At 35.2% G+C, this 60,948-nt stretch overlaps 3 protein-coding genes across 4 annotated transcripts; 2 read left to right on the plus strand and 1 right to left on the minus strand.

The window, feature by feature from the left end:
* The first annotated feature begins 12,828 nt into the window (after positions 1-12,828).
* LOC123525945 (E3 SUMO-protein ligase ZBED1-like) lies at positions 12,829-14,427 on the plus strand. Its single transcript, XM_045305105.2, has one exon. The coding sequence runs from the start codon at positions 12,829-12,831 to the stop codon at positions 14,425-14,427; it is 1,599 nt and encodes a 532-aa protein (XP_045161040.2).
* Positions 14,428-22,636: 8,209 nt separating this feature from the next.
* On the minus strand, positions 22,637-31,830 carry LOC123523689 (armadillo repeat-containing protein 1-like). Of its 2 annotated transcripts, none has more exons than XM_045301337.2 (9): positions 31,747-31,830; positions 28,303-28,386; positions 27,663-27,737; positions 27,372-27,463; positions 26,940-27,053; positions 25,285-25,369; positions 24,531-24,647; positions 23,753-23,827; positions 22,637-23,383 (listed from the first exon to the last, which is right to left on the minus strand). In XM_045301337.2, the coding sequence occupies exons 2-9, from the start codon at positions 28,375-28,377 to the stop codon at positions 23,189-23,191; spliced, it is 828 nt and encodes a 275-aa protein (XP_045157272.1). In that variant the 5' UTR covers positions 28,378-28,386; positions 31,747-31,830; the 3' UTR covers positions 22,637-23,188. The 2 variants fall into 2 exon arrangements, with proteins under 2 accessions (XP_045157272.1, XP_045157273.1); XM_045301338.2 differs by having other exon boundaries at positions 31,727-31,796.
* A 60-nt stretch (positions 31,831-31,890) lies between these two features.
* LOC123525944 (mitochondrial fission regulator 1-like) lies at positions 31,891-60,579 on the plus strand. Its single transcript, XM_053537767.1, has 9 exons — positions 31,891-31,956; positions 35,886-35,989; positions 37,758-37,871; positions 38,365-38,501; positions 42,714-42,976; positions 45,035-45,192; positions 47,611-47,729; positions 52,238-52,427; positions 54,514-60,579. Exons 2-9 carry the CDS (start codon positions 35,915-35,917, stop codon positions 54,607-54,609), a joined length of 1,152 nt encoding a protein of 383 aa, XP_053393742.1. The 5' UTR covers positions 31,891-31,956; positions 35,886-35,914; the 3' UTR covers positions 54,610-60,579.
* Positions 60,580-60,948: the final 369 nt, after the last annotated feature.

A 60,948-nucleotide genomic window follows, 5' to 3' on the forward strand; every position in this document is an offset into this window, starting at 1 on the left:
CATAGCCAAATAATAACACATCATCGTATGGGAAAAACGGAGTTTTAGTTGCTGATATATATATAGACGGAATTATGTCATTTGTCATACTAACAAACTTCCCTGTGCAATATCGATCATAGACTTTTTCACCTCTGAAATGGTTTTCACTGACATACCACTTGCTTTGTTTATTTCTAAAAATTACACTTGGTTGATACTCACAGTAGACGTTTGTTGACGGCAAAAGCTCATCAAGTTTCCGAAAATAGACGAACATATTCACTAAAAAGTCATCGTCACTTTTCAATATCATTTTTGCATTTCGACAACGTTCAGTTAGCCATTTAAAACCCATTACGCCTTTGTGTGTCATATTGAAATAGGCATCAATAAAATCACCCTGTAAAATATCTCCATATTCTTTAAACTCTTTTTCTACACGTACTTGAACAGATGGGTTTACGTTTCTACCAAGAAGAAATAAAACTCTGACGGTGCCCATATGAGAATAATACGTATCATTTGTCCATGTTTTCCTAATAGTTTACCTTCGATCAAAGTGGTATGTCCAGTTTATAAGCCGATCCAAATTTGATTGCATTTTGACAAAAAAAAAAGTATAGGAAATTTTGTATAAACACTATCCGACAATTTACTCGGTATGTTTGTTAAATCCGTTTAAAGGAAAAAAAAAGTATAGGAAATTTTGTATAAACACTATCCGACAATTTACTCGGTATGTTTGTTAAATCCGTTTAAAGGAACGTTATTTTTAATTAATTTAACATTGTAAATAATGTAGATCTAAACTTTGTATACATTTTACCGCCTTTTTACGCGACGTTGTTTAACGACGTCACGTCCGTTGTTTTTCTTGTTATTCTTCCCTGAGGAAGGCTTAACGCCGAAACGTTGGAAGTTAATAATTATCTATGAACAAACGCTACACGTGTTGTTGTTGATTTTTCTTATTTGTTAATAACTTTCTACATACAAAAACATGGCATCTGGAGGTCCACGTGTACAACAGATAGAACAACTGGCGGAAAAGCAAATGAAGAGCGTTTTACACGCACGTTTTTTGGAAAACTGCAGGGCGGAGAGTGTCATACCTAAAGGTCTACGCCTGAAGCTGAAAGTGAATGTGGGAAACGATAGATATAGTGCCGAGCTTCAAGAAACAATTAACAGCCTCTTGGTGAAGGTAAGCGGAGAAATTTGTGACAGGGTACGTGACTGTCAACAGCAGCGAGCTCAGGAGATTGGCAGGCAGATGGAAACTCTGAGAAGTGAGTTAAAAAATAAGATGAGCGATGATAAACTTTTTAACGTTGATGAAAAAATCCACCACCGGATAGAACAGAAAAAAAGACGTTATCGTCAGTCAACATGAAAAGAAGCTGTCTCATTTGATTGACAATAGAAACAAAAATCACACGTCTAATAACGATAAAGATGAGATTCGTGTTGAACTACAATCTAATAGCACATCAAAACGGAGACGCAATGGAAAGAAGACCGAAACAAAATCAACCAAAACCAACAAAAATACTTTCGGCAGAAGAACTAGCAACTAGATTTCGAAAGCTAACGATGAATCTACTCTTCAAATGTCAAAAAACATGAAAACCCCGGGCCCACAGAAAACCTACGCAGAGGCCGTGAAAACCGGGGCAACACTGCAGGAGGACGTGAAGACCGGGACAACACTGCAGGAGACAGTGCAGAACCTAGTGAAGGCAGTTACGAGTGTGGCAGCACTGCTGGAGGGAAGGGCCGACACGGCAGAAAACGACAAAGGCGCTTCATCCGGGCCCCGGACAAAAAATCCTGGAGAAAAACGAAACGGCGGTTACAGAAAATACGGAAAGGAAAGGAGACAGTATTAAACTTATCGAGTAAAAATCTTACAGACGATGACTACATACTTCTAGGTAAGGGGTTAAAATTTTGCCCGAAATCTAACTCGCATGATAAGCTTAAATTAGCAGAAAACATTTTTAAATTCAATCGCAGGCTTCGTCTAAAGGAATATTTTGCTTCAAAAATAATAAATGACAGCGAATGCGAGAGCGATGATAACAATGCAGATACAGATAATTATCATGGTCTTCCATTCTACAATAAGTCTCAGTCATCTTTTACTCCTCCAGCTGGTCGCGATATGTACTTAGACTTTTATATAACAGCTGTTACTGAAGAAATATTACAGAATTGTAACAAGAAAAGACGATATAGTAATATTTCAAAAACTGAATTAGATTCGCTCAGAAAATTATCTCAAGATGAATCGATTGTTATCAAGAAAGCTGACAAATCTAATACAATTGTTATAATGAATACGGAGGATTACAAGAAAGAGATTCTGAGGCAACTTAGTGATGGTAAATATTATGAAAAACTTAAACAAGATCCTAAAGAGAATGTTCTTAAGAATATATCTACATGTATTGAAAGTATAGAAGAGACAAATAGTAATGTAACTAAGGAATTTGACATGTTTCCATAGTCTGTTAGAACTCCGGTATTTTACGTGCTGCCGAAAATACACAAGACTCCCGACAGCAATCTACCGCTAAATTATCCCGGGCGACCCATTGTGTCGGCATGCAGCTCGCCCACGGAGAACATTTCAAAATATCTTGATTATATACTCAAACCGCACATGATAAACTTACCGTCTTATATTAAAGACACAACTGACTTTATTGAAAAGATTAAAAGTTTCAAATTCAAGAGTAAGGCTACTTATTTAGTGACACTAGATGTTTCTTCTCTATACACAAACATACCACACAGCGACGGAATAGACGCATGTAAATATTTTTTGGACGAGCATTGCCATGGAAGATTGAAAAGTGACGATATCGCAAAACTCATTAAACTTGTTCTGCAAAATAATTATTTCAAATTTGATGAAGATTTTTATCTCCAAAAAATGGGTACTGCGATGGGCAGCTCAATGGCACCATCATACGCATCGTTATTTATGGGAAAATTTGAACAAGACTTCCTTAGAAATCGAGATCTACAACCGACACTTTGGCTGCGTTTCCTGGATGATATTTTTATGGTGTGGGATCATTCCTTGGAAGAACTAGAACTTTTCATCAGAGAGTTAAACAGTTTTCATCCTGACATAAAGTTTACGCATACTATTTCACAAGATTCGCTCTCGTTTCTAGATGTAAATATATCCAAGGGAGAGAATTTATGTGTCGAAACTAACATATATGTGAAAGAAACTAATAACCACCAGTACTTGGACTATACATCATGTCATCCCAAACAATGTAAGAACGGTATTCCGTATAGTCAAGCAAAACGCTATAGACGTATAATATCAGATGATGACAAGTTCAAACATTCATTATCACAGCTTCGTGAATTCTTCGTTGACAGAGGTTACCCACATGATGTGTTAGACCGTGCCTTCCAAAAAGTAGTCAATATATCTCAGCAAGATGCTTTACAGACTCAAGTTGGGGACAAAAATAGTGTAATTCCTTTTACTATTGTGTATGATCCAGCACTTCCACGTATTGGTAACACTATTAATAAATACTGGAGTATTTTGAACCTATCAAAAAGCTTTGCAACTAAATCCGTTTATGAGAACTGTAAACCTGTTGTTGCCTATAGACGTCCGAAAAATTTACAAGACTATTTGATAAGTTCAGAGTTCAATAAGCAAAGTGATAAACTGTATCTCTCACAGAGATGTAATGGTAGCCGATGTTCGCATTGTACCAATATCGAAACAGGTTCAGAATTTACCAGTCAAATGACTGGTCAATCATACAGTTTACATCATAACGTAAACTGTAAAAGTAACTGTGTAATTTATTTGATAACTTGCAAAAAATGTGACAAACAGTATGTGGGACAAACTAAGCAACCTGTATCAAAACGCATGAACAGTCACCGATTTGATATTAATAGTTTTACTGACCCTACTTTTTCCTCAATGGTTGCATCATATTTCAATTTACGAGATCATTGCTTAAAGGACTTTTCTTTTATGCCTATTGATGTTGTAAGAAATGACATTGATCGTCTCTGCAAAGAAACAGTGTGGATACATAAACTGAAAACGCTCTATCCAGATGGTTTAAATTCTAAGTTTTATTTGATATTAATTGACCAATTAACTAATTGTATTGATCTACATATATAGATATGTAATGCCGAGTATATCGTTGTTTTTTCCTATTTCTGTTTTTTATATACATAAGTATAGGAAATTTTGTATAAACACTATCCGACAATTTACTCGGTATGTTTGTTAAATCCGTTTAAAGGAACGTTATTTTTAATTAATTTAACATTGTAAATAATGTAGATCTAAACTTTGTATACATTTTACCGCCTTTTTACGCGACGTTGTTTAACATCTTGAAGGCTTAACGCCGAAACGTTGGAAGTTAATAATTATCTATGAACAAACGCTACACGTGTTGTTGTTGATTTTTCTTATTTGTTGCATTTTGACAGGATACTTTAGTTCTTCTCCAGCTTCTCCCTCTCCATGAAAATTTGAAATACGTTTAGTCTTAGCCGACTTATTTTGATAACTACTCATTTTGCTTTCATAAATTGATTTAATCAGCGTAAATTGTGTCTTGCTATAACTTCGCTGAGTAAGACCCGATAAAGAATAACACACAAATAGTATTACGAATACAAAAAAGAACAGAAAGCGATAAAAAGCTTCCTTTTGAATGAATTAATCCTCATCTCCATCAAACACTAATCCGTACATAAATATATTTTCAATATTTCTGCAACCTCCGGTAACTGTCCAATATTGATAACAGAATCAATAACTAAAATGCGTTTTTCAGATATTTACTCACAAAGAAGATGGGATACTTTCAAAACTTAGTTTGTTAGCTATCTCCTACACAAGCAGTGGCATAAAGAAAACAATTGTTTAAACTATAGCTTCAAGCTTCAATACACGCACGCGATGTAACACTAGAGTTTACTTCCTCCATTAAACATTATCAGTTCATGTGTAATAGAAAAACTAAAAAATCGCCATTAAATGTATATTATAAATAATAGCATATACTCTGGTATTAGAGCGATGCCTCTGAAAATAACCTATATAAACATCTGCTAATCCCTTTTCTTCTACAATACAGTTTCATTGATCATCATTAGGCTATAATTCCACAACCTATCATATCTAATTATTGAATCTGCTGATACCATGTGCTAACAAATGATATTGCAAGAAAGTGTTGTTGTCTGTTTGTTTGTTTGCTTGTTTCGTGGACGTAATGCTATTTATACTGAAAACAAATACGTTTTATCAGTAAAATTACATTGGGAAATTCAATAAGATATATTAAAAAGTCGGATTTATGCCTGAATAATTATAGATGTTATATTTTGATGACACACCCAAAAATTAAATTAAGGTCTGTTACAAACACAGTCGGTGATTAAATCAAGTATACCAACTTTCATTCTGTTGATATCAGTCGTATTTCTATGTAAATGGATAGTTTTACTGACTTCTTAACTTTCAAGAAGGAATGCAGGTAAAGCGATACATGTTATAAACCTGTTACTACGTTGATTTGAAAGACACCAAGCCTGCAGACGTCGGGTGAAGGAATGGCCTATTCCCCTAAGATCAAGACGTTCGAAATTTTAAAATGTTGTAACAGATGTATTGATAAGAAATAAAGGTTAAAGTAAGAAATATGTGAAGATGAATTAGTCTATGAATTTACGTAATTTTATTTCGAAAGTAGGTCAGAAACGTGCATTTTCGTTTCTGCCGTCAAACAAAATACTGCGCGTATTGAGAAGTCAACCTTTAGCAGTAGAACATGTACAGATGTCTAATAGCTAATATGCAAATAAAAAATTAATGATAAAAGAATAAAAGAAAGAAAAAATCGATAATAAATATGTAAAGCTTCTCTGTTCAGTGTTTGTACCGCTTTCTGGAACGAGGCTGCTGTAGGTTATAAACCACTAAATGTGCGATAGGTTAAAAAATATAAAAAGTGAACTTTGGTTTATATCCTCACCTCTACCGTACAATAGTAGTATGAGGTCTTGCAAATATAAACGACTTTATATCGTCATATAAATTACCATTTGATTGTAGTGATAATGTTCTGCGACATTTCACCAACATGTTGACCATGGGTTCGATTTATAATTCAGATTGTTTTCATATAAACCAAATGTAATGTCAATAATTTGAGTTATAACTGGTTTTAATACTTACATACATTTTATGGTAATAATATGTAAATGTAGAAGAATGTCAAGTACATTGTGAAATCGCTATCAATAAATGAACAATAATTCACGATAGATGACAATTATTACCCTGCTTCCTACATGTTAGTTACAGAGAATTAAAAAAAAATGTAATGGAAAAGGTACAAACAAGGTACACGGTTCTCGGAATATTACAGTCCGAGATTGGTAATGAAGTATTAGTCAGCACAACTTTATCTGCATGTCAAACCTGAAGCAGTAAAGAAAATGTATTATATTAATATCTGTATTCATATTTATAATTTTTCATTTATGTTTGGGCACCGATTTTTTTTACGGAAGCTATGAATATTCTGAGTGCTAGTTCATAATTTCCGACAATCCTAAATAACTCATTAGACAAAATAATTATACTTAGTTAGTAATTATCATTGGGGAAAACCAACAACCAATCAGAGTACATCTGAGTGGAGATCCCCTGAAGAAAGTCAAAACAATTAATCAGCAATCACCTTTTTTTAATTTTTAAATAGTTATGTTACCGTACAGGATAAAACCCAGGTGTATAATATGTACAAGTGAGAGTCAAAAGTATATATAATGTCTGAAATACCAACTATTCCAAAAGTCAGATTTAAAGATGCTAAAAAATCACTTTCACCTTTACGAAATTGAACTTTATGGCCTGGCCTGGCCTGGCCTGGCCCGGCTTAGTCGAAAATTGGGCTCATCGGGCCAGGCCAGGCCAGGCCAGGCCAGGCCGGGCCAGGCCAGGCCAGAGATTAGAACATGCCCATTTTAATAGTGAACGGCGTCAAAGTTTAAACCCCCAACTGGGATATAAAAGCAGGAAGATGGCACTGGGGCAGGTTTCTACATAAAATATGCATGGTAAACATCAGAGAACCCTTTTTTGAAATCCTGAAAGAACTCCTGAATGAAAAAAAAATTAAAACATGCACATGTATACTTTGATATGTATCATTTCTATTGGTGCATTTATTTTTTCTCAAAAAATGTCAAGAAAGTATACTTATAGATTTTTTTTAAATCTCAACTGTCAAAAATTTGAATTTCCCGAGAGGGGCTTAGAGGTCATAACCTCAGAGAGCAGAGAAATGTAAACAGAATAAGCACGTGGCTTTGTTTATCAAGAAAAATACTGCAGCAGAAGATTATTCACAACATTCACAGTCACCTCTGTTTACCTGCTTTTTTTATCACCTTTGTGTTTATCTCAGAAAATGATTTACACTTATTATGTGCATTAAGTGAATAAATACTTATTATATAACTAGTACATGTAGTACATAAGTGTTTATTTACTGAAGCTTGTGTTAGATAAATAAGTTGTAATTTCTGACTGTTCTGTTTCCACAGTAACTATTTTCCATTTTCCCCACTCAATGCATTATTTTCAATTGAATTTGGGAATAATCTGGTATGAAAGTCCAGTTGCAAAGTGCCACAAACTTATCCATGAATGTGTATTGTTTTGACAGTCCTCCCTAATTGCCTATTATCTTGACTTTCTTGATAATACATTGTCAGTCTGAAACAGGCCTCCAAAAATTCGCCAAATTTTCATTTCATGTCTTGACTGTGTTTCACAGTCCTAGTGTTACATTCATCTTGATTAATTTGGATTTATAATTAAGTAATTTCTCAAACGAAACAACATATCAAATGAGAATAAATTTTGCTTTGTTGACTGGAATGATAACATTGATAGGAAATCTACTTCCTATTGAACAATGTCTTATAAAAGAAATCCCACAAAACTTATCAAATACCTTTGAAGAAAAGAAAAACTAGTGATTTTAAAGAAAATATTTACAAAAATTGGATTAATAACTTTTACAACTGAAAACAGCAAGTAAGTTGCATGCTCTTCTGTATTTTGAAAGATCGTCTGCTACAAGCTACCTGTGTTTACAATGGTTATTTTTAGTAACAAAATGTAGCTCCTCCCACTATTTTCTGTCTGCCCCGGAAGAAAATGTTGGGGGCTCGTTTGTTTACTTTCAGTTTCGTTTCAGGATACTTACCGGTCATGTAAATAAATACCTATTTTCATTCAGAATCATTATTTTTTTTAGTATGGAACATTCGCCTGTGCTAAAAGAAGTGTAAACTTCGAAAACATTGGGGAAAAAATAACTAAATAATTATATAACTAAAAGAAGTCCACTTAGCTGAATTTTAGGTAAAAACATTGTGTTGGCAGTGATCAATGAGCGAAGCGGCAAGGGAGATCACTGCGTTGGAGTTTGGTGTAGTATATGTAGTAGGGAAGTTAAATTAGACTCTTTTGAAGTATATACAACGCAAAATACGCCAACCGCAAATAGAAACTGTAGTGGAAAGATATAATAGACGGGTTGCTTAAAATACCTATCAACATGTACATTTTAATTATATGAAATATTAAAAATGGGAATATGGTAAAAAGTGTGCGGGGGGGGGGGGGGGGGGGCAGGGCACCGCATTGAAACGGCCAGTAACCTCAAACGAAACTTGGGGAGGGTTAATGCGTTTGCAGCATGCCAACCTCATACTTACCCTATTTTCAACTACATGTAGTTAGACAAGACAGTGTAAATAAAATAAGTTCCCGCTTAGGTATAAGCGCTAACATTACCGACAAAATACCGGACTGGATATAGTAAATCATACAATTAGGGTCAATCCGAAGTATCAGTACACCAGTATTCTCAATAATTTGTCAGAAGTCAGAGCACCAAGAACATAAGAATATTCAATAGCTTAAAAACTGAATCAGTAATGTTATATATCCGTTTCACTTCATGATCGACTTGAAAAATTAAATATAATCATACCATTATAGAAGCTAATGATAACCTTCTCTGCACTTTCCAGTGCGCATGTCTAGTGTGCATCCAGACAACGCCTAACAACTAGACTTGTTCAGAAGCAAGGGACATAATTATACAGATATTTGTAATATTCATGTGCTAAACAAAATACAGACTACACTGGAGCTCTAAGGTATCTAAAACTAGATAAATCGAAGAAATTCTATCCTTTTTCTTTTTTTTTTTTTAAGATATTTCTGTTAACTTCCTTGTACATATAAAACAACATGTCACGCACAAAGTATACAAATTTAAGCAAACAGTGTAAAGTACATCATTAATTGATCGCGGCCGATGAGGCCGCGATCATATTGTATAGGACATGTATATACGCGCTGGGGAAAATATTTCATGATGGACCTGTGAATTCTTTACTTGTGAGTGAAACAGGTCTCATACGCGTAAATACGATTAGCTTCTACTGATTATAAAACATACCGTACGATTTGTTGTGAATTAACTGTTGTTGTACTTTTAGTAGTTCAATCGCCACCCTTGTTTAAAAGCAACATTTAAAAAACACGTTTTTTTTTTCATCCTCAAGTAATAAGTAAGTAGACTCGCCCAGTTTAATCACTCTAGACGCATAATGTAACTCAATACATAGATGATAGAGCGCTTACTTCACCCGATTTACATTCGGAACATTTTCACGTGTTTCGGGCTTTATCGTATGTTTAACATGGGATTTTTGAACCGTCCGAAGATGTTGGAAATGTTTGTCTCATTGTTTATTTTTGTTAATAAAAATGTTACTGCTTTCATTGTCTACCACTTTTTTTCCACCCTTGCCTGAAAAAACAGTAATGAGTTTGTACACTGTTCAGACAATTGTGCTCTGTTGAAATTTAACCAATGTTATATGCGGCTGCTGCTACATACGACCTCGACATAATTCATATTATTTATCTAAAAGAAACTAAGAATTTTACCTTCAAGAAAACTTGATTTTATCATTTTCCCAAATTTAACAGGTTAGTCCATAAAACTGTCCCAGAATGCAAAAAATGAAGTGCTAAATTTCAAAATTTCCAGGGTGGAGGGGGGGGGGGGGGGCAGAGGATCATCAGGGAAAATTGGCTGTGTCCTTGCATGGTCACTATACCTGTCCAGGACTGGACATTATGGTAAACGTAAATGACAATTTCGCAACTTCTGTCCGGTTTGTATAAATTTCTGGCCGCGATAAACCATTTGACTTGTAAGTTTTTGAATAGTATTTGTTTCATGCGACCAAACGCATCATGTAAAAGGGTGACGCCAGAAGATGCCGCGGCTTAGCGGAAATTCAATACGTAACAAATCTAACATATTCTTAAAGAAGTTGCAACATGTTGAGATCAAGGAAACTAATTTATATATGGCAGCGCAAATTATCTACGGAACGCCCAAAGGTCGACCGGAAACCTGCGGTGATAATTTGCAATATGCTGGAGAAAACGTCGTAAACGCCAACAGTGGACAAACTCGAGAAGTACCTGAAATTATTGTACAACAGTATAGCGATACTCATCAACGATTTATTTTACGGTAGGAATTTTATATGAAAATCTACAATTAAGTCCGAAAATTTCGGTTGTGGAGAAAAGAAACTTGATTAAAAAGTTCCCGCCATGGAATAAATCTTTGCATCGGACCAGCAGCTGTGCTTAATTGTAATATGAAAATAAATTCTCTGCGTCGCACCAGATGTAATGCTTTATCGTCAACTGAAGATCTATCTTTCAGGAATGAAGTCACTGAGCTATCATGTGGCACACGATTCCACTTTCAGTGAAGTAATTTTGTCTTATGGTAGAGTGTCTGCCTCAGTTGCAGAAGGTCGCAGATTCGATCCCCGGTTGCGTACCAAGGTTGTGAAAAATGGTACCAGTTGCTCCATTAATATGCTCGGCACAGGCTCTTCTCTCAAACTCGTACTCTCGGATGAATTAGATGTGGCGACTGATGTCTAGATTGGTTGAATTTGTTTCAGGATTCACCTTAAATTAATAAGTGTAAAAAATAGTAATGTTGTATTATATATAGGATCCCATGTTCAATGTTTATGCTGATTATACATGTAAAGGGGAGCAACCGTCTATGGCACGCCAATTGTCCAATAATTACGTGAACCCAGGTTCACGGTTAACGATCGATATTCTAACCTATATTTTCGAGCGAAAACATAAGATACGGGCGTAAACCATAGTTTACGCCCCGTAACATAGGTTTGCGTTCGATAAACTAGGTTTCTCGATTAAACTATGAATTTCGGTTGTTATCCTAAGTTCACGAGCATGACCCTATTTTACGGGCGTAAACCTGGGTTTATGTCCGCAAACATGGGTTTACGACCGTAAACATAGGTTCACGCTCGTGAACATAGAATAACGACCGAAAATCATAGTTTTGTTTGAGAAACCTAGTTTATCGAACGTAAACCTAGGTTCACGCTCGTAAACTAAAGTTCACGGTCGTAAACATAGGTTCACGCTCGTAAACATAGGTTCACGTCCGTAAACTATGGTTCACGGCAAGCCAATTATCCAATAATTACGTTCTTGGTCGAAAAACTAGGATTATCAAATACTAACCTATACTTACGACCGGAAACATAGGATAACGCTCTTGAACCCATGTTTACGCTCGATAAACTAGGTTTCTCGATTGAACTATAAATTTCGGTCGTTATCCTAAGTTAACGAGCATGAACCTATAGTTTACGAACGTGAACCTATGTTTATGACCGTAAACTTGGATTTACGAACGTGAACCTACGTTTATGAGCGTGAACTATGGTTTACGGCGTTATCCTATGTTTTCGCTCGAAAGAATAGGTTAAAATGCTTTTACGTTAAAAAAACTAGTTTATCGATCGTTAATCCTAGTTTTTCGACCTTGAACCTTGGTTCACGTAATTATTGGACAATTGCCGTACATGTCACGTCCGTAAACTATGGTTCACGATCATAAATCTAGGCTCACGGTCGTAAACATGGGTTCACGTCCGTAAACGTAGGTTTTCGCTCGTAAATATAGGTTCACAAATTCATAGTTGATTTTATAATCCTAATATGTCGACCGTAAACCATGGTTTACGTTTGATAAACTAGGTATCTCGATTGAACTACGAATTTCGGTCGTTATCCTGTGTTTTACGGTCGTTATCTTATGTTTACGCTCGTGAACGTAAACCATAGTTTACAAACGTGAACTTATGTTTACGACAGTGAACTTGGGTTTACAAGTGTGAACCTACGTTTACGAGCGTGAACTATGGTTTACGGGGTTATCCTATGTTTTCGCTCGAAAATATAGATTAGTATTCGAAAAACCTGGTTTTACGTTCGAAAAACCTGGTTTATCGATCGTTAATCCTAGTTTTTCGACCGTGAACTTACCACCGCTGGTCTCATTTAAAAAAATGACAGCAATGTTCTTTCGGTGACCCTCTAACAAACTCAAGCTGTAAAACTCAGCTGAGCGATCTAGGGTCATTATGTCCCTCTTGTTTAATATGTGATGTTTATCAGTCTTGACGTTTAACATGTCATCGCTTTAGTTGCATGCGAATCCTTCGACTATTTATTCCTTCTAAAAGTGTTACTATGTCAAGAGCTAATGACAAACCATGGTAAGAAACGTAACGGGTTAAAAACAAAACCATAGGACCTTGTATAAACAATTACAAAATAAGGTTAACAGTATGGTAAAACATATGCAGGATTAATTAATAAATAGAATGCAAAGTAAGAAGAATTCTGAAGAAAAAAAATGGGACACTATACTTCCACTAAAAGTAATGATCTGTCCGACTCGGAAAAGACTAAATAGTATTGAGCGTGTTACACAGGTTATTGCAGATATGATCGTGTCTGATTACGTACCGCTAAATATAGTTGAAGGTCAAAGGTTTCCAGCGACTGCTCCAGATTACACCGTACCATGTAGAAAGACAATTCGATCAAGGATCCAGAAACGCTACGATGTTGAGAGAGACCATTTAAAATCTGAACTTGAGTGTGTGTCATCCGCAGCTATTACAACAGACACCTGGACCTCCACCTCTACAGAAAGTTATATCACTGTAACTGAACACCATGTTAGTGAGAAATGGGAACTTAAGTCTAATGTGCTGATGACGCGTGCTATGCCGGAACGCCATACCGGAGAGAATCTCGCGAACAGACTGAAGGACTGTGTTTCAGAGTTTGACTTGGATAGTAAAGTGAAAACTTGTGTTCATGATAATGCGCGAAATATGGATTGTGCTGGGAAATTATGTGAGGACTGGGGAGATCTGGGATGCTTCGGGCATACATTACAGTTGTGCTTAAAACCAGCTATGGAATTAACAGCAGTGTCTAAAGTGATATCCAGGTGTAGGAAATTAGTCGGACATTTCAAGCACTCCACAACACTTACAGCTGAAATGCACGAACGACAGAAGGCAATGGGAGTTCCTGAGCATACGCTGGTTCAAGACGTCGTAACACGGTGGAATTCTACTTACCAGATGATGACCCGTTTAGTTGAACAGCGAAGAGTTGTGTCAGACATTCTCCTAGATCCAAAGTTAAGTAAGAAAGAGGACAGTGTTCTAAACTTGAAGGAATATGAGTGGGATCTGATAGGTGAACTTAGTGACATTCTTCGCCCATTAGCGGATACTACCGATTACATGTGTACGGAACGCTGTGTTTCAGTATCTGAGATTTATCCCATAGTGTGCGGACTGGTGAACAGGCGTCTTGTAGCTTCAAACACGGACAGTAACACTGCGTCGAGAGTGAAAGAGGTGATACGCGAAGATTTGATACGACGTTACCAGCCTTCATCAGACACGGCGGCAGAGTCAACGGCAGCACTAGGCGCTCTTCTGGACCCACGGTATAAGAAGTTGCCATTCTTCTCCTCCCAGCAACGTAAGATCACACATGGTGCTCTCGAATCTTGTCTTGAAGACCTGCCGCTCAGACTTCCCGCCAGTGACGTAAACAACTGCGAGGAAACACCATCAAAGCGCCGTAAGTTAGACTTTCTCGATTTCGGTTCACCTGAACGTACCTCAGAGGACGAGGTACAGAGTTACCTAAGTGAAAAAATGGTGTCGGGCACTGATCCTCTTCTTTGGTGGAGAGATAATGAGGAGAGATTTCCCAAAATTGTAATCGTTGCAAAAAGAGTTCTCGCAGTTCCTGCAACTTCTGTACCTTCAGAACGGATATTCAGCGCAACGGGACTACTCATTAACAAGTTGAGAAATAGACTATCTAGCGAGATAGTGGAAAACATAATCTTTTTGAACAAAAATGAAGTGAACATTACTGAAGCTGATTAATGTGTTAGAGACTGATGTTCATTTGATGCTTTGATAGATTAACGAAACTTTATACATGTGGATCATATTACGTAGTTACTAGTTACCATCGTGACTGTGATACTTTTAGTACCTGCATAAGATACAATAGAATAAAAGTTGCAACGATGATTTATGTATCAATGTTAACCATTATCAATGTTTATTTATTGATTTTGATGCTTTGATAAATTGACAAAACTGTATATATGTACATCTATACGTAGTTACCATCGTATGTTTATAATAGAGATACGTTTTCTATCTGTATAAGCTACAATTGGATAAAAGTTGATACGATGATTATGCATGTGAATAAAATTATCAATGTTTAATACATTTTATTTATTGATTTGTTTTCTCGCATCTTGATTAAAAAAGTAAAGCCCATTTCATTTAACCAACAGTCCATATTTCTTACGATAACTTACGTTTTGAAAAACGGCATGTATTGTGTATATGCATATCACTTAATAAGTATTTAAAACTTCCATTTAACAAACCGAATATCGAATATATTCGAATATGGTCCATCGAATATTCGAATATTGATTTCAGTATTCGTTCCCATCCCTACTAAATACATTATTCGTTTTAGAGATAGACGACTATGAGAATTTAAATTCAAAGCAAACGCGAGGTTGAACATTTTCGAAATTACACAGTAACAAATTATCGAAGTATTAAGTATTATATATTCAGTTAAAATTAATTATTGAAGAAGCATTAGGTCCCAATGAAATTAGCTGAAACATCTTGTAAACCACTAGTTTTCTTTCTTATCGGTCGCTGTCAGATTTCCTGGAAATTAGCATATGATATGCTATAATTCAACAAGCTGCGCAAAGTGGGTCAAAATACGCCCGAAATCCTAGATCCGAGAAGGAGGGTGTAACATCTAAAGAAAAGAAATTGGAGTCTGTGTGTCGGAGGAGGGTGTAATGTTGCAGTGGGTGTGTCAAGATACTGGTTATATGACCCAGGCAAGTGCCTACGCCTTTAGTATCTTGAACAATGGTTTGGGTCCAATCGCTAAGGTGACTATGTCTTAGACTAGCTGACAAACGATGTAGAATGTCCTTTGTTAAAACGTAAAGCTGGTGAGACCAAATATCTCAGATATAGAATTTTCCTCTGGCTACCTTGCCTAAATGATTCGTGTACCAATGATTCGTAAATGATTTTAATTATGAGCTAGTCAGTTTCAGGGATCGGGCAAATCAATAAATATTTCAAACTAACAATTTCCATTTAGCTCAAACTCCTATAGGCTGGAGACCCTATACTTGACTGGTCTTTTTGTTGAAGTTCCTGTCAGACAATGTCTTTGAATCAACAACATACGAGTCCTATCGCATAGATGCTCGGCCTCTGTCCTCTCAAACTCTATAAGATTGCCCTGACTCCTGGATGATCAGCGCCTATATGCTATCATATGTAGCATTCAACTATCATATAAGTATTATCCCCGATGCCTTGGCTGTACTTCGCCAATAACGCTGAACCGTCTATAAGCTGGAATTCTCCTACTATCTCAGTAGATTACCAAACTCTGGGTCTCTGCATCAGCTTCCCGATGCTCAGCCTATATATGCTATCGTCTATAGCATTCAATTATCTTTAAGGTAAAGCTCCTATGCGCTGGCCCTATAGCTCGAAACCTTATCGAAATTCTGCTACTGTTCTTTAGTCTAAGAACTTCCAAAGTCTTCTTTTTAACAATTTATCCGCCCTGACAGGATAACTGCAATAGTCTCCTTCTCAAGGTACTGGGATAAATTATTAGTTGAATCCTCGATGTGTCTTCTTCAACCGCTGGATACCGAATGAGCTCTCTATCATTCATCTACCTATTTATACCCCAGCAGACGTGCTATTTTTAGAACTTGTTTCTGATTGGTCCAAATTTATACATAGTGTCTTACATTGAGTACCTGCTCTATCAAATATCTGGTTCCCTTTAATTTTTGTATATGGCATAATGTGCGAAGCTGGGACCCAGCCATCCCCATAAAGAACCCAAATCAGCCACAAATGACCCAAATTCTATTATATACAGCAATTCAACAATAATTTTAGCAATGACAACATGAAAAGGGAGTCAATCACTATCTGTGCTTATGTGTTACGTTATCAATATATCAGATATACAGATTATTCTGACAGGGTGTTTATTTTTTGCGGGGGGCTGTATGGGGATGAGGGTTTTGTGTGTGGGGGTGTGGGGGGGGGGGGGGGGCAGGTAATGTAGATAGTTGAACTCCTTAAATCGTCTCATCAATACCAGCTAATACGCCAAGTTTGAAGTCAATACCTTGAATTGTTATATTAAGTAATATGACGGACTGATTTGACCTTGCTTTGACCTTTATCTTTGATCTACCGACCTCGTTCATGCCCTCTGCATATTGTCTCATCGCAACCTACCTATAAGGAAATATTGAACTTAATATCTTGAATGGCTATTGAATTATGCTCCAGACACAATATTATTATATATGAAGGACAAATTCGACCTTTGAGCTCCATTTGCATTGCGTTATCTCCACCCACCTTATTCCAAGTTTAAGTCAATACCTTGAATAGTCCAGACACGTAATATGATTGAGCTCTATCAGTGACTTTGACCTCTAGTCTACTTGGTTCATGCACACTGCACATCGTCTTATTGCCACCTACCTCAGGCTGATAAGTGACCTATACTCATTAAACTATTTTGGCAAAGGGATAATATTTTCTCACAATTTAGAAACAAAAATGCACCAGAGACCACACATATTTCAAAATTTCCCAGGGAACAACCCTGACCCCTTAATACGAGCGGCGGGCTCCTTCCCGTGCCTACCCCCTCTTGGTGCTATGTGCCGCACGTAAAATATGACGGACAGACAGGCGGGGAGACGCATGCAGCGTAACATGATACATCTGGCATATCATTAAAAATTGCGAAAAAAATAAACATGTGATTATCAATGTCGTTGATAGATTTCATTGGTAAGGTAATGGAAAGAATACTTTTTTGAACATTTAAACTTAAAATAGGGTTTATTCCTGGTCATTTGACAGACTGTCACAAAATCGAATCGTCACAAATTACAAAATCGTGTATAAAAATGTTGTGGTATTTTCAAAACCTTTGATAGAGATAGTAGCATAAGAGTTTGATTGATAGGGCTTTTCAGTGAAATTTATAAATCGTTTAAGAAACTAAAATTGAATTCTAAATGTGTTCATGTTCCTTCATTTTCAAACGCAAAATTCCAACAAAAAAGTAGTCCCTCAAGAATCAGTCCTCTGTCCCACCATTTAGAGACATATATCAATGGTGTTGCTGAATCCCTTCGAAGTAATACAAGATAATTTGCAGAGTTTCTACATTAGACATTTACTTCAATCATGGAGTTATTGAATGAAGATTTTATTCAACAAATTTCTACTTTTTTCTTTTATTCCAGCATCACTTCTGTGATTGCATTTGTTAATTCGGCAAGTCCGTCTGTCCGTCCGTCCGCAATTTCGTGTCCGGTCCATAACTCTGTAATCCATGAAGGAATTTCAATATTACTTGACACAAATGTTCCCCATGATGAGACGTGTCATGCGCAAAACCAGGACCCCTAGGTCAAGGTCACAATTGGAGGTCAAATGTCAACAGTGCTTTTTTCCTGTCCGGTCCAAAACTCTGCCATCCATGGAGGGATTTTAATATTACTTGGCACAAATGTACCTCATAATCAGACGCTTTCAGACCCCTAGCTCAAAGGTCAAGGACACACTTGGCAGTCAAACGTTAACATGGCTTGAACAGGGTCTGTTTCTTGTCCGGTCCATAACTCTGTCATTCTTCATGGGATTTTAATATCACTTGGCACAAAAGATCCCCATGATGAGACGACGTGTCATGTGCAAATCCCGGACCCCTGGCTCAAAGGTCAGGGTCACATTTGGGGGTCAAAGGTCAACAAGGCTTTTTTCCTGTCCGGTCCATAACTCTGCCATTCATGAAGGGATTTTAATATTACTAAGCACAAATGTTCCCCATGATGAGACGACGTGTCATTCACAAAACCCGGACCCCTAGCTCAAAGGTCAAGGTCACAGTTAGAGGTCAAAGGTCAATAGGGTTTTTTTCCTGTCCGGTCCAGAACTCTGTCTTGCATCAAGGTAATACAATTTTACTTGGCATAAATGTACCCCATGATGAGACGACGTGTCATGCGTAACACCCAGAACCCTAGCTTAAAGGTCAAGGTCACACTTGGAGATCAAAGGTCAAATTTAAGAATGACTTTGTCCGGAGCATTTCTTCTTCATGCATGGCTCGGCGATATATGACCATTTTGTGTCGATTCGCCGTAAAACACAACTCACTCACTCACTCTTCATGCATGGAGGGATTTTGATGTAACTTGGCACAAATGTTCACCACTATGAGGCAGCCTTGTTTTTAGAATTACCTCCCTTTGTTTTACTATGAATAGGTTATATTGTAACATTTTTATTACTGGCCGTAGGGAAAAATCGAGACCACTTTTTTGTGGTACAGCATGCATGTTACATCAAATTGTTAGATGTATTTTGACCTATTTCTACCTGGTAAAGAATTTCTTGTGGACTTATATTATATTGATTTTTTTATGATTGATTTCCCTTTGCTGTTACTATAAATAACTTATATGATAACTGAAAAGTTCCATATGAAAACAACTGTTGGTTTTTATATATTCAAATTTTAATCCAATTGTTTTGTTATATGTGTGTGTGTTCGGGTTTAACGTCTTGTTTTGTTATAACATATTGTATATATAGTACAATATTGTTTATACATCATTGACAGATATCAGTTCATTATGTTATACTGCAGTAGAGAAAATTAGGTGCCTTGTATTGCATGGCAATACTTCATTCACTTGTTCATTACAGCTATTCAGTTCTTTGACATTTAAAATTTGTGTATTAGAAACACACTGCTGAACTTTCTGCATCACATACCTTCTAAGGTTTCAATGCAGATCTCTTTCCTTTTCCATAAAAACACGGTGTAAATGTAGCGTTACAGTAAATGCACGGAATTCTGAAAATGCTACAACTTTCCCAACTATTTAGAATGATATTGCAAAGGTTAAAGCCAATCATAAATGAACACCTTAGCCGATGAGAGTGAGCGACAAGTATAACAAGGATGTCTGCTTCAACTGTTTGTACTAGACATTTCATGATATTATTTTCTCAGAATGTTCTTTGTGCACTACTAAACATGTATCAGTTGCTCAAAGGTCGCATTCCCCAATACGATCATGAACTTTCGTCAAAACAAATTTTCAGTCATTGCTTGTGGAAACGGTTGCTTTTCGTCCTTGAATAATTATGATATTTCCAAATCTCCGTTTCTGTTTCATTTAGCTTTTAGTATATTCAATCTAAAAAACATATTAACATTTTACAGCATACTTTCATCTCACTTTTTCACTTAATTTATAGACTGGTAGTAAACACGTCAAAGTGCCAAGAACTTGTCCTGTTTACAGAGGAAACAACTTTTTAGCTGTAATAATTAACATGTGTATGATATTTATGCAAGATTAATCTACAAGAAATGGGAAGCCCATTTTGTTTTGCAAAATTTTGTCACCATAATTCTGATTTATCATTAAATTCTTAAGTAATTTGACAAGTACATGTATTTCACAACTTGATTTTATGGATGTCATAAATAAACTTCTTCAGATTCCATCCAATATTTATTAAAACTATTACTTTATTACAAGGTGCTATGGCCGTACTGAATTTAAAGAATATAATGTACAATATAGAAGAGGTTGTACAATATACATGTATAAAAAGTAAGAATATGAATTACTGCTTTCGGACAAGGATCAGACATGACCGTTAATCCCAAAGGCTGACATTAACATTTGAGATATAGGTCTGGGTCTTCCATGACATCTTTCACTCTGTGTTACTGAATTAATTTATTTCAGTCTTAAGTATTTGATGTTGTTTTTTTTCGCATCATATGCGCATGATGCAAGGTTCATAACTGTCTTAAAGTATTATATTTTGTTTTGACACAGTTTCATTTTATCTCATTTATCATTAAATGGTTTAAGCCTAAATAATGGTAATTCCACATCAACATCAAAAATCATATATGACAAGGTCCATTTTTTTTCCATAAATTACTGATGCACTTGACCTCTTACATTACAGGTTATTATTGTTCAGCTGCTCCCTATCTGTAAAGGGTCTATAAATTCAAGACCAGTTTTACATATAATCTTCAGTAAAATTAAGTGTGCTCAACTTGAACTGATACATCTCTGAGCAACATAATATCCAAGACCCAATCTTTCATGAGCTTATTCCCAATTTATCTATTTTTTTCTTTGAAATCCAAACAAATTTCACAACAAAATGGAAATAAGCAACCAACAGCTCTTGTTGATTGCTTCTTAGCAGCATATAGGGAAAACACTATATTTAAACCATTTCATGCAGTCATTCACAAATTGGGTATCTTTTTCTTTTCAGAAACCATATATCTCATTTTAAGTGATTTGTCATTGAATAAAATCATTGTTTGGAATTCAGCGCAGCGTGAGTGATATAATGATACGCATCTGAACGACAAAACAATTTTATTCAAGAGCAAATCACTAAATGAGATATATTATTACGATTCTAACAAATTATTAAGGATAATTACATGAATCTACATCTTTGAAGATATTCACCAAATATTTACCAGTTCTGTGTGGTTTCTTTTCTAGTGTGCCTCTATGACGTTTGATGCTATGACATAATAATTGTGATGTACAAACTGTGTGAGTTGCATAATACCAAATAGTTTCAATCTAGGGAAATAAATCGGGACGAGTTAGAACTAGAGCTATCACTAAAGGTGATGAATGTACCCCCCACATGCACTGACACAGTACATTGCAATTTGACGCACACAAGATTGCATAATTATGTGGACTGTATGTATATAGACTGTATGTATATAGTATAGTAACAAAAAACAAAGTCCCATAACTATGCAGAATATTTATCTAAAAGAATGTAACATGCACCATGCACAACTAGGGTTGGTACTGATCACTTGTGTGAAGTTTCATTAAATTGTGTGTAAGGGTTTGGTAGATTAGGCATGCACAAGATTGCATATGCAGACTGCATGTACATAGTATGTTAACAAGAAACAAAGTCCCATAACTCTGCAATTTTTGTCGCTGAAAGAACCTAACATGCCCCATACACAACTACTGTTGTTACTGATCACTTGTGTGAAGTTTCATTAAATTGTGTCAAGGGGATGAGGAGTGATGGTGCGCACAAGATTGTGTCTATGTTTATAGTATAGTAACAAAAAAAACAAAGTCCCATAACTCTGCAAATTTTTTTTCTGAAAGAACCTAACATGCCCCATGCACAACTACTGTTGTTACTGATCACTTGTGTGAAGTTTCATTAAATTGTGTCAAGGGGATGAGGAGAGATGGTGCGCACAAGATTGTGTCTATGTATATAGTATAGTAACAAAAAAACAAAGTCCCATAACTCTGCAAATTTTTTTTCTAAAAGAACCTAACATGCCCCATGCACAACTACTGTTGGTACTGATCACTTGTGTGATGTTTCATTAAATTGTGTCAAGGGGATGAGGAGAGATGGTGCGCACAAGATTGTGTCTATGTATATAGTATAGCAACAAAAAAAACAAAGTCCCATAACTCTGCAATTTTTTTTTCTAAAAGAACCTAACATTCCCCATGCACAACTACTGTTGGTACTGATCACTTGTGTGAAGTTTCATTAAATTCTGTCAAGGGGATAAGGAAAGATGGTGCGCACAAGATTGCGTCTACGGACAGACGGACAGACAGACAGACAGACAACCTGAAACCAGTATACCCCCCCTTACAACTTTGTTGTCGGGGGGTACAATAAGCATGTCAAACTTGGTTTGCTCGACCTCAGATGATTTAAAACCACCCTTCGGTTAGAACTCATCACCAGGTCTTGGTAAAATCCCAGTATAATGTAGATTGCTCCGGATGGCTCGAACTGCTTAAACAATTTTTTCCACTCGTGTTGAGTTCCAGAGAACAAAGTTCAACTGTGTAATGACTATGATTGGCTACAGTATTTTGAACGAAAAAATATGAATATCAGTAAATCAACATAATTATTTCTATAAATACACTTTATTTGAGTTTATCAGACTGGCATAAATTACACAGACTAAGACAGAAATACACAAAACATGAACACACTGTGGTAATGTATTTACAACATAACTTACTGAAACATCAAAGAGTAGGAGCTTAGAATGAAATAGCACTAGAAGATAAACATATCAAGAAAGCATACTCCTATGAAATATGTATCAATAAGATATTTCTGTGAGTTTCTTTTTTCTTTTTGCTTAAAAAAATATTCAACAGTTCAACAAACCATTTCGGCTTAATTGATATTCTATATACAGTCTGTATTTTCACCTCCTGCAAAACTACACCACTGACTTGTTTTCACTTACTGTAGAAAATCACAAATATAGTAGTATAACTTGTTTGTATCAACAGTACTTTGTATCTTCAATCACTTTTAAAAAATCTTTTCCTGAACCATCACAGTTCACTTTATTATTAAAGAAAAAAACACATGGTGCGTAATTCCTTTTATCACATGACTAAATCACAGTTCTGTTCCGTACATATAAAGTTTCATATTCTTGCATCTTTCACCAGTAAAATGAATTAGCAAGAAAACTAGCTGCAGAGCTAAGCCAGCCTCCTGATGTAGAATCAGGCTTGTTGCGGGAGATGGCTTTGTCATCAATAGGCTGTAATTCTTCATCATCGGGAAGGTAGTCTGGCAGATCAGATTCATTCTCTTTGTTCAATTTATCATTGCGTGTACCAAAGGACAGGAACATCTGAAATTATGAAAGACAAAAATATTATACAGACTTTTTATATTATAACATATATTTCAAATTGTTTATACACAACAAAGTCCTTTTAAAAAATGTTTGTACAGAAGTGCTGTATTCCAACATGAAATGGATCTTGCTAAATTAGCTTAAACTGTCTCTCTTATATATGAATTCCAGCAAAAATACTTTTTTTAAAGTCTTACACATTTTTTTTCCTATTCTCATAACCTAGTTTAAACAAACTGTAGTGGGGCAAAACTCGCTTTATCTCATGTCGAACCACAAAAAAATGTATTTCTATTCAAATACCAAACATCAAAGGGCAAAGTATTGTGTACAAATGTTATATCAAACATGGCGGAAACTCACCTCTTCCCCAGAATCATTTTTCACAACCTGTTGTGCATGAATTGACTGTGTCTTGGCAATAGCTTGTACCAGACTCTGAAAAACAAAAGGTCAATGTACAGTATTGTTTATTTTTATTCAAAATTGCTGTCAAGTGTCTGATTGATTCAGTTTACTGTGTTAAACATTTATCATAGTATTTTATTAGAAAATTTTTTGAAGCATGAAGTTCACCAAATTCTGAAGTATATTGCCCATTATCTATGTAGCAGGTTTCATGAACAAATTTTAAGTTACCACAGGATCTATTTTTTGTGACAGACTGACTGAGGGATGGATCCTGATTGATTATTTAAAGATTTTGAATACTTCTGCGCACAGTAACTCTGCATTCAAAATATACAACAAATCTTTAAGTAGCTCTACTTTGCTATTGTATGAATTTCATGCATAATTACATTAAAATTATGAAAATACTCAATTATCAATTATTTAGTACATGCAATAATTATTTTTCTACAACCGTTTAAGTATGCTCAAATTTTGCGGTAGGAGTGTTGTGCCTGGGCTCATTCACCTCTGCTGCTTACTGCAATCAACATTTAAGTGATAGACATTGTCTTGTTTTTAAACTGATTATTATATTCAAATTAAGTATAACAGGAAGAATTTCTGCCATATCCAAACAAAACATATACACTGTTACAATATTACAGAAAACTGTACCGAGGAAGGAGAGAGCAAAAAAATTTATTACCTGATAAAAATGAAAATGTGAATAAATTTGTCTAATCAGTACCTCTGGACGGACATCAAGTTTTGCTCTCACGATGCAGCGTTTTTTATTCATGTCAAAAGTGATGCTTATAACGCCTTTCACTTGCAGCAGCAGTCGCATGCAGACATCTCTGTCACACTGAAAAATACAAAAGATTAGAACTTAATATAGCCTTTAGAATTTTAAAAATAGAGAGCTGTTATCTCTTTAGGGGCCTGTGGCTCCTTACTTAAAAAGTTCAGATTGTGCACAGGTTGGAACTCTTTATGAGAGGATGCCATCCAGCCAATTTGTAGAAGGTTAATGGTCCTATCCAGGTGCCTCCTCTAGGTGCTCTTACTGGAAATAATGTCATGAGGAGCACCTTGGATCTTCTTCAACAACTGAAAGCTGGAAAACTGCAAAATGCCCTTGGACTGTGTCTGTGTGATTGGAGACCCAACAAAAACACTGTACAGGTAACTTGTGTCAGCTTCCTTGTATATTTTCTTCATAATCATCTTCCTCTAATTTTGTAATTTGTGCAAGCATTTTCTGCTCAGAAAGTTTTTATTAAATATCTGATTACCTCCCTTTATCAGACCTGACTTAAGTCAATCGAAACAGTTCAGTTATGGCTTTTCTTCCAGTGAACAGCTTCTGTTTTTTTTTTCTTTTGGAGATGATCATCTTTCAAAAGTAGAAGTTATTCAACCCTTGTCCATGAAGCAGAAATATAACATAAATACATGTATTTTATTTCAATGAAAGGCATGTAGATGAAAGTGATTCCTACCTTATTTAGGAGTCCTTTGAGCTGCAGTACAATTATTTTGGAGTTCTTATAACCTCCGTGTAACATCTTCTGCATACTGCTTCTTCTGAAAATGAAAAAGACTTCAAAATGATGGTGCCAACAATTGAGCATTATGAACACAATTTCAAATTTGTGTAGTAAGATTACAAGCCATTACAAGGAGAATCCTTATAATGCATTAGCATTCATACACTACTGACTCAAAATGTTGTCTAAAAATTAAAATTGTGTTCAGAATTAACTCACCAAAATGAAATGAAAAACTAGAAGATGCTTTTTTAGAAAAGCGCATGTCTCCCCCAATGTATAGTCGTATAGGCAAGAAGTCAATAGGGGACAGGAGCGAAAGTCAAAGAGACACTGACGGTTGGCTGCAATAGGGATCATCTACTTGGCATGTCCAATCATCCCACTTGTGACTATGTTTCAACATTCTGGGCCTAGTAGTTCTCCAGTTATGAATTGGTTTTCCATGTTCAGGCTCCTGTGACCTTGACCTTTGATTGAGTGATCCCAAAATCAGTAGGAGTCATCTACTCTGCATGACCAATCATCCTATCAAGTTTCAACATTCTGGGTCAAGTGGTTCTCAAAGTTATTGATCGGAAATGGTTTTCCATGTTCAGGCTCCTGTGACCTTGACCTTTGATGGAGTGACCCCAAAAACAATAGGGGGCATCTACTCTGCATGACCAATCATCCTATCAAGTTTCAACATTCTGGGTCAAGTGGTTCTCAAGTTATTGATCAGAAATGGTTTTCCTTGTTCAGCCCCCTGTGACCTTGACCTTTGATGGAGTGACCCCAAAAACAATAGGGGTCATCTTCTTTGTGTGACCAATCATCCTATGAAGTTTCAACATTCTGAGTCAAGTGGTTCTCAAGTTATTGATCGGAAATGGTTTTCAATGTTCAGGCCCCTGTGACCTTACCTTTGATGGAGTGACCCCCAAAAACAATAGGGGTCGTCTACTCCATAAGCCCTGTTACCTATGAAGTTTGAAGGTTCTAGGTCAAATGGTTCTCCAGTTATTGATAGGAAATGAAGTGTGAAGGACAGACGGAAGGACAGGGCAAAAACAATGTTTCCCCCATTGGGAGTGGGGGGGGGGGGGGAGAGACATAACTATAGAGAAAGAAACTGTTTACACATCTAGAAGAACTTTTCTGATTTAAAAAGGTGAAAATATATTTGGTTGCTCTGTCTATGGTCAAACAGGCATGAAGAATCAATATTTAACTTTGGATCAAACTTCCAACCAGTGGCAAGATTAATGAAGCTTTACTTTCTGAACTAACTGAGAAGGTAAAAGTACTTAATGTAGAATCATTTAATTTTGTAGGCATGAAATTTTGAGGTTTCAGTCAAAACAGCTATTTGTGGGGATATATATTTGTGGATTTCAACTTTTGAACATAAAATCAATGAAAATTTTACTTCTTTGTTGAAATTAAATTTCATTCATCGACTTGGCCACAAAATCCAATAAAGTAAGTCAGCTAGGAATATCAATGTGATATAACACAGAATATTGTCTTCTCAAAAACAACTGTGAGCAATGAACAACTTTTTTAGGCACAGTAACTACCGGTAATAGTGCTTGAATTTTCTTGAGGAATAGTGATGAACATACCTGGACTTATTTGCTGAAGTATTAAAGTTGTCTTTGAGTGGGGTAACCTGACTATCTTGTTTCAGCTGCATGTAAACTTCTTTAGCCATACATTCAACCTCACCACAATCTTTCCTATAAAACATACAGCATAATATCTTATACTAGAATGCAACTTGAGATCAAAGCTAAAGCTATTATAAATGGCAAACTATCTGCTTATATCAATATAAGGTAAACCTGTCAATGGGCATCTTTTTACTATGATCTTCAGTGAGAATAAAGAATTATCTTCCATGTTAACATGTACCTTAAAGTCAAAACCACTAGACTAGCAATCTGAAAATCTCTCTTTGAAGACTATATTAATCTCTAGTTTTTAACAACATTTTAAAACATTCAAAAGCATAAATTTAATGGTAAAGTATTTCTATACCATGTTATGTGAACTACCTGTCAATGAGTGACTCTAGCTGCTCCATCATACCAATAAATCCTCTCAACAATGGTCTATGATCCGCAGTTTCGGCTAACAGATGTATCGTCTGAAACAATGTGAAAATGAAATGATAAAATGTCAAAACAACAGACATCAATATTTCTACTTCTACCCATTACTTACATATAAATGATAGGTGTGTTTCAGTTCTGAAAATACTATTCAAAATTCAGGCTAAGGTAGCAATATTTCAAACTTATAAAATATTTGTGAACATGAAGGAAATGGAAAGAACTGTGACTTACCTCTAAAGCAAGCTTGACAACATTCTCATCAGGATTTGACAAAACAAGCACTAGCCCACCGATACATGTACTGTCCTGTAACAACAATTAAGTATACAAATCTATAGAATTTATATCTGAACATCTTTCTACTTTGTTTATTCTTCTGGCAAAACCTTGTTCAAAAACTTAAAATGGCAATGAAAATCTTATCAGTTTCATATTACACTTAAGACTCTGGTACTGGCCAATTGAATTTCATGTTACACTCCTACTCCTGTACTGGTCAGTGTCATGTTACACTCAAACTGGTACTGGCTAGTTTCATGTTACACTCAGACTCTTGTATTCCAGTTGGCCAGTTTCATGTTACACTCAGACTCTTGTACCAGTTGGCTAGTTTTCTACTGGTACTGGCCAGTTTCACGTTACACTCTGACTGGTACTGGTTAGTTTCAATCATGGTACACTCAGACACTTGTCATTTCCTTCAGTAGCCAAAAAAAACTTGTTTATATCCATAAGAATTTTTTAAAGAACTTTAAGGAATAAAGGAATAATCACAGTTAAGTTTATGCTACAATATAAGTGTGAATCAAACCATCTAATCATCACAAAGAACACTAGGTTCTGTACATGTATTAAATGCTTCCTAATATACCTTGACAAGGATTGCTCTTTTCTTGACATCCATTGCCATTGTCTTCATAGCTTGAATAGCTTCACAGGATACCATGTTTGACTTCTGAAATGGGGACATAAATGACACTTGATTATCAATCTATAACTTATAATAAGCAGCATAATTCTTTCAAACTGTCAAAATTACTTCTGCTGATTATTCATTTGGCCTAAATAGTTCAACTCATGGGAATGGCGTCAAATCTAAGTTACTTAAAAGTAGTATCTTGACTATCCTCCTTTAAGCAGAAAACAAGTTCCATATATGAGCTGCATATCTGGTGGTAACACACTTGACAATCAATCTAGAAGTCCAAAGTTCAAATCCTGGTCCTGGCAGTGGAAATTTCTAAGATTCTCTTCAGTGTATTCGCCAAACTTAAAGGCTAGGACTTGTTTCAACCAGGAAAGAAGGCTTTGCATATATTAGTGCTTAACACCAAACATGTTCCCATGTCTTACATTGACAAGCCAGGACAATGGGGTAGTTAAAATAATTTGACGGTAAGATTGTTTTATATATATGCGACGGGCAATCTAACCGTCAAAACTTCAAAGGACCAAAATAATGGAGGATTAATCAAAGTACACTGTTATGTAAAGTTATTGGTTTATTTTGCCATGTAGACATGGTAAAACGTTAATCGTGTACAGTAGATATATAGATTTAAATCACCAGAAAATTCATACTTTTGGAAATTATTTGATTATTTTTACATTTATAAATCAATGAGGAATTGAATCCCCTTTTGTTACATTTAAGTTTTATCTTAATTAAAAATATCTCACATTCGCAACAAAATTAGCATTTAAACTCAAATCTGCAGCGATGACAATTTCATCGGAAATTTCGTTACTTCTCTGATTCCATCTTATTCTTTTTTGGTAAACTGGACCCCATTGGAAATAAGCTTTCGGACTTATGGGTTATCCATGCAACCATGGATCATATTCATATTACCTAAGTTTTTCAAACACAATACGAAAATATGCTCTTAACCTATTTATTGCTCTTAAGTAGTTATTCTCTTATTTATTACTATTGTTTTTAAGAATGCTGAACTTGCAATTTATCAAATTTAATCCGTGCAATAGAAATGCTGTTATTCTATTTAAATGTCTATCTAATCTTTCTTATTTGTTAAAAGTATTTTATTTTGTTATACTATATAATATGTGCTAATGTTTGTGATCTATGTAATTGCACAATAAAAATAACAAAATAATTGAGACTTAGACAATGGGGGATCAAACCAGATCAGAATCTGTTTCTCAAACAAATCTAAATATGTCATGTAGCTACTTTCAAAACTCAAGCATCCCTAAGTCATAAATGTTATAACTGAAAGTAATGTACAGTGACACAAAGAGCTATAAAAATGTATTTTATAGTTCTTTGAGTGACACCATGACCATGATGACAATATTTAATTTATCAAGCTGGTAACATTGCCCGATCGGGCTTTCGGCATAAAAACTAATATTTCTTGAAAAATAGTAAAGATATTTCTTTCAAACTTGGTCCATTTATTAGGCATTTCATATGACACAAATTAAAATGAAAACAACTTGGTTGCCTTCAGTTTTGGTAGAATTATTTCCCCTTTTCAGATTTTTATGACGCATAATTTTTGAAGTCCAAAAAAGACATGTTCTTATGCTAAGTTTAAAACAAACAAGAGCTGTCTGATGACAGCGCGCTCGACTATTCGAAGAATTGATTGAAGAATGGGGTCAAAATATTTCCACGGATATTCAGACAAAAGAAATAAATAGATTAGACAAACAATGTTCCTGTATTACTTTGATTTCGATAAGTCTTGCACTAAATGGCAATATATGAGTCCAAAAAGGGCTAGTTATGTACTCTTGCCTACAGATGTAAATCATAATGATAAGCAAGTGTTCAAAGTTTAAAAGCCATATGTCAAATAGTTTTGACAAAACATGGACTTGTATGAAAACAGAACCAATTTCAAAGTCCAAAAAGGGCCATAATTCAGCCAAAATAGATGACAGAGTTAATATGTTCTCTTTCCTACAGATAGAGACTATTATACTAAACAAGTGATAAAAGTTTCAAAGCCATATGTCAAACACTTTACAAAAAATATGAACTGGTACGAAAAACTTAACCAAGATTTCTAAGTCAAAAGGGGCCATAATTCAGCCAAAATCCTTGATGGACTTATGTACTCTTGCCTATAACTGGACATGGTGATGGTAAACAGGTGTTGAAAGTTTCAAAGCTTTATCTCAAAAGACTTTGTCAAAATATGAACTGGTACGAAATATAAACCCAGTTTTCTAAGTGAAAATGGGCCATAATTCAGCCAAAATCCTTGACGGAGTTATGTGCTCTTGCCTATAACTGGACATGGTGATGGTAAACAAGTGTTGAAAGTTTCAAAGCTTTACCTCAAAAGACATTGTCTAAATATGAACTGGTACGAAAAACTTAACCAAGATTTCTAAGTCGAAAGGGGCCATAATTCAGCCAAAATCCCTGATGGAGTTATGTACTCTTGCCTATAACTGGCCATGGTGATGGTAAACAAGTGTTGAAAGTTTCAAAGCTTTATCTTAAAAGACTTTGTCAAAATATGAACTGGTACGAAAAACTTAACCATGATTTCTAAGTCAAAGGGGCCATAATTCAGCCAAAATCCTTGATGGAGTTATATGCTCTTGCCTATAACAGGCCAGATGATGGTAAACAAGTGTTGAAAGTTTCAAAGCTTTATCTCAAAAGACTTTGTCAAAATGTGGACTGGTACAAAAAACTTAACCAAGGTGTGACGCCGACGCCGACACCAACGCCGTGGTGAGTAGGATAGCTCTACTTATTCTTCGAATAGTCGAGCTAAAAATGGTTCAATGGCTTTCTAATGCTCTTTATTATTGCGCTAGTACATGAATGTATACATTTTACTGTGCTTTCACTAACAAGATTATAGAAAGATGTTAGTTGTAAAAAAATTGTTCATACATCTGCACTAGAAACAAAGTATTATAGAAACCCATTGATCCCTTTTCTGTTTCAAACATTTCATTAAAACATAATTTTTTTGGACTTCAAAAATTATGCATCATAAAATTCTGAAAAAGGGAAATAATTCTAAAAAAACTGAAGGCAACAATGTTATTTTTACCATAGTATGCTTCATATGTTATGCTTAATTAATGGACCAAGTTTGAAAGAAATATCTTCATTATTTTTCAAGAAACATTAGTTTTTATGTCTAAAGCCCGATCGGGCAATGTGACCAGCCTGTTTATAGGTCGAAATTTCATGGGTACGAATTTATATTGGACAGTGCTACAGTTCAGTACATATGCATAATCGGTGAAACGCTGCTTACACTATTTTAATACTTAAATAGTTAAAATTGTTAGAGACATACAAATGTTTAAAAAGTGCCACCTTTCAATTACTTCCAACAAAAATATAAATTTCAGATTTTGAGCAGTGAGTAGATTTCCAAAATTTGTAAAAGCTCCGTTGATTGGTCAAATTTTGAAACGAATGACTTGATTGGTTTTCAGACGAAACCGGATGTTGATGTTACTTTCATTTTGAACATCACGGCGGTAGAAGACCTCACACGTTTCCAGACATTCTGAAGTTATTTTAGTTAGTCATTTAGTATAACGTGCACAACATTTAGCGGAAATAAGCAATTGACTAAGAGCCCGATTCTCCCCATTGTATATGCATTATCTTAAGTCATCAACCATACATGTTGTTTTATTTGTTCTCGATTATTTTCGTACTCGGGTGTTTTGTTTTAGCTCAAATTTTCAAAACTCAGTGAACAGGTCTAGGAAAGTGTTATATTTACATAATTAGATAATCTATAAATTTACAGATCAAGTGTTTGAAAACACTACTAGCCTCCTAGTGAAACCTTTAAAAACCTTTAATTTCAGAGCAAACCTTTAAAACGGGCCAAATAGCCTGTAATTTTCACTCAAAACCTATGTTTTTGTTCAGACTGCTTGCGGTGCCAGTTTAAAGCAAGTAATGGTTATACTTCTGTATTTCTTCCCCCCTTTTATGTGTTGTTATTAGGATACTGCTTATGTATCTTTCATCTAGAGTTTTCAGAATGCTGTTGTGTTCACCAGACCACATACATGTAGTAAATACCTATATATATTATGTGTTTTCAACAAGAATTCTGACAAAAATAGCCTTTATTTACTCTTTTATTTTTTAATATTTTACACTAAAAGGCCTTTATTTCCATAGATTGGAGCCTTTATAAAAACCTTTATTTCTGTTCAGGCCTGCTAGGAGGCCTGGAACTATGTTTAGACTCAAAATCGCAGCTTGAAATTTATTGATATACTTGGGTATGCATAAATGTAAAGGTCAATTGTAACTTTCAGTCATTTCTGTTGAGTTTGATATTTCTGAAAAATTGCGCCATAACCACTAAAATAGGGGGGAAATTGCATTGTGATAAAAGCAATATTTTCCATAAACATGTTGCTCTAAAAATGAAAATGATTTAAAAGCACATTGTCTCATGTTTATAAATGGAACAGTTTACATCATGTACATATAGAAAGGATTTTGTTGGTTGGGATATACGTAAAAAAAAAAATATTTTTTGGAGGGAAATTTTTTTCAGAAATAGGGGAAAACAACATACTTTTTGGACAGCAGAATGGGACCAAAATTTCGGTCCCAAAGACGGCCAAAAAAATCACTGCGGCAGTGACTGCCTTTAAAAATCCTAGACTAGTCCAAATAATAAGACGTTTCAGGACAGCTTGATAACTTTTGAATGTCGCTGTCCCGTTAGAGGGATGACAACTAATAAATATCAGATCATAAAATAAGTCATCCTGATAAGCTAAATGAGTAAGACTAATCCAAGACCAGATAAGAAAATATTATGAGGTTACTGAGGAATTTTCAGTGTAAATACCAAAAAAGGTTCTTTCAATATATTTTTTAAGTGTATATCAACAAAAAACAGTAAAATACTAATAAAAGGCTGAGTGTCTTAGATGAAATCTAATATCATATAACTTAAAAAAGAACTTTGTCTATTAGTAATAGATAATAAAACAAAAATGAATCATGGAGTCCCATGCACAATCTCTTAATGAAAATACATTGAAATTTCATGAAAATTATACAACTTACCTTAATATTTGAGCTGTTTCTTGAAATTCCCATTTTATTAGTCTTTGACTTGCAGACTTATTTAAGTATGTAAAATGAATAAATATTTCAATATTATGTTTCCAGAAATAAGGCATTCACAGATATGGCTAAATTTTGTTTCAGAATTGTTTTATAGTACTGCCTTCTCTCAGTTTATCACAGGTGACGTGTAGTTTTCTTTCAAATTACAATTAAGATGATTGAGTAAGTAAATTTTGAAAACAAATTAAGTTGTCAATCTCATTTAACAGTTTGGGTAATTGGGAGTAAAGGTTGTTGTCATATTTCTAAATGTTTTAAAAATGGCTTTAAATATAGAAAAGTAAGGTTTCATATCTTAAGTACTTGTTAGTTGTTAAAAAATTATCATAAATTAATAAAGCATAATTTATGCTAAACAAGTAGGAGAATAATATTTACAATATCACTAAGCATTTTCATGAAAATTTTCTATAAAATGTGCTAGAATATTTATTAAACCCTAGAACAGTTACAACATAAAATATACACATTTAGATAGTGGTTATGCACTGTATCTGAAAGTATACATTTCAGAAATCAAACTAACTATTTTGAACTGGCATCTTTAGGGCTGTCATCGATAGAAACGATATTGATGTATCAACGATATTTTTTTGTCGATTGATTATCAATTCCCATTTTCAAAAATCGATATTTTACAGAGAGATCAAAACTATCCTGATAAACACTCAGACCCTCAAAAACAATTAAGTTCACAAAGTTGGAAATTTAGATAAATGTAAAAGAGAAGTGAAGGCAAAATAAAAATGAAATATTTTATTTTTTATTTATTTCTTTTATTTCATAGATACAAATACAACACAATCAAACAGTAATATGAAAAGTAGGCAATAAAACTAAAAATAGCATTTACAGGAAGGTTGTAATACAGTATGCATATGAACAAATAGGTTGTTAATCTAACTTAATAATCGATATATCGATGTATCGTCGATATTTGTCTTCTGATATATCGGTATCGTTGATATGCCAAAAACCCAATCAATGACAGCCCTAGGCATCTTGCATTGTACTCAATGAAATAAATGGCTTTCTAGAGACTAGACTATGAACTGCTTTACCAAAGACAATGTTAATCTATAGAATAGCAATAAAACAATTTCCATGCCAGTCATTCAAGTTAATTTGTAAAGGGCAACTGGGAAACACTATAACACTTTAGTAAAAGTGCCTCATCTGAAACTAAAAATGACCCAAGTGACCCTGATTAGCCAAACCTCTGAATGTCCAAAAGTCATGGTTTGAATAATATTAACATTGTCAAATAATGAAAATAAGGTGTTAACACTTTACTGATATATATTTTCTTACTGAATTTGATTTCAAATTAAATCTTTTAATTTGAACATCAAGAAATAGAGAATAATAGGTTAGTGCCATAGATGAGAAAGTTTATCTGGCGAGGTCCGGAGCCGAGCCAGATAAACTTTCTACATCTTAGGCACTAACCTATTATTCTATTTATCTTGTCATTACTTCATTTTCCGATATTTGGCAATTTATTTTACAAAAATAAGTGTGCGACAACCGCTTTAATGACGTCATATTCGTAATGATGTCACTTATATAATGATGTGATTACCGGCAAAATCGCAATAACTTCTTTGTTTTTGAATAAAACTCATTATTTGACCACTCATTTTCTTAGTTCGGACATTTCCAACACAATGATAATGGTTTCGTTGCAAAATTTCTTATGACAACAATATCGATCATAAGGTCACATGATCAACTGACCGTATATCACTGGTCACATGGTCAACTGATGGTATATCAAGAAAGATATACGGCACCCTGATATCGGGTCGAAAATACTGCAAGTGACAGGATAAGAAGATAATATTTTGTTTGCATCAAAATAAACAAGGTGTAACAACCTTTTACTTCTTCCAGGAAAAGATCAGGAGTCTAAATAAGTTTGTTTTGTTGACCTGCTGACTTGGGTGATACTTGTAGAACTAATTTGATTTTGATAATAAAGGGGCCTTAGTGGCAGGGTGGTTAACTTAAGGTTGCTGACTTCAAGTAACTTGCCCTGTAAGGAAGTCATCCAGCTGGCTTACAGAAGCCCCATGGTTCTTACCAAGGTGCCTGTGTTTGTCTGAAGTAATGCCCGCAGTAAAACCTTGGGTCTTCCTCATCATCAAAAGCTAGAGAGGTGTTGTATGACCTAAATTTCTGTTCCTGTGACTTAATACTGAACAAAATAAAGGTTTTTTTGCATACAAATTTATCAAATGTCAAATATTTCTTGTTTAAGATTATGGTATTTCATTTCATTAAAGTCACATAAGCTCTTGGTCTATGATAAACAATAATATTAGCTGATTGTATATTTTCAGTATGATGGCAAATTACAATTGATGTTACCATGGATATCCTGGAAGATCTTGCTAATGCAATACGTTACATCTTGAATTATCTAGGTTTTGATGTCAATAACCTTGTAAGTTGGAAGTGCTAATTAGCTCGATTATTTAAAGGCATATAGCTTAAAAACTTATTTTTTCTTTCTCAAGATAATAACCAACCTCACAGGATCTAGTCCCATAACTCTGACATGTAGTTTGGGCAAATTATGCCCCCCGCTTTTGGACTTAGAAAATCCTGGTCAAAATTTTGCATGCAAGTTACTATCTCAAAAACTAATCCATATATTGAATTGAAACTGGGTGGACAGATAGCTCAGTGGTTTGCACACTGGCCTTCCAATCCTGAGGTCAGGGTTCGATCCCCGGCAGCTACTCGGGAATTTTCAGAAACGCTTTTCAGTGTTTCCCACCCAACTAGAGGTGTACTGGTCAGGAACCCAGGCAATCCTTGCGTGTATCAGTGCTATACCCTGGGCACGTTAAAGAACCAGGCTGTCTATTCGAAACGAGATAGGCTAAGTTAGCCGGATAAGCCTGTATCTGATTTCTGATCTCTCTGTCATGGGGGCTTTGTCTCACTCTGTCCCTCTGGTCAGGTCACTCTGTGTCTGTACTAGTAGAGGATGAATTATGCGCCTTGTGTGGCTGCATTTGAACTATGTAAAGCGCCTTTGGCGCTATATAAATCTGGTATAATTTAATGTACAACACCGGTGAATATACTATGTGTAAAATTAGGCGTTTAATCAAATAAAGCAGTATAAACTTCAAGCGTTTCTTCGGGGTTATAAAACTTGGTCATAGCATCAAGTCCCATAACTCTGACATGTATGTATTTTGCAAATTATGTCCCCTTTTGAACATAAAAACTTCCGGTTTCTCCAAAATTAATGCAGATACTGGATTGAAACATTTAGGATAATATTCCTGCTTCTGGGACAACAATTCGAATTGTCAAGCATTGGCTGTCCTACGTACAGTTCTTGTTAAAGTTTAGTATAAGTGTTTGACTGGCAAAAATTTATGTCGAAAGCTTTGATATTTCAGCAAAAAGAATGTGCTTGAATGTCTTATTCTTGCATGCCAGACAGGATTTTTCCATTTTTTTGCCGGTGCTAGAAAAACTTGTCTAACACCCCGGAGTGTAAGATGACTCACATGATGCATTTTATGAATGAATGCATAAATTCATACGCTACTATAATAAAATAGTGCTCAGAAGAAAAGCATTCGTTTAACTTCATTTCTTCTATCAATTAAAGAATCGACATGCAAGAAAAAGAATCTATCACTAGCTGAAGGTGCGGATGGAAACATCTCGCTCTCAGGTAACTGTTTGGCAGTTACTCAGCCGAGCCTTGTTACCACTTAAACAGTTACCCTCGAGCTGGATATTTCCACCCGGACCTTCAACCATTGAAAAACTCTTATAAAATGACATGAATTAGTGGTTTTAAAATAAACATATTTATCTAGGCTTTAGTGTAGCAGTGTAACTTGCATAATAGGCTATTAGGTAACATGAATGAAACACATATTGAATTCAAATTGCATACAACATATATGTTTATATTAAGTTTCAAAGTGACATGCTTAACTTTTCAACAACAAAAACACCAAAAAAACAACTGATTAAAGTAGTACATTTACAGTATTTGCTTTTGAAGAAATATGTTTTTGGTCTTTGTTATATTTATAGAAGTCTTAAAAACATTTTTCATGCCTCTTACCCACTTTGCCAAGAAAAGCCTTGACTTTACTTTAAGTATTCAGAAAATGACATGTACACTACGTATGTGTAAAAAATACAATAAATTACAAGATGTGATTTATACCTGACAGGGGCAGATAATACAACCATTGCCAGAGCGGGAGATTAATATACGTGATAGGAGCCTTGTACGGAGGATAGGGAGCAGACTTCCGCTCAAACCTGCCAGGAGAATACAAGTACAGGTAGAGTATAATCTCGGTGAAAGACTACCTTTAAACCAAATTTATATTTTGGATATTTCTGTTCCCAAAGTCTGAAAAAAATATTAACCTCCCGAGGGGACCAGTCAACAGACTCATTCCAGTCTTCCCAGAAATGTTTGCTGCACTGTTCTTTCTGTGTTCCCTGAGTTCTAGCTTTTCTTTTTAAAAAAAGTCAGTTAATGCACAAGTAACATACCAAAGATTCATGTTCTTAATATTGTTGTTTCCTTTCTGCTATGCAAAAAGTTTGCCCCTATGATAAAACTTTTCCCTGTACCAAATTTTGTGCACTTATCAAATATCTAAACATATACATTTAGATGTGTTCTTATGTTTGGTGTAGAAGTTGGTCAGATCATACTCTTCTTATTTGATTGTCCATCATCCATTTGCTATAATTCCTCTGTTGTCTCCATGTATAAAATGTACATAATACATTGCCAGTATTTTAAAATTTCATTTTCCTTTACAGAACTTACTTTTGAGCAACCAGACAAATGCACCTGCCCACAATGACAGCTTCTGCAGTGAACTGTCGTATGTGTCAAGTGGTGGTGATAATTTGATCTGGGTGGAGGAGGACCTAGGCAATAACTGCATCATGGTCAGGTAGGCAAAAAGCAAAAAATTATATGGATTATTAAGCTGATAAGATAGGATAATGAAATATTTGTCTTTAAGGATATACAAGTGTTTTATTCAGGATATCAGCCATTTTTAGCTCGTCTGATTTTTGAAAAAATCTACGAGGTAAACTGTATTGTTGTCACTTGATAGTTGGCGTTGGTTAAAATTTTTGTTTAGGTCCACCTTTTCTCAAAAACTGTAAGAGCTACAGTTTTGAAACTTTACATACATGTTTATCATCATTAGTTGACTGTGTAGGCCAAGAACCATAACTCTAACCTTCATTTTGTCAGAATTATGGCCCTTTTTATTAGGGATGGTAACAAATATTCGTTCATTACACGAATATTTGAATACTGTTTCACTATTCGAATATTCGGAAAAAAATATAAGATCATGAAAAATAAATAAAAGCCAAATGAAAGAACAAAAAATGTTTGTTTATCTAATTTGCCAAAACCCGCTTTCATTATAAATTCGCGCAAAAATGGCTTCTGTCTTTGTCAGACGTGTCATTTTGTATATTAGCGTACCGAGATTGTACATCGCTATGGTGATGGCAGTGTACCCTGTAGTTAATACCTCTAATTGTTTACCTTTAGAAAATTTTAATGGGCACAAATTGATGTAAATCCATTACAACTCGCCTTGTTTTTGGTAGGTGCGAACCGCGTGTAATTAAAAAATGATCAGACATCACTTGAACTAATTACTCGGATTTCAATCAAAGTTGATAAAAGATATATTTGAGTAAAGAAAAATGCTGATAAGTGTAGAAAACAAGTCAAATTGGATGCATATCATTTTTTGGCGTAAATCGGATTATCTAATTGAAATGACGAATAAATGCATTTCGCATGGTTAACTTCTAAAAAAAACAAAAACAATACTCAATTTTCAGACAAAAGACGTAAAGTTAAGTCAAATATTTCTTTTTCATTATATCACCCTTATTAGATGCCCCCACCCCGCACTGAATCTACTGTCAAAATGCAAGCAATGCCTCCTGCAGTTTTGAAGTTTTTCACGCGATCATCCGATAAGAAGTCGGTTACGTGTAATATGTGTGGAGAGACCTCACTTACGCGAAGGCTACATCCCTGTAAGAAATAAGTAAATCCTATATAACTTATATGTATATGCAGGCAAATAATGAATATTTTATACTCCAAAAGATGAACAAGCGATGAGAACGATTTATCAGTTTTATTTCGTCTATGTCTGAATTACTTCCGGTGTAATCGAAAGTAAAATTAATGCATGTCGCTGATTAGGGTATGATAAACACGTAGGATTTTAGTTGATTTGTTGATCAGTTGATATTCGAATATTCGTTCGGAAGGTTGACCAAATATTCAAATACCAAAAATGCTATTCGTTGCCATCCCTACTTTTTATACTTAGAAATTCTGAACTGTAACTCATTTTTTATATACTGTCCAGCACTTGCAGACGAGCCATGGCCCTGATATGCATTTTGTCAAAACTATGGCCTTTTTTGTACTTAGAAAATTTGAGTTTTTTGGTTAAAATTTTTGTTTAGGCCCACCTTTTGTAAGCCAAGAACCATAACTCTAACCTTCATTTTGTCAGAATTATGGCCCTTTTTTTTACTTAGAAATTCTGAACTGTAACTCATTTCTTACATACTGTCAGGCACTTGCAGACGCGCCATGGCACCCGTAGACGGTGCTCTTGTTAAAAATCTGTTTTTAAATATTTCTTTCGAACAAAATTTATGCCAAAAATTAATTCTAAATAATCAAGAAATGGCTTATAATGTACCATTTAACCAAACAGAACAGAACAGAACATGATCTTTATTACACCATATGAGGAGTTTCTACAGAGTCTACTTGTTGTAATTTTTTTCACCCTTATTTTTGGCTGGCATTTGCCTAAAATTGATGTAAGATGTACGATGGGGTAGGAGTAGGTTATTTCAAATATTCATTAAAGTAGATCAAGTTTGGTTCTGAGAGTTTTCTCACTGATATATGTAATGATAAGCTATAACTGAAATAAAAGTTTTCAACATTGCACTTTATATTATCTAGGACATATAAATTAAAACAAAAAGAACAAAAAATATTAAAGTTTTTTTCCAAATATATCTCTTAGATGCATGATGACCCAACATTTTTTCTCCCCATATTGAAGCATTTTTGTGTGTCATTAAAGCAGCAAAATATTTTTAAAATCTTAACAGCAGATTTTTTTTAGATTTCAATACATTTTTTTATATTGAAAAAAAGTGGGCAGAGTAATTATGCCAACATGTAAAAATTAGAGATTTGTCAGTGATATTTATGCTTATATAATACTGATATCACGGTTAATCACCTTGTATTAATAGTGACCTGTTGGACCTGAAATTCCTATAAAATTAAGTGGGATATTAAATATTATATGAAGTACCCCCATTTTTAGCTTGACTATTCGAAGAAAAGGGGAGCTATCCTACTCGCTCCGGCGTGAGCGTTAGGGTGAGCGTGAGCGTCACCCAAATGTTAAAGTTTGCATACCACCCCAAATATTTTCAAAGTCCATTGAGATATTGCTTTGATATTTTGCATACTTGTTAACCATCATGACCCCAGTCTTTAAAAAGGAGGAGGCAACTCTATCAAGCATTTTGACTGAATTATGGCCCCTTTTCGACTTAGAATAAATGTTAAAGTTTGCGTACCACCCCAAATATTTTCAAAGTCCATTGAGATATTGCTTTGATATTTTGCATACTTGTTAACCATCATGACCCCAGTCTGTAATAAGGAGGAGGCAACTCTGTCAAGCATTTTGACTGAATTATGGCCCCTTTTCGACTTAGAATAAATGTTAAAGTTTGCGTACCACCCGCAAATATTTTCAAAGTCCATTGAAACATTGCTTTGATATTTTGCATACTTGTTTACCATCATGAACCCAGTCTGTAAAAAGGAGGAGGCAACTCTATCAAGCATTTTGACTGAATTATGGCCCCTTTTCGACTTAGAATAAATGTTAAAGTTTGCGTACCACCCCAAATATTTTCAAAGTCCATTGAGATATTGCTTTCATATTTTGCATACTTGTTTACCATCATGACCCCAGTCTGTAAACAGGAGCAGAGAACTCTATCAAGCATTTTGACTGAATTATGGCCCCTTTTTGACTTAGAATATGTTTATTGTAATGTTATAGTTTTATTCATAGCTTATATTATACTATCAAGCACTGAGAATAGTCGAGCGCACTGTCCACTGACAGCTCTTTTTTCAATTTTACTTAATTTCAGAAATCATTAAACAGTGGGTGATGAAAATGCCCTGTAAGATAAAAACAAGTGCGATGCCCTTTGCTTTTTCTGCCGTTATTTATTTGTCTTAGAAACTAATGTTCCTGAAGCTCACAGACTATGAAAAAATTCTTAACCGTAGAAAAAATTTGATCCTACATCCCTAAGGCCTTTTATAACTCAGTTTCAAGATTAATCTGTAAGACAATGTTAGCAACAGTTAACTTGCCTAAGGTCTCATTGTTCAGATGTAATACTAGCGGCTACTGTAGTATTAGAATATAAGATGTTTTTGCGTGACCAAAATTTCTTGAAATTCAAAAACGTTGATTTTGAGGTTTAGTCTTCACTAAAGTCTTAAATTTGTCCCTTAAAAATACTTTTCTAGGATAATTTTTTATGGAAAAATAAAAACTATAAATTAGAGAATATGTCTTATTTTACAGTAAATATATAAATTACTGTGAAAAAAGCCTAATCGTTGATATTTATGATGAAAATAAGACGTATCAGTTATTGCCAAAATTTTACCAAAATTTTAAACTTTTCGATTGCCAGTTTTTCACAGAATGATTAGAACTGGTCAATTTACCACAATTTTGAGTATCAATTAGATTCGATTTATATGCAGTAAAAATAATAGAGTGGAAATTTTGCTGACCAAACAGTTACGTAACACTCAATTTAGCTTATTTTGAGGGCATTGTTAGGACATCAGAATTTATCAGAATCAATAAATAGTTGGGTTTTTTTTAATGATCATGTAGACCACTTAATCATGAATGATAAGTCAATACCTTGATTGCGGGTAATCAACACGTCACTACCTTGTATGAATTGAAAACTATTTTGTTTAAAAGACAACAATATGTCTCTTATAAAAAAAATGAGTTTACACTTTAAAACTGTTTCTGTAGACCTAGAGAGAAACACAGACAAGATTCACCAGAACCCGAACTACAAGACATTGAAGATGGTATGATATTTGATCCTATGCAAGTTCTTCGTGATGATAGAACATCTACACCGTTTGACCAGTCAGTAGGTTCTGTGTCTGCAGTCTCGTCAGTGGACCCATTCACACAGCAGAAGATCAGTGCCATGGAGGAGGAGCTAGCAGCACTAAGGTCACAGATTGCTACACTTATCAAAGTTCAGGAGCACACAAAACTTCCTCCCAGTAAGCATCTCAGTTGGTTTCCAGTGGAAGAAACATTGTTGTTTGTTTTTGCCTTTCTTACAGAGATACTTTGTAATAAGTGAGGAGTCATTTAGTTTATATTTAACCATAAACACTGCTTTTATTTTAATAACTTTGAATGGACGTCACTTCCGCACAAATCAAAAGTTTGCAAATAAAAGCTGAAATTTTGGAGATTAGATATACTTGTATTCTGAAACAGTGCTTGAATATTTATTCTAACATGATCCGCAGCAATTGCTATATAAACATATAGCGAAATCACCTATACATGAATCTACGATAAAATATGGTTGGCTGTTACATTTCACCCCCCTATGATTGTAACATAAGAGATTCTACTTCAGTTCCATTACATACGAATTATTTCAGGGCCAAACGGTTGAAAACAGCATTTCAAAAACATAAATATAGTAAAAAGTCATACTGACTTATGTGTAGGTCCATAAAACACGTTCTGATCTCTACTAGCGAATTCAATTAGCTTAATTATGATTCAGCAGTGACGTCATAAATGTATGACATAAAGTATGACGTCATAATGATGTGACGTCATATAAAAGTTAAGTTTGTCACCCGTAACACAGGGTCAACTCGCCTTATTTGATGATTCTGTTCAAAATTAGTTTGCGAGCTATTAGATTACTAATTTATGAATACTTCTCAAAATTCTGATAAAAAAGAAACAAATATCTATACGTTCCATTGGCTTTGCAACACTTTCTAACCATAGGGGGTAAATTGTAACAGCATATGACCCGAATGACGTATTACGCTGAAAGTGTAGTACTGTAAAATGCGAATTATTTGCGTTGTTAGAATCAAAATAATAAATATGTTTCAATAATTTTATCAATTAATAAAACATGGGCAGTCGTTTGGATGCGAAATATTGATAAAATATAGGAACAGATTTATTATTTCTTAAACATAACTGCTTTTAAATGTTTACTGGTATTATATTGCTGCCAATAAATGTTATTTTATTGCTATTGACCCAGTAAACACGTAACAAGCATCAGTTACCGTAAATTCACGGGTGGTAAACGCGCAATCCAATTCCCACTGGGAATACGCTAAAAATGGGTTGCGCGACTTCCGGTGCTGGTGTTGCGCATCAATATATACAAAATCGAGGTAGGTGGGTTTTTGTTTTTGTAAATAATTACACATTTACGAGTGCTTTCGAAAAAAAGCAAAATGCTATTCGACACAAAAATGAATAAGGATCATATATGTGAAATACCAACTTATTAACTTAAGAATCGGCTCTGTTATCACGAAAACTCTGATGGCTCGAGCTGTCAAAAAAGCATGGAATCATGAAAAATGCAAATTTTCTAACTCTTGTGCCTTCTTTCTGGAAATGTGACACTTCGAATGATCAAACATGTGTAAAACAATCATGGATATTACATACACTTAAAGAAAATGTTACTTTTAGGTGAAAGATTGGCAAAAAAATAATCGGGAATGGGGTTGTGCCCCGGGAATGGAGTTGCGTGTATACATTATACACATTATGATGTATATGAGCAACTCCATTCCCGGTGCGCAACCCCATTCCCGATGATTATTTTGTCAATTATGTCCCTGTAAGCAGGATTTGAAACAAATAATTTTAATATTCGTTACTTTATAGCAGTTGAGTTATCATAAAAAGCATCAGATGTCCTCAGATTAGGCATATGAGGTCAGAAACTGCCATTTTTGTTGATTTCATACTTTTTTCACGTTTTGTGTCGCCAGAGTTTTTGTGATAATTGAGCCGAATCATAAATTACAAACCAGATATTTTACACATATGATGTATTATCATATCTGTGTCGAATAGCATTTTGCTTTTTTCGAGAAAATTTATTCTTGTCTCATACTAAGCAAAATCATAACTTCACATACCTCAATTTCGTCCTTGTTTACGCGCAACACCAGCACCGAACGTTGCGCAACCCATTTTAAGCGTATTCCCGGCGGGAATTGGATTGCGCGTTTACCACCCGTGAAATTGAAACATTTCTCTGAATATCTATATTTCAGTTCCATATCCAAGTATGGGACCTGGAGTGCCTGCCCCTCCACCCCCAGCTTGTCCTCCGCCCCCACCACCACCTCCTCCACCCCCTCCCCCACCAACACCATCAGGGATATTCAAAGCACCAAAAGCTGGTAAATCATTGGCGGAAATGCTCAAGGAGGTAAGACAGATGTTGTTTTTAGCTTGACTGTTCACACTGAGAATAAGAAAAACTTTACTCACCCTGGCTTCAGAGTCGCTGTTGTATTTAGGTTAAATTTCTATGATGATCTTGATAATTTTACTATATCTTCTAAACAGCTGATTCTTAACTGCTTTTCTGTTAGTATAGGGCACTGTCCTTGGGTCTCTTTTTAGCTCACCTGTCACGAAGTGACAAGGAGAGCTATTGTGACTGCTTGATGTCCGTCGTCCGTCGTGCGTCAACAATTTCTAAAAAATCTTCTTCTTGAAAACTACTGGGCAGAATTACACCAAATTTCACAGGAATGATCCTTGGTTGGCCCCCTTTCAAAATTGTTCAAAGAATTGAATTCCATGCAGAACTCTGGTTGCCATGGCAACCGAAAGGAAAAACTTTAAAAATCTTCTTGTTCAAAACCACAGGGCCTAGGGCTTTGATATCTGGTGTGTAGCATCATCTAATGGTCCACTACCAAAATTTTTCAAGTTATCCCCCTAGGGTCAAATATGGCCCCGCCCCAGGGGTCACATGGTTTATATAGACTTATATAGGGAAAACTTTGAAAATCTTCTTGTACAAAACCACATGGCCTAGGGCTTTGATATTTGGTATGTAGCATCATCTAGTGGTCCTCTACCAAGATTGTTCAAATTATTCCCCTATGGTCAAATATGGCCCCGCCCTGGGGGTCACATGGTTTATATAGACTTATATAGGGAAAACTTTGAAAATCTTCTTGTACAAAACCACATGGCCTAGGGCTTTGATATTTGGTATGTAGCATCATCTAGTGGTCCTCTACCAAGATTATTCAAATTATCCCCCTAGGCTCAAATTTGGCCCCGTCCCGGGGGTCCCAAGTTTTACATAGACTATATAGGAAAAAAAGTTTAAAAATCTTCTTGTCTGAAACCACAACCCTTAGACCTTTGATATTTGGTTTGTAGCATTGTCTTATGGCCCTCAACCAAAATTGTTCAAACTGTACCCCTTGGGTGAAAAGAGGCCCTGCCCTGGGGGTCCCAAGTTTTATATAGATTATATAGGAAAAAGCTTTAAGAATCTTCTTGTCTGAAACCATACCACCTAGGCTTTTGATATTTGGTATGCTGCATTGTCTAGTAGTCCTCTACCAAAATTGTTCAAATTATGCCCCTGGGGTTAAAAGAGGCCCCGCCCTGGGGTCACTTAGTTATTATGTGAGTTATATAGGAAAAATACTTAAAAAATCATCTGATCCTATTTCCAAGACTGTTTAATTATAATTACCTGATGACCCCAAGTAATATGATGTCACTTGACTTTGACCATGACCTACTGACCTACTTTCTTGTTTTTTTTAAGATACAGCCTTGAAATTTTGATGACATACACAGTTTTGCACACAAATCGTAAAACTGAATTTCATTGACCATGAATGTGACCTACTGACATTCTTAATATTTTATCATCAGTTTGACATTTGAAACATGTAGCTCATATTACTCAGGTGAGCGATCCAGTGTCATCATGACCCTCTTGTTTTTCTAAGTGAGTTGTTTTACTTACTTTCAAGTAAACATATTTTGTCATCAATGAATTTAGTTTCAAGTTTAATAGGTGATTTCATTAATGTTGTTTCTGTATGTTGTTTGCATTAACTAAGAAGTAAAATTATGATGATGATATAGTTTCTTGATAGTACAGTGGACAAGTGGTTAAGGTCACTTGACTTGGAATCACTTTTACCTCACAGCGGTAGGTTCATTTAAGGTTCAAAACCTCACATTGGGTGTAGAATTCTTTCATGTGAGGAAGCCATCCAGCTAATTCATAGATGGTCAGTGGTCCTACCCAGTGCCCGCTTGTGCCTGAAATCATGCCTCAAGGGGCACCTGGGTTCTTCCACCATCAGAAGTGAAAAGGTGCCACATTTTGTCGGTGTGATGTTAAACCCAACAAAAAAATCTTGACAGTACTGTTGTGCTTGTCACTGAGGTTAAGGATAAACATGCTACAATACTACAGATATTTGTAAAGAAAATAAAAATTCAGAACAGTGCAAGAAGGTTACTGTATTTTCAGGAGAGTCTTTCTTTGCTTCATGAATAGCATAAATACAGGAGGAAGAAATGAGATTATTCATGTTAAGGTCCCTTGAAATGCTGATCTGACAAGAAAATATGTGATGTTATTCTACTTTTATTTGCATGGATTTTGTGACTATAGCATATATGCTTCAGTGAAATTTTCAGAAATGTGACAAAGTGCGTCAAAATTTCAGGAGTATAATTGGCAGTGGGAACTAAGTCACACTTAAAATTTGTTTGTCAACTATAAATTTGAAATTTATATCAGAATTGTTGTAAAGTAAATCATGTCTTGTACATAGCATTTACTTTCATTATATTTAAGAATAAAGAAAACCTCAGTGCTGGTGACCCAGCAGGTACAGGGAGTTCTCAGTCAGGTCCTCCTTCAATGGCAGATGTCCTGAAAGGTTTGGGAACAGTCAAACTCAGGGCTATACAGAGGTAGGTCTTTTGCTGGTGGTCATGCATGTACTGGTCTTGTAACCCTAAACTGAGGGCTGTACAAAGGCAGGTCCTTTTGTTAGTGGCCCTGGGGGTACAGGAGTTCTCAGTCAGGCCCTCGTTCAATGGCAGATAACCTAAAGCACCTAGGAACAGTGAAACTGGGGGTATACAAAGGTAGGTCCTTTGTTGACAACCGTGCAGGTGTTCAGGCAGTTCAGCCAGAGCATCCTTTCATGACAGGACTGTACAGTCTTTGTTATTCATGCTGCAGGTACAGAAGCTTATGTGAATCTATTGAATTAGATAATATTTGTGGGACTAAGTATCATGGTTATGTCATTCTATGAACTTAAATTCAAACCACATCTAAATTTCCCATTCTTTTATCTTCAAATATTGAAAAATCCAAGAATTCATATCCTAAAACCATGAAATGTCATACCCTAAAAATAAAATGATTTCACTGTATCATGCAGTCCCTCCTTCATTTGCAGAATGATGTTCTTAGCAGTCAAACTGTGAGCTGTACAATCTTCATGAACATACAACATTTGAAACAAAGTTAAAAGCTATGCTAAAAATGGTTTTCACAAGGACAGTATTTAGTTTACTGGAAAGAAGACTTCTGTCTGCCCAAAATATGCATAAAGGGCCTTAACGTTTGTGCCACACGTATCTTAAAAGTCTTTGACCTGGCGTCATGAAACAATATAGCAATATTCAGCATGTGAAGTTGTCCACATTAAGCTCCCCCCTCTCTCACCTTATAAATCACAGCCAAACCCAAGGTACTTTAAAAGTTTACTTAGTCTTGAATTGTCAACAAGTAACATGTAACTGTGCAGTTAAGGAAGTGGGGACATTTCCTCCTAAACCGCAGATCTGATTTCGAAATAATTTCACATACATATCATTGAGTGGTCCACTTCTAAAATTGTCAAAAGCCAACTTGATTTGTCAAAATAGAACATGCTGCCAGGGACATATCTATTTTTAGCTCACCTGTCACGAAGTGACAAGGTGAGCTTTTGTGATGGCGCAGCGTCCGTTGTCCGTGCATCCGTAAACTTTTCCTTGTGACATCTCTAGAGGTCACAGTTTTGATGGGATCTTTATGAAAATGGGTCAGAATGTTCATCTTGGTAAATTCTAGGTCAAGTTCGAAACTGGGTCACATGCCGTCAAAAACTAGGTCAGTAGGTCTAAAGATAGAAAAACCTTGTGACCTCTCTAGAGGCCATATATTTCACAAGATCTTTATGAAAATTGGTCAGAATGTTCACTTGATGATATCTAGGTCAAGTTCGAAACTGATTTACGTGCCATCAAAAACTAGGTCAGTAGGTCTAAAAATAGAAAAACCTTGTGACCTCTCTAGAGGCCATATATATTTCACAAGATCTTCATGAAAATTGGTCAGAACGTTCACCTTGATGATAAATAGGTCAAGTTCGAAACTGGGTCACGTGCCGTCAAAAACTAGGTCAGTAGGTCAAATAATAGAAAAACCTTGTGACCTATCTAAAGGCCATATTTTTCATGGGATCTGTCTGAAAGTTGGTCTGAATGTTCATCTTGATGATATCTAGGTCAAGTTCGAAACTGGGTCATGTGCGGTCAAAAACTAGGTCAGTAGGTCTAAAAATAGAAAAACCTTGTGACCTCTCTAGAGGCCATATATTTCATGAGATCTCCATAAAAATTGGTCAGAATGTTTATCTTGATGATATCTAGGTCAAGTTTGAAAGTGAGTCACGTGCCTTCAAAAAGTAGTTCAGTAGGTCAAATAATGAAAAAACGTTGCGACCTCTCTAGAGGCCATATTTTTCATGGGATCTGTATGAAAGTTGGTCTGAATGTTTATCTTGATGATATATAGGTCAAGTTTGAAATTTGGTCAACTGCGATCAAAAACTAGGTCAGTAGATCTTGAAATAGAAAAACCTTGTGACCTCTCTAGAGGCCATACCCTTGAATGGATCTTCATGAAAATTGGTCAGAATGTTCACCTTGATGATATCTAGGTCAAGTTTGAAACTGGGTCACATCCCATTAAAAACTAGGTCAGTAGGTCAAATAATAAAAAAAACCTTGTGACCTCTCTAGAGGCCATACTTTTCATGGGATCTGTATGAAAGTTGGTCTGAATGTTCATCTTGATGATATCTAGGTCAAGTTTGAAACTGGGTCAACTGCGGTCAAAAACTAGGCCAGTAGGTGTAAAATTAGAAAAGTCTTTTGACCTCTCTAGAGGCCATATTTTTCAATGGATCTTCATGAAAATTGATCTGAATGTTCACCTTGATGATATCTAGGTCAGTTTCGAAACTGGGTCACATGAGATCATCATGAAAATTAGTGAGAATGTTCACCTTGATGATATCTAGGTAAAGTTCAAAACAGGGTCACGTACCTTCGAAAACTAGGTCAATAGGTCAAATAATAGATAAACCTTGTGACCTCTCTAGAGACCATATTTTTCAATGGATCTTCATGAAAATTGGTCAGAATTTTTATCTTGATAATATCTACGTCAAGTTCAAAACTGGGTCACATGAGCTCAAAAACTAGGTCATTGTGTCAAATAATAGAAAAAAACGACGTCTTATTCAAAACTGGGTCATCTGGGAAGAGGTGAGCGATTCAGGACCATCATGGTCCTCTTGTTTCCTATATTGCTCTATGGAAAACTTAGAAAACTTCTATGAACCTTCAAGGCCAATTTTCGAAGTAATTTGGCAGAAATGATTTTTTGTCGAGCCTGCTTGCGGAAGCGAAGAGCATAGTCATCCAAATGGCTGTTCAGTGTGTGTGCGTCCGTCCTTCCGTCCAGATTTGTTTGTCCAGACCATAACTTTGACATGCATGGAGCAATCTTGTTTATATTTGGCATGAATGTTAACCTCAGTGAGACGGAGTGTCAAGCGCAAACCCCAGGTTCCTATCTTAAAGGTCAAGGTCACAGTTGGAGGTCAAAGGTCATGTCAGATCTTGTCCTGCCCATAACTTTGACATGCATTGAGGAATCTTGTTTATATTTGGCATGAATGTTTAACTCAATGAATCGGAGTGTCATGTGCAAACCCCAGGTTCCTATCTCAAGTGTCAAGGTCACAGTTAGGGGTCAAAGGGCGGGCTTGACATGTTGCCCGTGGGCATCTAGTTATACCTTCAGAGCTGGTGATCAATTTAGGGCCATCATGCCACTCTTGTTATATTTCAAGTAGCTCTATAGTAGATATATACCCCATGGTTCGCACAGGCCATGAAAAGTCCTTGAATTTGATGCCTACTCCTTGAAAATTACTTGAATTTTGTAACAGTCAAAACTACTTGAAAACTACTTGAATTTAGGGAAAAAAACGTACAAAAAATGGCAAATAGTCCTTAAATTCGTCGGGTACGAAGTGAAAACAGACAAACATTATAAACGGACTAAAAAACAACGAAAAAAACAACAACCGTTACCGCCATTAGGGCCTGCCACGGAGTCGGCGATAGTACGGTACGGTACTGTACTTTATGGGTTTTATGCTCTTTCAAGTAATTTTCACACTGTGTAATTTATCCGCTATGCGTTGAAGGTAAATCTTGTGTTACATTGTTTAATTTTGTCCTAAATTGGATTTAAATTGGTTATTTCATGTCTCAGCAACAGTGACATTGCGCCCATTTTAGTCCTTGAAAATGGAGGAAAACTACTTGAAAACTTCTTGAAAACTACTTGAATTTCTTTTGGGAAGGTCTGTATGAACCATGTACCCGGTAAAGTTGTTTTTGTGCCCCAACCACTCAGTGGAGGGGGCATATATATGGATTTGGTCATGTCCGTCCATCAGTCCGAAAAAAGTTTGTGATGCGCCTAGCTCAAAATGTATTTCATATAAATTGATGAAACCTTGCATGAGTCCTAATCATGATATGACTTTGCATGCCTCCTATTTTTCGTCTGGTTCCGCCCCACATTACCAGTGTTACGGCCCCTGAAATAATCAAAAATGCACATTTTTACCTTTTGACGTGCCTAGCTCAAAAAGTGTTTCATATAAATTGATGAAACCTTGCATGAGTCTTTATCATGATGTGAACTTGCGCTCCTTCTATTTTCCGTCTGGCTCCACCCTCTATTTCCAAAGTTATGGCCCCTGAAATAGTCAAAAATGCACATTTTCACCTAATGATGTGCCTACCTCAAAAAGTATTTGATGCCTTGCATAATTCTTATCATGATGTGACCTTGTTACAGCCCTTGAAATAGTCAAAATAGAGGATTTTTTTTGTTGGTGATGCTCATAACTAAAAAAGAGTATGGCCTAGAATAATGAATCCTTTATATAAAATGTTTGTTGAGGCTATACCCCCTTAAGACTGCAAACATTTGAATTATTGCCCCTTATTTGTGACAAATGTACTAGTGGGGGCACACCCTGTGTCCTATAGACACATTCTAGTTGGTATACATGTTTTATTTATAGACATAATGAAATGATTTTGTGTTAACACAGGTCACCTGGTGGAACTCCATTAAAACCCGACAAGCCTAAGATATCAGAGAACCAGGATCCTGCATCTCTTATAGCTATGGCCTTAAAGAAGAAGTTTGCCAGTCATATATTATACAGCCCCCGCAGTCCATGCAGTCCGGACACAGACCATGAAAATGATTATACTTCACCAGACAGCCCTATTGCACCAGTAAGTTTACATTAGAATCAGTCTTGATTTTTTTATGTGAAAGTAAAGTAGGAATTTTAAATTGGGTTTAAATTGTTATTAAGTTTAAAATGAATTAATCAACGACTTTAATAAGAATTTTTTTCTTACTTGATAGTTAAGTGGTTGATATGACTGTCAGGTAATTACCAGATTGGGATATAATCTACCAAGTCTATTAGGTAGATTTACAGGGATTTTCTTAAAAACACAATTTTGTTGGTACACAGTAGCAAAATACTTGACTGAAGGATCCAGTTTTAACTGATATCACTATATAAGGATCAGTCCAGAAGTAATGTCATGGGAGCTATTAAGTCATGTTAATTAGAAAGAAAGCGACAAAAATTCCTACTTAAGTACCTCGATCTATTTGCAGCATTTTCTGAAAATATCATAAAAATTTATTGTTTACATATCAAGATAATGGCATGTACAAAAAGCATGATGCAGGTGATTGCAGGATGCCACTGACTGTTTTGCTGTCAACAGTTTATGTTGTTTTTTTCAATAAGTAATAACAAGCCTTAGCACCACATAGCAAACTTTAAAGGGCAAGGAATGCCTGAATACAAGTTAATTTGATATGAAAGCCATTTTCAAGCCTTTCATAACACTGAAAGAATTTTTAAAATCGGACCACTATTGAAAAAGATACGGCTGTTTGAATTTAAGAAAATGGCTGATCATGGAGGCAGCAATTTTTCAGTGTGTTTATGACGTCATTTACACACTGCTGAATTCTTTATTTAGCAAATTACCTTTTAAATGGATTAATTGCGTATGTTTCTTGAGTGTAAAGTGTAAAACCTGGTAATTTCCTTCATTATAGCTGGAAAAAGTAGAGAAATTATTTTACAGAAATAAGTAAATACACTTCAAATATATATCTAGAAATTTCATAAATCCGCCATTTTATTTCTTGTTGCCATGGAAACAAAATGGCCACCATTTTGATCAAATATTTAAATGCTCATAAGTTTCTCACTTTTAAGCTGATTTTGAATTTTTTTAAGAAATCCTAGCAGATGGATATAACATGAGAACAACATTGCCTTTCCCTTTAACCTGTAAGGATGCTACTACAATTTTCACGGTTGACTGCTGCAAGACATAAGTTCACATCATTATAATTCCATATGATTAAATGCATTATTTTGATGTTAATTGGTGAATATTATTGTTGGTTATTTTTTGTGTTTATTGAAGAAATGCTATTTGTGGGTGCGGTTAAATGTCACCATTGGTGAATTTTGAAGTTTTATGTATTTAAAACAAAACAACCCTAAAAATGAATATTTACCTGAGTAATCAAAACTGAATTAGTGTACATCTTGATATAACTTCTGTAATAATATAATGATGTATATATGCGCAATAGATGCAGTGACATTACTTTTGGATCACCCCTCATATTAGATGAAAATGGTTTTATTTTTATACAGAAATATTTTAGAAGTGAAATTTTTGGCCTAATATGTAAGGCTGCCTTCAGGTTTGAGAGCCAACAGGATTTTGAATCCTTAAATGTGAGAAAGCTATACAGCTGGCTTGTGGAAGGTTGATAGTTCTACCTAGGTGCTCATCTCTTCCTCCAACATAAAAGCTGAAAATTTGCCACATGACCTTGATTGTCACTTGAAGCCCAACAAACAAATAAACCAAAACCAAACATCTTTACTGAGCATGATATCCTTGGTAACAAAATGACTTTGATTGATTTAAAGATTTGTTTGTAACTATTTTAAAATCAGAGTCTGTGGCCAAGTGGTTATGGTCCCTTAATTACCAAAGAATTGCTTGCCCCTACTTTGCTGTGGGTTTGTAACCCAGCTTGAGATGTAGAATCTTGTGAGGAAACTATCCAGCTTGTTTGCTGAAAGTCTATGAAAGTGGTTCAAAAATGGCGGAAGGGCTACCTTGGGTTGTTTTGGGTTTGTTTTCTCCCACCAGTAACACTGGAAAGTCACCATGTGGCCTAAATTTTTGCAGAGTGATATAAAACCTGATAAAGAAAAAAAATCAAAATTGTAATTAGAAATGTACAGTAAGAAATTTCTGTTGACAGTTTGGCCAACAGTTGCTGAGGAAAACAAAGAAAAGATCCATGCTGTTTCAAGAGAGACGTCAAAGTGCAAGTCCATTACAAGAGAGGAACCAGTGATACAGGGAGGATTGTTGCACTGTAATAGGCTTGGGAACCATTAACTTGTGATATCTAGGGGAGATTGGTGCAGGAGAAAATTCAGAGCATATTTATTTATGACAGATGATAAGCGTTTCAAATGATAAAATCAATATCATTGTGCGTGCCAAAGACATTCCTTAGTGTGTTAAATTTATGTGCTATTTTTCACACTCCGTTGTATGTTGTTTTTGTGATATGATACTTTGCTTGCTTGTCCTTATAAATTTACGTGTTAATTTCTTCATTCATACTCTTACTTAATTTCCTTGTAGAAAAGTTATTTTGGGCCGTTCGCATATACACTGAACCATAAAGAAAATTAACTGATAAAAATTTAAGATGTACTACAGCTTACAAAGGTTTTAACTCATACATTGTTTTTTAAACTGAAATGAAGAGATGCAGGCTCAAATTTCTATTTAGGTGTTAAAATTTGGTCTGATAAACATAAATTTTGCTACACTTTTCCTTGATCATGGAAATGGATAAAAACTTGTTCAGGATTCCAAAACAAGTTTATGATTTTCTCTAAATTTGTCTCTCTGTTTATAAATCACAAGTATATGATCCATTCTCTGATGGTGACATTGGGGACTTGCAAACAATAAGATACCTCACTATTCATATTCAAGACAGTTTCAAGACAGTTTACATGTACAAAAATTTATTTGTATGAAGATGTCATGCTGCAACTGCCAGATTCTTCACATTTCCATCCAGAGATTTAGATACAAGATTCAACTTGTATTTGAAAGCACAGTGACAAAATACAGTTTGTTTTGTGTTGGTTTCAGTTTGTATGTGAAACAGTCTATACTTCCAATCAGCTGCAGTGTGATCTGTAATATTTTATACCAAGACTTTTCTGCAGTTTCTTTTAAATTTTTAGGGAGAAAAACGAGTAATATATACAATCTCTCTGTGACTTCATTTATAATGGTCAGAAACAATTTATTACAAGTGCAACTTCAATTTCAGACCTTAAAAGAATATCCTGTGTATACTTGAAAATAAATCATTTGCATAATTATTATATTGGAATGAGTATATATACAGAATAAATAGGTTAAAGTGACTTTCCACAGAACAATTAGATTTTGTTACCGCAAAATATTGTTCTGTTTGTATGTGGCCAATTAATTCTGTTTTCAATATTGAAGCAGTGGAAATTGTTAACAAAGGACATTTTTTAGCACGACTGTCATGAAGTGACAAGGTGAGCTATTGTAACCGCTTGATGTCTGTCGTGCGTGGTCCGTCAACAGTTTGTAAAAAAAATCTTCTTCTTGAAAACCACTGGGCAGAATTTCACCAAACTTCACAGGAATGATCCTTGGGTGGCCTCCTTTCAAAATTGTTCAAAGAATTGAATTCCATGCAGAACTCTGGTTGCCATGGCAACCGAAAGGAAAAACTTTAAAAATCTTCTCCTCAAAAACCAGAAGCCCTAGAGCTTAGATATTTGGTGTGAAGCATTGCCTAATGGACCTCCAAATTTGTTCAAATCATGACCCCGGGTTCAAAATTGACCCCGCCCCAGGGGTCACTTGATTTTACATAGGAAAATCTTAAAAAATCTTCTTCTCAAAAACCAGAAGCCCTAGAGCTTAGATATTTGGTGTGAAGCATTGCCTAGAGGACCTCTACCAACTTTGTTCAAATTATGACCCCAGGTTCAAAATTGACCCCGCCCCAGGGGTCACTTGATTTTACATAGGAAAATCTTCAGAAAATTTCTAAAAATAAACCAGAAGGCCTAGAGCTTAGATATGTCACAGGTAGCATTGCCTAGTGGACATCTACAAAATTTGTTCAAATCATGACCCCTCCCCAGGGGTCACTTGATTTTACATAGGAAAATCTTTAAAAAATCTTCTTCTCAGAAACCAGAACCCTAGAGCTTAGATATTTGACATGTAGTATTGCCTGGTGGACATCTACTAAAGTTGTTCAAATCATGACCCCGGGGTCAAAATTGACCCCGCCCCAGGGGTCACTTGATTTTACATAGGATAATCTTCAAAGAATTTCTAAAAATAAACCAGAAAGCCTAGAGCTTAGATATTTCACATGTAGCATTGCGTAGTGGACTTCTACAACATTTGTTCAATCATGACCCCTGGGGTCAAAATTGACCCCTCCCCAGGGGTCACTTGATTTTACATAGGAAAAACCAGAAGGCCTAGATCTTAGATATTTGACATGTAGCTTTGCCTAGTGGACCTCTACAAAATTTGTTCAAATCTTGTTAAAATGTATGCCTGTGTGCTCTATGTCAAAACTTGATCATATCATTTTGAGCAATGGTACTCAGGTGAGCGATACAGGGCCATCATTTAGAGTTCTTGTGAAATGAACAACAGAATAGGATCGGCAGGTCCTAGCACAATTTAATTTTTTGGCATTTAACAATCACCTTCCCAGCCATTCTGTATACCAGACGAAACAACTGCGATGTCATCTAAGGAGCGTTCTCCCTGACTATATGTGGATGTCGTCAGCATAGTGGCCATTTATCGCAACTTTGTCTTCTTAACTTTTGCTGTTCATACAAAATGAACATCATGATTTTCAATGGAATAGAATAGGGCAAATGTAAATGTTAAAGACTGGCGTACTTTTGAAGATTTAGATAGGAAATACCACACAACCACTAACTGATGTCCACAACACTTAGTGATTATAAAGATAGTAGTGCGTAGATATGTACGAGGGGTGTTCAATAAATACCCGGAAAAGTGCTCTCATTTCTTTATTTCTGGTCTCATTTTGCTAAAATTTGAACATATGACGGATATGAACATACTGAATGCAAATACCTAAATTACAGATTTCAGAACATGCACAATATTTATTTGTCGTCTCCTAGGCAACGTCATCACCTCAAAAGCGGCCCAACGTCATTATGATGCTGTCGTATCACACTCAAGTAGTAGCTGCTCATCTAGTACCTTCATGTTTGTCTGTCAAGTGCCTTCATACTTACCTATATAGTATCTTCTCTATTACCTTCATACCTGCCTATCTAGTACCTTCATGCTTGCCTATCTAGTACCTTCATACTTACCTATCTAGTACCTTCATACCTGCCTATCTAGTACCTTCATGCTTGCCTATCTAGTACTTTTCATACTTATCTAGTACCTTCATACTTACCTATCTAATACCTTCATACTTAACTATCTAGTACTACTCTATTTGCTTATGTATTGAGTACCTTCCTAGTTACCTATCTGCCTACTTACTCACCAATATTTATATACATATTTATGTTTATAGTTAGTAAACATTGCTTGCTACAACATATTGTAACAGGGTAAGGCTACTAGTGGAAGTTTGATACATATTTAGTGAAATATCATATATGGCAAGTCATTTTATTGTCTCAGATTGTATGATCTCAACTTTTATTGTATTTGGCTGTATGAAACAGATGGACAGACTTCCTTTATGTAGTGATTAGAGCTTCGGTACCGACTTCAAACTGCTTCATACATTTTGATTATACTTAAAATGCCTGATCATTTTTGTTCAGAAAAAGAAATAAATACTGTTTAGGTCTTTGTCAACATTAGCATTAAAAGGTATTAAACTTTCATGTTTTTTTCATTAAACATTAAAAACATTTGATATATCTTTTTCTTTAAACTTAAATTTGCTACATTTTGCTGAAAGAATTAAAATCACTGTTAAAAACCTTGCATTTCATTATTTGGGATTTTATTACCAAAAAGCCTATTATTTGTTAGCTGTTTGTAGCTATGTGTGAAAAGTGTATACACCTTTTCTCTACTCTACAAGAAGTTGAAAGTAAAGAAAGCATTTTACAGTTTGATGTTATAAACTCTAATTGAGCTGCACCATGAGAAAATCAACATAGTATGTTTGCGACCTGCATGGATCCAGACCAGCGCAGTATACAGTGCAGCCACAGTGGTCCAGTGGTAACACTGCCAGACTGTGTAACCAGGGGTTGTGAGATGAAGCCCCTGCATCTTCAACTTATAATTACAAACATTGAGAGAAGGGTCCCTTGTATGGGTGCTTTACACCTGGCATGCTAAAGAACCAGGAAAGCTCCTGGAAGGGGAGTGTCCTGTATCTGGTGAAGTCCTCCCACTAAAATTTCTAACAGTATTCTTGAGGAGTCACTCATATATGGGTTATCCATGGTAGCTACGAATGAACTTTTAAATTACCTTACCCTGCTAAATTTCTAGAATGAACTTGTTCATCTTTCAATTTGGACAGTATCATTAACTGTTAAAGGGGGTGCTCACCAAAAAGATGCTGGCTGAATGGAAACAGTGCAGATCTTGATCAGGCTGCACATATGTGCAGGCTGATCATGATCCGCACTGTTTGTAAAGGCAGAATCAATCGTGTTCAGCATGATAAGGGTTAAATACAGATGTTGAAGCAAACAGATGTGACAAATTTAACTCTTCTCAGTTTGTTAATGCATGCTTGCATCTTTTAACAGAATTTAAAGTAACACATCCCACACATTCTTTTGAAGTCACCATAAAATCTATCTGAAGATTTTATCTTTTTTTTTCAGTTTGGTTTTTGTATAAAGTTCTTAAATGTATCTAATCAGACTCTGAAAATATTTAAAATCTTCAACCCAAATATGAATGTGTAACAAAACCTAGTTGTAATCTTGTATTTCATTTTGGCAAGATTGAACTAAGAAAGTTAAAGTGAATTGGTGCATTTGCACAAGTCCACACTGAAGAAAGCTCTCAAAACTAATAAGGATAGCAGCTAACTGTAGCCATTTCTTTAAATTCTACTTGGTCTACTAAAATGCTAGTCTCATGTTTTAGATAATGCTATTGAGAGTGACACATTGTTGGCAATAAACAGAAAATCTTAAAAATCTCAGAAAATATATCTATGCTTAGATATCAGAAAATTTAATTTTCACTTTAATACTGTTGTTCTCTTTGAGTCAAACTGTTCTGTTCTTACAAGTTTAAAAACATTTGAACAAATTTTATGATAATGTGTAAATATGTTTATCTACCAGACGTTGTGATATACTTGACTATAGTCCTGTCTTTCAGTTTGTGTAAAATTTGTATATATGAAGAGGTTACTGCAGGATTTTGTGTATATGTCTAGAATCAATATGACTGATAATTTTAAGCTAAAGATAAAAAAAAAATAGAAATCTTTCTTGAAGTTAATGTTGAATGATCTTTATTTAGAGAATTTATATCAACTTGAAAGTTACTTATGTTTTTGTAATTTTGATAAATATGTAGGAATGTTTAAAGTTTCAGAAAACTCTATGCAGCATGTAGGAAAAAAAGTATTTGTACAATTTATTATTTAGATTGGAAATATATTCTTCTCTATTTTAGTTCTTTTTGCTTTATTTTTTCAGTGGAAGCATTTTATTTACGCTGTAAAATGTGAACAGTTAAAAGGGTGAAGTTGCACATAAAACCATTTTAGGTTAAAAATTATTTTACGAAGAGGTCATTGAGGGAAATGGTTGAAGAAACAATGATTTGATAGACAAATAACTGGGTTTCTGTTGTTATTTTTTAGCCATGATGCATGTATACCAGTCATATGATAAAAACATACTTCCTTGTTGAAAAAATGACAAACCAAACCAAAACAATCAACTTATTGTTAACCTTATTGTCAAGTACAAACTAATATATTGTATGTAAAATTTGTACATGTATTTTACTGTTCAGTTATCAACATAATGTTATTTTCTGTTATTTTTTTCCTTGTCACTACAAACATTATGCTGAAGTGTTACTGTCATGTACATGAGTATTGATACATATTGCTCAGAATTCCCACACTTCTATTAAATAACTGATTCTTTGCTTATTAGTATTGGTATGAAGTGTATTTATGTTAAGTGTACTTATCACTGCCTTTGTATATAACTGTTTCAATAAAATATACAATGTCATCAGAGATTTGTTTGTTTTCTGTCTCACTGATATTATTGTGTTGTTATAAATAGAATTTAGTTCTGGTCAATCAGTGACAGCACAACACAAATGCATATATCCAGATGTTGTCTATAGTAAGGGCTTTTGACTAGCAATGCAGTAGTTTTAAGTTCAGAGTTCAGGGCCCAATGTTTAAAAACATCACAACATAATAAAACTTCACAAGAACACTGAGCAGTTGGACTTGACCATTTTTCAGTGCTGGTATCCCACTTTGGTTGAGTCTTTGTATGTAAGCTGGTATCTTAGTGACCACTTGTCAGTAGGGGAAACAACCTGTTCAGGAAACAATCTTTGGACTTTCCCTACTTCCCGAACAAGAAACTTTATA

This window comes from Mercenaria mercenaria, chromosome 3, assembly GCF_021730395.1.
Source record: "Mercenaria mercenaria strain notata chromosome 3, MADL_Memer_1, whole genome shotgun sequence".
Classification (NCBI taxonomy): Eukaryota; Metazoa; Mollusca; class Bivalvia; order Venerida; family Veneridae; genus Mercenaria; species Mercenaria mercenaria.

What these genes read in the sequence shown, in the direction of transcription:
- LOC123525945 (XM_045305105.2), top strand. Translation starts at nt 12,829, where the DNA reads ATGCAAAGTAAGAAGAATTCTGAAGAAAAAAAATGGGACACTATACTT.
- LOC123523689 (XM_045301337.2), bottom strand. Translation starts at nt 28,377, where the DNA reads ATGGTATCCTGTGAAGCTATTCAAGCTATGAAGACAATGGCAATGGAT. An exon ending in CTAGAGTCACTCATTGACAG is followed by an intron (nt 27,054 to 27,371) that starts GTAGTTCACATA and finishes TATGTTTTATAG; the next exon opens with GAAAGATTGTGGTGAGGTTG. An exon ending in AAAATGATTCTGGGGAAGAG is followed by an intron (nt 23,384 to 23,752) that starts GTGAGTTTCCGC and finishes TCATAATTTCAG; the next exon opens with ATGTTCCTGTCCTTTGGTAC.
- LOC123525944 (XM_053537767.1), top strand. Translation starts at nt 35,915, where the DNA reads ATGGATATCCTGGAAGATCTTGCTAATGCAATACGTTACATCTTGAAT. An exon ending in CCAGGAGAATACAAGTACAG is followed by an intron (nt 37,872 to 38,364) that starts GTAGAGTATAAT and finishes TTTCCTTTACAG; the next exon opens with AACTTACTTTTGAGCAACCA. An exon ending in TGGCGGAAATGCTCAAGGAG is followed by an intron (nt 45,193 to 47,610) that starts GTAAGACAGATG and finishes ATTATATTTAAG; the next exon opens with AATAAAGAAAACCTCAGTGC.